General features: G+C 46.9%; 4 protein-coding genes across 4 annotated transcripts; 3 read left to right on the forward strand and 1 right to left on the reverse strand.

Moving 5' to 3' along the window:
• The first annotated feature begins 5,615 nt into the window (after positions 1–5,615).
• LOC123050417 (transcription factor ILI1-like) lies at positions 5,616–6,923 on the forward strand. The gene is made up of 2 exons (XM_044473218.1): positions 5,616–6,144; positions 6,259–6,923. The coding sequence occupies exons 1-2, from the start codon at positions 6,007–6,009 to the stop codon at positions 6,409–6,411; spliced, it is 291 nt and encodes a 96-aa protein (XP_044329153.1). The 5' UTR covers positions 5,616–6,006; the 3' UTR covers positions 6,412–6,923.
• Positions 6,924–19,834: 12,911 nt separating this feature from the next.
• On the forward strand, positions 19,835–23,556 carry LOC123054976 (binding partner of ACD11 1). The gene is made up of 5 exons (XM_044478862.1): positions 19,835–20,241; positions 21,413–21,532; positions 21,769–21,844; positions 22,475–22,588; positions 22,896–23,556. The coding sequence occupies exons 2-5, from the start codon at positions 21,417–21,419 to the stop codon at positions 23,322–23,324; spliced, it is 735 nt and encodes a 244-aa protein (XP_044334797.1). The 5' UTR covers positions 19,835–20,241; positions 21,413–21,416; the 3' UTR covers positions 23,325–23,556.
• A 168-nt stretch (positions 23,557–23,724) lies between these two features.
• LOC123050418 (uncharacterized protein At3g28850-like) lies at positions 23,725–25,517 on the reverse strand. The gene has a single exon (XM_044473219.1). It carries the CDS (start codon positions 25,347–25,349, stop codon positions 23,973–23,975), a length of 1,377 nt encoding a protein of 458 aa, XP_044329154.1. The 5' UTR covers positions 25,350–25,517; the 3' UTR covers positions 23,725–23,972.
• Positions 25,518–44,596: 19,079 nt separating this feature from the next.
• On the forward strand, positions 44,597–47,678 carry LOC123050419 (cation/H(+) antiporter 15-like). The gene is made up of 2 exons (XM_044473220.1): positions 44,597–46,458; positions 46,548–47,678. Exons 1-2 carry the CDS (start codon positions 44,772–44,774, stop codon positions 47,495–47,497), a joined length of 2,637 nt encoding a protein of 878 aa, XP_044329155.1. The 5' UTR covers positions 44,597–44,771; the 3' UTR covers positions 47,498–47,678.
• The last annotated feature ends 24,264 nt before the right edge of the window (positions 47,679–71,942 follow it).

Consider the following 71,942-nt stretch of genomic DNA (forward strand, 5'->3'; position numbering starts at 1 on the left):
CTCACTGACAGAACTATTCTCCTCCATCTTACAGCTGTAGAACTTATTGGAGACTTCATATCTCTCAATCCGGGCATTTGCTTGAAATATTAACTTCAACTCCTGGAACATCTCATATGCTCCATGACGTTCAAAACGTCGTTGAAGTCCCGGTTCTAAGCCGTAAAGCATGGCACACTGAACTATCGAATAGTCATCAGCTTTGCTCTGCCAGACGTTCATAACATCTGGTGTTGCTCCTGCAGCAGGTTTGGCACCTAGAGGTGCTTCCAGGACATAATTCTTCTGTGCAGCAATGAGGATAATCCTCAAGTTACGGACCCAGTCCGTGTAATTGCTACCATCATCTTTCAACTTTGCTTTCTCAAGGAACGCATTAAAATTCAACGGAACAACAGCACGGGCCATCTATCTACAATCAACATAGACAAGCAAGATACTATCAGGTACTAAGTTCATGATAAATTAAAGTTCAATTAATCATATTACTTAAGAACTCCCACTTAGATAGACATTCCTCTAATCCTCTGAGTGATCACGTGATCCAAATCAACTAAACCATAACCAATCATCACGTGAAATGGAGTAGCTTTCAATGGTGAACATCACTATGTTGATCATATCTACTATATGATTCACGCTCGACCTTTCGGTCTCAGTGTTCCGAGGCCATATCTGCATATGCTAGGCTCGTCAAGTTTAACCTGAGTATTCTGCGTGTGCAAAACTGGCTTGCACCCGTTGTAGATGGACGTAGAGCTTATCACACCCGATCATCACGTGGTGTCTGGGCACGACGAACTTTGGCAACGGTGCATACTCAGGGAGAACACTTTTATCTTGAAATTTAGTGAGAGATCATCTTATAATGCTACCGTCAATCAAAGCAAGATAAGATGCATAAAAGATAAACATCACATGCAATCAATATAAGTGATATGATATGGCCATCATCATCTTGTGCTTGTGATCTCCATCTCCGAAGCACCGTCCTGATCACCATCGTCACCGGCGCGACACCTTGATCTCCATCGTAGCATCGTTGTCGTCTCGCCAATCTTATGCTTCTACGACTATCGCTACCGCTTAGTGATAAAGTAAAGCATTACAGGGCGATTGCATTGCATACAATAAAGCGACAACCATATGGCTCCTGCCAGTTGCCGATAACTCGGTTACAAAACATGATCATCTCATACAATAAAATTTAGCATCATGCTTTGACCATATCACATCACAACATGCCCTGCAAAAACAAGTTAGATGTCCTCTACTTTATTGTTGCAAGTTTTTACGTGGCTGCTACGGGCTGAGCAAGAACCGTTCTTACCTACGCATCAAAACCACAACGATAGTTTGTCAAGTTGGTGTTGTTTTAACCTTCGCAAGGACCGGGCGTAGCCACACTCGGTTCAACTAAAGTTGGAGAAACTGACACCCGCCAGCCACCTATGTGCAAAGCACGTCGGTAGAACCAGTCTCGCGTAAGCGTACGCGTAATGTTGGTCCAGGCCGCTTCATCCAACAATACCGCCGAACCAAAGTATGACATGCTGGTAAGCAGTATGACTTATATCGCCCACAACTCACTTGTGTTCTACTCGTGCATATGACATCTACGCATAAAACCAGGCTCTGATGCCACTGTTGGGGAACGTAGTAATTTCAAAAATTTCCTACGCACACGCAAGATCATGGTGATGCATAGCAACAAGAGGGGAGAGTGTTGTCTACGTACCCTCGTAGACCGTAAGAGGAAGCGTTATATCAACGCGGTTGATGTAGTCGTACGTCTTCACGATCCGACCGATCCAAGTACCGAAAGCACGGAACCTCCGAGTTCTGCACACATTCGGCTCGGTGACGTCCTCACCTTCTCGATCCAGCAAGAGGGGTGAAGTAGTAGATGAGTTCCGGCAGCACGACGGCGTGGTGACGGTGTTGGTGAAGAACAATCTTCGCAGGGCTTCGCCTAAGCACTACGAAAACTATGACGGAGGATAAACTAGAGGAGACGGGGTTGCCGGCACACGGCTTGGTGTTTCTTGATGTCTCTTGGGTGCTAGCCCTACCCCTCTATTTATATGTTGAGCCTTGGGGTCGAAACTTGGAGTAAAAGCTTCCACAAAGTCGGTTTCACCCGAAAGGCAAGAGTCCTTCTCGGACTCCAGGGCCAGACGCCAGGGTTCCCGGCGTCTGGACCCAGACGCCAGGGTTCCCGGCGTCTGGACCCAGACGCCAGGGTTCCCGGCGTCTGGCCCCTGGACTCCGCAAAACTTCCTTTTGCGCTTTCCAAAAACCTCGTGGGCTTTCCCCTTTGGCCCAGATAAAGTGTTCTCGTGCTCAAACATTTCAGGAAACATCCGGAACCCCTTCCGATGGATTCCGGAACCTTTCCGGAGATCAAACACTACTATCCACATATCAATCTTTACTTCCGGACCATTCCAGAGTTCCTCGTCATATCCGTGATCTCATCCAAAACTCCGAACAACATTCGGTCACCAACATACATAACTCATAGTACTATATCGTCAACGAACGTTAAGCGTGCGGACCCTACGGGTTCGAGAACTATGTAGACATGACCGAGACACCTCTCTTGTCAATAACCAATAGCAGGACCTGGATGCCCATATTGGCTCCTACATATTCTACGAAGATCTTTATCGGTCAAACCGCATAACAACATACGTTGTTCCCTTTGTCATCGGTATGTTACTTGCCCGAGATTCGATCGTAGATATCTTAATACCTAGTTCAATCTCGTTACCGGCAAGTCTCTTTACTCGTTCCGTAATACATCATCATGATATAACCGAACCATAGAAGTAATAATAAACATTTATCATGATATAAGGAAATAAATAATAACTTTATTATTGCCTCTAGGGCATATTTCCTTCAACAAACCTTTTAATAACCGAACCATAGAAGTAAAGGAAATAAAAAAATATAGCTACACATTAAAAATGCAATGTTTGTTCATTTTTGGAATGTGAAATGGTATATATTAACAGTCCACGATGGAAAACCAAAGAAAACCATTGATTTCGCTGAAAAAGACCAAAATGAAATCACAATTATTTTTTAACTAGATAAAGACTAAAAGGATTTAATTACTAGAAGTGAATTTTAATCATCCCACCACCCTAGCCGCGAGTGCTTCCATGAATGAGAGATGTTTGTTGCTTTATTGATAGAACACACGGTTCATTTTGCAAGTGTTACGTTTAACAGTTCATTTGAATTTTGTCGAATAAAAAGGGTCGATTTCCAGTAATGGAAACCAGGAGAGATTATCATACAAACAACTCAAAAGAAAACAACATAAAATCATATTGCTGAAAGCTAGACTACAGTCCCTGGTAATCGTGGGACGCATCCCAGAAACCCCACACAACTAAACGAAGGTCCTGACGTTGCAAAAGCTGAACACCCACGATAATTAAGCCTTACAAGGTCAACATAAAGCGGAAACATGGAGCATAGGGTGAGTTTGGTTCCCATCCCACTTTTCACGTGTTTTGGAACCTGGCACGGTAGAGCCTGCATGAGGGCATGCTTGCACTGAGCCAAGTTCTGCAACTTGTTTGGTTATCCGGAAAACCCAACGCGCAACGTCCCCCGCAGTGTAAATTACACGGGCATGAGTCTGCATGTGAGGAAACGACTGATTTGAGTATTCCTCTCAGGTAAGGCTGAGGGCTCCTTTGAGTTTCATGCGGGCTTGTTTCTCTCCGTGGCACATGCAACCAAACAATTCGGATTTGGCCCCAAGAGCCCGCATGGTTATTTTGCTAGCAACCAAACACGTCCATAACAGAGGTAGAAACAGGACAGAGATGACAAAGATCCTCAATGAAGAAGCAATTTAGCTGAAGATGCTCAGGCAGCAAAGGTAGCAACCAGTAGATGCCATTTGAAATGGCAAAACATATAGAGGTCCAGCATATCTACACTGCTTCTACTACAACCGGTCAGTGCATGATTGGGCGCATCATGAGGACGGATCCAATGATGGTAGTTGGTGGATTTCTATAATGGGAACTGTTGCCCCGTACAGTCCAAATGATTATACTACTAACCAGTTTTCTCGATCGTCCTCGCGAGGCAGATGGTTAGCCAGCCAATGGCCATGGCGTGAGCCTGTTGGAAAAGCTTGTTAATTGGGCAGGACCAGCATGGCCTACGTGGAGTTCAGTTCATGGCGCCGTGCAGTGACCAATCGGCATCGACCTCCGGCTCCAGCGCTTGGCATTTCTGCGCTCCACACAGTGTTTTTATATTCTGGCCCTCCTTCAAGCTTCAGTCCTTCTCCCCCACACCACACACAGCTTGGGACAACCCTATACGAATCTTCCAGCGTCCCTAGATGTTCCTGCACGAACGAGTTGAGTAGGCAAATGATATGCAAACAGTCTTTGAACTCCTGCACCCATGGCACTAATACAGAAGCACACGCACATATTTTCAAGTAAGGCCATGTTTGCTGGTTAGTACACTGTTGAAGAACACATTTGTAAGGAAGGCATTGTTTAACAGTTCCCATCTGTTTTATTTTTTCGGTTTTTGCCAATCCTAAATGGACTTCGATTTTCTCAAGTTCCGGTCGGTTTAGAACAAGGGCGCTGCTACGTGTCGGCCGGCAGCGCCTCGCGAGCCGTCAGATTTGATGTATTGAGTGGTCGAGCGTCACCTTCTGCCATTGTAACACAAGTCGTGTTGCAAGAAATTTCTGCAACGCGGGTCATGTTGCAGAAAATTTTGCAACATAAGTCAAGTTGTAGAATTATTTTTTGCAACAGAAGACTTATTACAATTTTTTTGTAAGAGAGATCTTGCTGCAAATTTTTTTATGATAGAGATCTCGTTACATTTTATTTATTTTGCAACAAAGGTACTGCTAAAACTATTTTTGCAACAGAGACATTGCTGCAAAAACCGATAGCGGACAGTGAGCAGCAAGCAGCTACACGAGTTGAACGGACAAGGCGGATGATGCTCTCGCGTGCAATCCGCCGGTTGAAGCCAAGTGTTTTCCTTAGAACAATACATCTTTTTTCTAGTACAATGTCACTTGAGAAAAAAAACGCAGTCAACATAGACATAGAGAGACGGTAAAATCCTACTCTCTTTAATACAAAGTTAGTACAAAGTCGAGTCAATTTTGTGACGGAGGGAGTATTTGGATTCTGAAATAAAGCCTTCTTCATTGATACATGTTAATTTAATCTATGCATGATTATGCACTAGGAGACATTGATGATCTCTTAATCTATCAAGGACGATGCTCGTGCATGTGTGCTCAGCATGCATCATGCAGATCTAGAGAAACCTCCACACTCCCCCCATGTGTAAGCCCGCCGCGCACAGTGCAGACAAAATCCAGAGGCCACACAACTAAACTAATACTACCAACAGAAGAAATAAACAAGCATTTACTGGATCGATCTCGTACGTCCTAACCAGCCCTACGGCCCAAGCCCGGGCCCAATTGAGCCGTCTACTCCTGCTATAGTACTCACCTCGGCTGCAACTGTCACTGAATACTACCACTCAGTACCACTGGTAGTAGAGTGGTGCTGCCGCTCTCCATGGCTCACCACGTCGTCTCTCCCTGTCACCCATTTACAGCCCTCGCTTTCTTTCTAACTAGCTCCCTCCTCTTCCTCCTACCACCTGCTAAGCTAGCTTGCTTCCTCCCCTCTCTGATCCATCTTGCGCTGCGGCTACTCACCTCATCTTCTTCGCTCTGCTAGCTGCTTCTCGGGCCGCTATATATAGCTCTCGCCTCGGCTGCAGCTGCCACTCACCTGCACCAAAAACAAGCAACAAGCTAGCAGCTACACTCACCCAACTGTTAGTCTGCTGCTAGCTTAGCTAAGCTATATCTCCTACTGCTAGCTGCGTGTGGGTGTGGGCACTCTAAGCTACAGCTCGATACGTACGTTCATAAGCTGTCTAGCGCGCGCGGGCTGTGAGCGAGCGATCGAGCGAGCGAGCATGTCGTCGAGCAGCCGAAGGTCACGCACGCGGAGCGCCGGGAGCTCGCCGTCGATCTCGGAGGACCAGATCTCCGAGCTGCTGTCCAAGCTGCAGGCGCTGCTCCCGGAGTCCCAAGCTCGCAATGGCGCTCACAGGGTGAGTAGAGTACCGAACCAAAGTACCAGCTGCTTTTTCCGTGAATAGGCAGCTGATGGCGACGCGCGCGTCCAGTCCAGTGTCACTGAGAGTTAGCCTTCGTGTTGTCTGCAGGGTTCGGCGGCGAGGGTGCTGCAGGAGACTTGCAGCTACATCCGGAGCCTGCACCGGGAGGTGGACGACCTCAGCGAGACCCTCGCCGCGCTGCTCGCCTCCGACGCCGTCACCGCCGAGCAGGCCGCCGTCATCAGGAGCCTCCTCATGTGACCCACCCTCCCACCGTCCTCCCATCGGCGGCGCACACGTGCGTCCGTGACACCGTCCGTCGCCGTTAGATCATACTACGAGCTAGCATGCCCCTGGGTGGCTATGGCTAGCGTGCAAGCTAGTGTACGTACGTGCAAGCCTTTTTTCCTTGAGGTTTTTGCATTTTCTTAGTTAATTAATCTGCTTGATTAGTTTGGATTGGATTGCGAGAGGTTTGTAGCCAGCATTGCCTGGCGCTGGCGGTGGCGGTGCCGGGCATGGCTGGACAGCAACGATGATCGGTGGTTTTAATTACACGAGATACTGGCACTGTGCGGTACACTGCCAGTATCTATCTAGCCAGTAGTAGGGCTTGGCATCACGCTGCTGTACGCTGAAAGGCTAATGCGTGTTGTCTAGTGCTTTGTTGATTAGTTTGGTACTTAATTGACTCTTGATTAAGATCGGTCGCTTGTTTTTCCTGATTATGGGCCACGCCTGATAATTGCAGCTAGCGCTCTTGGATGTATGCATACGTGTGTTGTGTCTTGTGTCTTGTGTGTGTGTGTGACTGTGTGTAGTGTGTTGTGTACGCTTTATCATCTGAGCTCATTAATTTTGGAGCACAATTAGCTAGTTAGGGGCGATTATTTGTACGAAGAACCTGCATGCCTCAAAAAGTGAATATTAGGGCATGTTTGGTTCATGACTAACTTTGCCACAACTAACTTTAGGCAAACGACGACCACCCATAAGAAGTGTGACGAACAAAATGGCCACCACAACTGCGACAAGATTTAACAAAAAAACTCACCCTATGACGACACGCCAATCATGTAGTTAAAAAAGTGTGGCAACCTCAGGCTGCAAATCAAACATATGACCTTAATGTTGTTACGGCCCTGCTTTACATGACGTTGACGTACGTACTTTAGCTGAATTGAATGGATAATTAATCTGCAGCAAGCGTACGTGAACAATCTAAATGGCTGAGTTATCTTCTGCCGGGTACCACCAGTGCGTGCTATGCACGTACTGACTCAACTTACCACAAGCAAATTAATGGCGACTTATATTACTGTAGTGGTACGCACAGACAGACAGCAGTACAGGAAAATAAAGTTGGCGGGCGAACATTTCAATCAGGGCCAAGTACCGTACTCCGTTTACGTTTATGATGTAGCCGGCCGGAGAAAGCATTTCTGCCGGAGCAATGGAGAAATATCTGCACGCCCTGCGGTGCGCGCGAAGGAGGTGGCCGTCTGCGTAGTTGCGGTGCGAGATGTATGTATGTCGATGGACGTTGATGCACACGGGGGGTGTGAGTGCATGGACCATGTAATGCAATGATAGCGCGACGTAACGTAACGGGAGGGGGAGGCAGGAAATCAAAGGCACACGTGCCGTACGCCCATGACCACAACCGTGCAACTAATCAAAAGGATACGAACGTACCGATCGACCTGCCCGTCCCTGCTGCTGGCTGGATTAGGTTCAGGACCATGAAGACGCAGGCAGGAAGGATATAGCTAGCCAATGTCGCAGAAATTCCAAATTCAGCATGTTGTGTGTAGATTTTTTGAAAAAGAAATATATTCATATCATGAAGATATCAATTACATCCGTTCTCAGCACCAACAAGATATCTCAAAGACATTTAGGATCCTCAAAGCCCGAAAAGTACACGAAAAAAAAAGAGAAAAAAAAAACAAAGACCTCGCCACGGTGATCAACTTCTCTCAGCAGCACCACACAAACCACCACAGAAAACAACACCCGAAAAACATAAAAGGTCTTCAAAAGCGACACCTTTAAAAAGGAAACAGTGCACAAGCGCCGTCATCGCCCGATCCAAAATTTTAGGTTTTCACCCTGGAAAAAGTCTGAGCTCTCAAAACAATACCTTCAGTACGGCAATTGCCAAGCGCAACCAATGAAGGTTAGACCTTAGGTTTTCACCCCGAAAGTCACGACTCGACAAACACAAAGCACCACCCAAAATGAAGTCCTCTTGTGTTGCCGCCCCCACTTATCACTGCTGCTTCTGAAAGTTATCAAACATCTGACTGACTCCATCACCTCCAAGGCCCCCTTCGCCTTACTGATCCTTCGATCTCAGACAACATGGTTTTCTCCACTGCTGTCTACGCCATGGAAATCGAGATACCAACATGTCCCATGGTGTCAATAAACAACAGAGTTTCACGCCATGCCCTCATGGAGCTGCGTAGCCAGATATGGGCGCACACGACCAGATTCTTTCCGATCCAAATATCCTTGGGCAATATCTCCAGGAGCAGTTCCGGAACACGTCGACGGCCAGATCGAGGAGGACCGATCATGTAGATCGTTCATGTGATGCGATAAGAGTACTAGGACCGCCACCACACCACACCGACGACATCGCCGCCACGGTGGAGGACACCGGCCCACCCAGCCGCCTGAAGACGGACATCAGAGCGGGGCGGATCCCGATCCGCCGCGGCCCCTCGCCTGCACGATCCGCCACCTCGAAGCTATCCGTGCGTTGCAGGTCCTGAGCGCCACCTTCGTAGGGAACCGCCGCCGCACCACCGCGACCCTCGCCATCGCGTTGTCCCCGCCCAACCTCGCCGCCCCGTGATAGAGGCCGTGTGCGAGAAGACGAGACGCCCTCCCGCTGCCGACGCTGGCCAGACTTTGCCTGGCCGCATCCTCTGGCAGCGGCGAGATAGGAGGGAGGGAGAGGAGGGTGCTGGCGGCGGCGGCAGAGCCCTCCCCGTCGCCCACGTGAGCGACGTGGGAGGGTCCGATCCTAAAATTTAGGAACAGTCACAGTTTCTTTGGTGAAACTTCATGTAAAAAAAAAGATAATACATGAGAGCTGGATATGTATTCATTAAAAGGAAGATGATACATCGTCAAAAAAAGATGTACATTGTGCTGGATTAGGTTCACGATCATGCATGGAAGCCGGATATATGGAGGCATGGAGCTAGCTAGTGTCGCAGGAAATCTAAATTCAGTATATGTTGTATGTGGATGAACTTCGGGTTTTCTTTAAGAATCATACATGAGAGCTGCATCAGTGCAAGCCAAAACGACATGACCTAAAAATCATCGACATGAGAGTAGGCGAACCCACACCCCTGAGACAACAGTGTTGGGCTGGACCCGATCGAAGCTGCTCGGGGTCCTGCTCAGCAGAACTTGTTATCTGCTGACTGCTCATGTTGTTGTACTGCACGGTACTGACGGCCAGGGCCTGTTTCGGCCCGATAACGTTGTCTCACGGAGTTGTGGGCCTGTCTCGGTCCACAGCCCACGGTAACACTATCTGTGTGTCCACCCGAGCGAAGAATGTGAAGATAATAAGTGCCAAGGCCATTTCCAACGCCAACCCACAAACCGCGCACGTACATACAAACCACATGGTCCGAATGTGTTTTGTCATTCAACTGGGTTCTGTATCGGTCCGGCCACACGCGGGGGAGGGGGGGGGGGGGCTTTGCGGGATTTCGGACAACAGCCATCTAGGACTCCAAACCCCCGTCCCAGTAAAATCCTCCTTCTCGGTCCCATTTCCTACCAACCCTCCCCCCCCCCCTTCTATCCCTTGCTTCCTCCGACTCCGACTCTGCCGCTGTACCTCTCCGGCCGTCACACACGCATTGCCGGACGTTCACAACCAGCACCGACATGTGCGTTTGTCTTTTAGGATGGTGCCGTTCACCCAGGACCCGTCCGTAGCCAGGTACACTCTGCCCCCCGTCGACGACATCCATGGCCGACAGCACGCCCCGACAGGTGTTCGGTCAAATGCCGTTGAGCTTATTTTTGAACGAAATGTCATCTTTTAGACTAAGAAGAATGGTACTCAACTATGAAGGATGAGTTTTTTGTGTGATGCGTGATTGACCGTATCCGTGGAGTTCGTAGGCCGGAGCAGGAGGTGGATCTTCTGGTAGCGCGCGTGCATGATTTGTTTCACACGCGAAAGCACATTGCGCCTTACGACTGGCACATCATCCAACAACGCAATGTGAAATCATTATCGTATCGATGGTACGCCATCCAGACCACTGTTATCATGTTTTGTGACGCAGTTGCTCGGCTAGAGCCTGGAGGCAAACTAGGTGGCCATTGGGCGCGGCAACGGAGGAGATTGTAAGTTTTGCTACTCAACTTGTTGATTGAATCATTCATTCACTCTATGTTGCTTTACACATTGTGTAGCCTGTACGCGTTGTCGTGATGTATCACATGATAGAATGATAGAGGGACGGTCATTTTCATACATACACTGTTGGATGAAGCTGAAGGGGCAGTATGTGTTGGACGACATGATCCATTCATGAAAAACTTATTGAACATTCGCTTAATTTTGTTGATTTGAACTATTGTTGTACTAGACTTATTTGCATGCTATGTATGGATAATTTGAGCTATTTTCTATCCGGACTTTGATGAATTCGGTCGGGTTTGATGAATTTCGTTCGATTTGTTGAAACCTAGTTTAAAATGTATGCAAACAGTATTGGATGGCCGATTTCTGCATCTATATCCATGGACTGGTCCTCCTATATGCGAACGAACCGGCAGAACTTTGGTGTGAATCTGCGGGGCGCCCTCGTCGATTCGTCTGGCGAGGGCATGCATGAGCAGACTGTTTTGGTCACTACTTGCCGGCCGGCCGATCGATGTCGATCTGTTTGGGCTCACCAGCGACCTAATACCCTGTAGCTATGAGCCTACAACTCTTCCTTGGCCATGATCATACTCTACAACTTACTTGGCTGTACCTGTATATGCATCTCCCGAATGCTGTAGAAACGTAACTAAAACGTCGATCCCCTGACTGTGCCTATTTTCCCTTGTACTGCGTACGGGAGACGAATCTATGGTACCTGATCGAGTCGATCAGGGTTAAATTAGAACCTGAAAAGGTGAGCCGATGGATGGAAGCTAGGTTGAGCAAAGAACACGCAAAGGCGAACGTGTACCGCAACATCTCGACACTGTACTTCCCCCCCAATATACTGTACTTAATTAATTAGAATCACGTAGGTGCAGCGTCGTAGCAAGGACCAGGACCAGCTGATGCCGAACGATCCTCTCGATCCGTCCGTCGGTCCCTGCTGGCCGTCGCAAGCAAGCAAGCAATGCATGAAGGTGCAGTGCAAGCTTAGCTATATATCTACGGCACTCTCTCTGTTCACTTTTATATGACGCTGTAGATATTTCAGACAATGTGCAAAACAGCTCTATTTCAGCTGTCTGAAATGACTTATAAAAAAGAACGGAGGGAGTAGGGAAAGTGCAGTGCAAGCTTAGCTAATGATGATCAACGACACCGGATGTATGCATGCATGTGTAATGAAAGCTTGCCGTGCGGATCCCTCGCGGCCTCCGTAGCGTTCGTTGTTGGTGACGGACAACGCCCGGCGCCCTCTGGCTCGCTCCATGTGTAATGGTGCTGCGTTCCGAGCGACCGTCGCGTTAGCGTCGGATTAATTGGCCAGAACATGGGAATTGGGATGAAGAGATAGCTAGCTGGGGCCTAGAACAGACCAGAGCTACGGCCACGTGAAGCTACGTTAGTTAATCAACCTACGTCCATGTTTATTACGGCAATCATTTCCGCTATATATAGCATCCGGCCCAGTGACCAGAACAGCTATATATGTCGACGAAGACCAGGTACCCGAACAAGGGTATTATGTTTTTTATTCTTTTATTAGAGCATATACAACCGGACCTAACTAAATCCAGCCTCCAAATGTCCGCGGTTAATTAATGTTTGTGCCACAACCGGGTACCACCTTGCGAATCATCAAATCCATACAATTACGTGAGACGTGAAACCTAGTTTACATCTTCGCCGGCGCTCGTTCTTGTTTTTTCCTTTCGTGTTCTTGTCCGGCAGTCATGAGACCCGTGAAATGAAAGGTCCGGTCGTCGGTGAGGTAGAGTAGGACATGGGAGACGAACTGTCCCACATGAAACACGAGGCGCCGTCATTTACCGTGCCCTACTCTTCCTCATCGAAACCTGCGGCCTCGATGTTGACGGTGGAGGTGAGATCCACGATAGACGTGGACGCATGCGCCTCGTGGTCGGAGCTCGACGTCACCACCTTGGGCTCCACCTCCGCGGCCTCGGCCTCGAGGGCTGTCGCAGCCTCCCGCGCCCTATGTCTCGCACGACGGGCACGCACGCCTCGATAGGACATAGATGGTTCGTGAGGCAGGCTTGCATTGACCTGGGACTCGAAGCCCGACAGCATGGGGACGATGCGCCATTGAAGGGTTTGCGCCGCTAGGTGGTGGTCACCATTTTCGGTGAGGCCGGGTTAACACGCCTCCAGCCACCAGGCCCGACATTAGAACGGGCGCAGTGAACTGCCGCCGGATTAAGTCTGACCACGGTCGGACGCACTCCTCCCGGGAGCTGCAGAGAGCCATGTGAACGGCAATCTCTTCCTCGTCCCCGCATGGGACAAGGTCCTGGTCGCGAATCGGGAGATCCCAGAGTCTAATCCACTGCCCGTCATACTGGAGTTCGCCATACAAGAGTTTGGGGACGGAAGGGAGTGGAGTGGAGTGAGGGTGCATGGACCATGTAATGTAATGATAACGCGACCTAACATAAAGGGAGGGGGAGGCAGGAAATCAAAGGCACATGTGCCGTACGCTCATGACCACAACCGTGCAACGAATCCGAGGATATGTACGCCGGTACGTACCGATCGACCTGCCCGTCCCTGGTGTTGGATTAAGATTAGGATCAGGATAATGCAGGCAGGATATACGGAGCAAAGAGTGTTTGGTCTTCTAGTTGGAGATTCATTATATTGTGTGTGGATGAACTCCGGTATTTTTAGTTTTTTTGGTCTTTGAGCAAGAGTGTTTAGCCAGTTCTTAGAGATGAGAACAGTGTTGGGCTGCACCCAATCGAAGCCGCTCTTGTGGTTGGATCCATGGCCACGGGGAAGTCATTGCTCAGAGCCCAGTTGTTGAACTGCGCGGCACTGACTGACTGATGGCCAGGGCCGTGTTTGGGTTCGATCACGTTGTCTCCCGGATTCTTGTCTGTCGGTCCGGCCTGCGGCCCACATTAGCGCCTCTCTTGCTAGTGTTTCTCTCTCTATAAAGAAAAAACTTTCTTGCTTGTGTGTCCAACTGGCGTGAAACATGCTTACGATTAAGCAGAGCGACAAACGACCAGTGGATGGAGAAAGTCATGCACGGGCGGTGTTTCGGTGACTATCTATACTACCCCGCTGATCGATCGGTCTGCTTGGGTTCATCGGTCCACCACCTACGCTATTGTATCTCTGCATGCATGTTGTGGAAAACGCAACCAAGGATGTCGGTCTCCTGAACTGAAAGTGGCTTAAAATAATTACCTGTGCTACCTGATCGAACTGATCTGGGTTAAATAAGCTATAAAACTTGAAAAGGTGAGACGGTTGATTGAAGCTAGCTTCTTTTTTTTTTTGAGAAATTTTCAATCTATTCATTAATCATGGCAGTACAGAGAACACTACAAATAATAAAATTACAACTAGATTCATGGACCACCTAGCGACAATTACAAGCATTAGAGCGAGTCGAAGGCGTGCCGTCGTCATCGCTCCTCCCTCACTGAAGCCGGGCAAACCTTGTTGTAGTAGGCAGTCGAAAAGTTGCGTGCTAAGGCCCGAAGGGACCGGCGCACCAGAGGAGCAACCATCGTCGATGAAGAGGGTTGTAGATCGGAAAGATCAAACCTATAACCACACGAACGAACGATGAATTGGATCCACCGAAGACCAGCACCGACTGAATCCCGCGAGATCCGAATGAGACACACCTCCGCACCGATGACGCTATTCACACCATCGGTACGGGAGTAGGACGTGGGAGACATTATTCCTAGTGAGGGACATCGCCACCACCATACAGCCCCAATTGAACCAAGACGTTGGATCTAACAAAAACGAGAACATGTTCCCTCCCGCCAGTGGGGGCTAAGATCCTCCGCACCTCCACGGTCCAAAGGCCATAGGAGGTGGCACAGATCGGCGGCGACACCAACGGGCGAAGGAAGGAGACTTTTGTTGAGGAAGAGGAAAGACACCCGCGCGCGGTGGGAAAAAGGCTAGAGCAAACAACACGCGAGGGGTACATGTGCTACAAAACCTTGACACTGTACTTAGCTACCGTCGACGCTGCCGTGTGGGCTTTATTAGCGCAGGACCATCTCGACCTTCATCCATCCGTGCCTGTCGCAAGCAACGGTTTTCTTCCTACGGAAAGCGCAAGCTCTGCTAATGATGATCGACGGCACCGGATAACCTCACGGCGTCCGTAAGGCCTTGTACAATGGGAGATGCTTAGAGAGATACTTAGAAAAATAAATCGGGTTTTTTCTGAAGCACCGGTGCATATTTTTACAGAAGAGACGCTTACACCATATTTTTACAGAAGAGACGCTTACACTGGTAGAAAAAAGGCCTTTAGTCCCGGCTGTGCAACCGGGACTAAATATGCGCGACTAAAGACCCCCTTTAGTCGCGCCTCTTACGAACCGCGACTAAAGGCTTTAGTCCCGGTTCTCGTGGCTAACCGGGACTAAAGGCCTCCTCCGCAGGTTTAAACCTGGTTTTTTTGCGAATTTTTTTAATTTTTAAACCTGGTTTTTTAATTTTTTTGCGTCTATCCTGTACAAATAAGCACCGGTGCTTAAGAAACATCCAGTTTATTTCTCTAAGCACCTCCCCTAAGCATCTCCCATTGTACAAGGCCTAAGGATGCTGGCGACGGGCAACGCCCTCTCTAGCTCGCTCCATGTGTTGCGTTGCGAGCGAGCGTCGCGTTAGCGTCGGATTAATTAGCGATAACATCACCTTAAAAAAATTAGCGGTAACATGGGATTTTTTTTCTTTTTGAGATTGATAACATGGGTTTTTTTTAACACGGTACAGAAGCAAGTGATCATATACACGCGCATACATTCACCCCTATTAATGCATACACGCACACCATACCCCTATAAGCACATCCGAAAGACTGAGCCGGCATATGATCTTGAAATTTACAAAGTCACCGTAGGCACCTTGTCATCGACGGAACGTCTCCTCCAACTGAATGCGCATCGCCGAAAATTCTGAAATAAATCCAAAAATAAATGCGAGCAACAGAACTTGAACCCTGATAGGTTGGGAATACCACAGTCCCTCTAACCATACAACCACATGTTGATAACATTGGATATTGAGGAATGGGGCGATAGCTAGAGCTAGCAGACCAAAGCTACTGCCATGTAGTACGTCCACGTAGTATATAGCAGCAACCATTTCCGGATTTTTCGCTTCATTTTTTTAGAACTCTCGGACGCTCGCTCCCGTGTCGCTCTGAGGGGCGACACCGGGGCGCCCCCAAAACCTAGCCGCCGGCCCACTTTCCTCCACCCACACCTCGCCGCCGCCGCCGGCGACCGTCACCGGCGGCGGCGAAGGCCTGCTGCTCGAAACGGGCGCACGCAGCTCTCCCTCCAGATCCAATGGCAGCCGCTTCAGCTCCATACCGACCGTGTCATGCGTCGTCGTCCTGCTCTACGGACGCGCGCAGCCACGTGGTCTCCGCCTCCTCCTGCTGCACCCGGGCATCGCCGAATTTGCGTGTGCCTGCACGCGCTTCGTCCTCTGCCGCTCCTTTCTCCAGATCCGCGGGAGGGCGGGCGCCGCTGCTATGCGCGGGTTGCCATGGTCGTGACCTTCACGAGATGGCTCGGTCCTGCGGGCGAGATGCAGGTGGATGTTTCCTCCGCCTGGCTGTTGGAGGCGCAACCGGTGCCGGATCTGGCCGGACCGTTTTGGTGCTGGCCTGGGGCGCTTCGATCTGTCTCCGGGCAGGTGCTGCGGCGTTCCTATGGCCCGGTGGCTGCCGTGTGCAGCTGCGCGCACAGTCCAACGTGCTGCCAGCTCGCTGCGAGGTGGATTGGGTAGGCCAGATTCATCTGGATCTGGCCTGCCATGGACCGGATTTGGTCACGTGCGGCGGCGGGCTGTAGTGACCCTTGCTCTGTGGTGGTGCAGGGAGCAACGATTCGCAGTCTACCGGTTCTCCTCGGAGGTGGTCTGCTCACTTGGGCGAAAGCCACTGCTCCTGCCGGAGCCGGCGATGGTGACGCCCGCGGGTGCCGCTTACCTCCTTGGAGGCATCGCTGTCATGGTGACTTCCCCTTCGAGGCTCCTGGGGAAACCCATGTTCCTGGTTCATCCGGAACGGCCGATGGCGGCGCTTTTCGCGTCGCATTCCTTCCTGAAGGCATCAGCTTGGTGGATTGTGTGGTGATTGCTCATTGCGGGTTGGACGGTGGTGGTGGCGCTGCCGGCTTGCGCCGGTGTGCTCGGAGAAGCGATCCGGGTGTAGACTCGGCTCCTTGATGCCAATCGGCTTCGCCGGCGGTGCCGCTGTTGTGATGTAGACTCGGCTGCGTGTGGCTCTTCGTTCGGGTGTGGACTCGGTCGCTCGTTGCCTTTGGGCTGCGCCAATAGCCTTGAGGCATCATGGATGGTCTCGGTTGATTGGAGCTCTTCGTCTACAGTGGTGGTGTTCTCGTGCGGCTCAGGTTGGTAATGGTTGCTCAAGACCCTCTCATGGTTACCGTTGTGTTGCGGCGAGCTTGGTGCTCTTGGTGTTGTCTCAACTCATCTTTGCTCAAGGATGGCGCAAGATGCCTCTCAAACTGCTATTCGTTCCGTTTTTCTGTGGCGGAGCCCCAGTCAAGGTTCGTGTCTGGGATGACACTCGTTGATTGTGGATACTCCTAAGTTGTGCCATGGGGCCGGTATGCCCGCCGTTGCGTTCGGCTGTTGCAAAGTCCTGGTATTGTGATCTCTCGACGACACCCCACATCTACTTGTGTCTCTCATGGTGATGGTCCTATGTCTGCCAGCTAGGCCGTGCCTTGTACGGTTTTCGGCCCGGTTTCCCTTATAAACGGGGTCATTTTGTTAAGGTTTTTGATCCGGTTTTCCTTATAAACTGGATCACCACTCTGGCATTTTGGCCACTTTGAGTAATATACTCAGGTGGGGAAACTCCCCCCGGTGATTCTAAAAAAATGCAGCAATCATTTCCGCTGGCTAGCTTCTGGTCCGGCGACAGGGAAGAGCTGCATAGTTTCAAATAATTAATTGAAAATTACTACCACTACTATTCATTCCCTCTCTTTTTTTGCGACAAGAATTCATTTCATCGTTAGCAACATGAATTTTGCAAAAAAAAAATCCGAGATGGTTGTGCCATGGAAGGATGCTTTTACACCTACCAAGATTGCTTTAATATCCATACTCAAAATCCGTTCTTAATCGGAAGTTTAGAGAACACTAGGGATACGTTTCATCAGTTCTATTCTCGACAATTTTTTTGATGAAATTTCTTAAATTTTAGCAATTTCGGTGAGTGCCGGGATATTTGTATCATCAAAATTTGTGGGCAGATTCGAATTAACTTTGTTGTAGTAATGAATTTCAACCCGCTCAAGGTCCCACTCTCTATCCTAAATGGAGTGTCACACAAGTCAATGCAGTATAGAGAGCATTCTTAATCCATTCTTAAAGATAATAAGGGATTTTTGTTTCATTAGTTCGACATGCTACACTCTACATGGAGTGACTACCAAGATTATTTTTTAATATCCATGCTCAGAATGCATTCTTAATCGGAAGTTTAGAGAGCATTAGGGATTTTTTTTTCATCAATTCTATTCTCAACTAAATTATGGTGAAATTTGTTAAATTATAGAAATTCAATGGATGCCGAGATATTTGCAACCTCAAAATTTGTGGGCAGGTTCAATTTATTTTTGTTGTAGTAATGAATTTTAACCCGCCGGAGGTCCCACTCCAGATCCTACATGGAGTTTCACACAAACGGTTAACAAAAGTCAAAGAAGTCAACAATTGTCCAAGCCAACCCCCATGGGTCTTAGCAGACTACCCCGGTCAATGAAAGTACATGAAAGGCTTCCTGGTCAACAAATTAAAAGAGGAAGACAACATAAAAAATAAGTCAAAGAAGAAGACAAGCGAGCGAAGAAGCCCAAGCCCAATCAAGGAAGTCTCCTCGCAGTGTAGGGATTCTTCCTAGTGGGCTACAACCCAAGTTTTCAGGAAAAAATATATCAAATATCTACAATACCCAATCTTTAGCATTAGATACATCACTAAAAGTATTTTCATATTTTATTTTTTTGTATTGTTGATGTTCAAATTTTCTTCTATAATCTTGGTCAAACATAAGTAAGTTTGACTTGCACGGAAAACTGATGCACCATATATTCTGGAATGGAGGTGTAATATCCATTTTCTAGTACTACCAAAATGATTTTTGGATACCATTTTGTCATGAGATGTAGAGCTGTGGAAGGATGATTTTACACCTACCACAAGTTTAATAACGATGCTCAGTCAAAATTTGATCTTAATCAGAAGTTTAGCGAGATTTATGGATTTGTTTCATAAGCTCGATTTTTTACTATATTTTGATGAAATTTATTAAATTTTAGGAGTTTCGGTGGGTACCAAGATATTTTGTAACCTCAAATTTTGTTGACAGATTCTAACTAACTTTAAATCAAAATTAAAATATATCATATCTTGCTAGAACCTAGTGAATTTGATATATTGAAATCCACAAGAATTCTCATGTATTCTGACCTTTTGCATATTTTGGCGGGGTTCAAAAATTTATGTCGTGGAATTTTAAACCTTTGCCCTAAAAATCTTTATATATTACATAAAACATTAAAAAACAAAAAATTACAAAATGGACAAAGAAAGTAACATATAAATAAATAAAAACCCAAAAAATAAAAAATAAAATAAGAAGAATCATAATACAAAACAAAATAAAGTTGTTCCATGAACACCCCCCCCCCCCCCCCTGTCATGAAACGAATAAAAACCTGCGTTTGTATAAATAAAAGCTAATACCCATTTTCTAGTACTACTAACAACATGATATTTTGGAACCATTTGTCGTGAGATGTATAGTCATGGAAGGATGATTTTACACCTACCAGGAGTTTTCCGTGCATGGATGGATGATTTTGCACCTACCTGGAGTTTAATATCAATGCCCAGTCAAAATTCATTCTCAATCAAAAGTTTAGTGAAAATTATGGATTTTTTTCATCAGCTTGACCCGCGAATATATTTTTATGAGATTTCAGCAATTTTGGTGCATACCAAAATATGCACAACCTTGAAATTGTGGGCCAGATTCAAACAATTTTCAAAGGAAATTTAATTTAGGTTAAACTTCTTTTAAAACCGGCAAATTTTGATAGATCACAATCCAAAAGGATTTTGCGTCGCCGAAGACTGCGGATAGGCCTGCCGACATCTTGTCCGGCCACGGCCACGGGGTAGTTTCTCTCCATGTGAAGGAGCGAACAGACGATTGGACGGAACCAGCAGTCCACTCCCACCCCCACTCCCACCCCCAATCCGAGGCGAGAAGACCACCACCCCATCCCGGCGGCGGCGGATCACGCTGTGCGCTTGCGCGCGTGCCTGCGGCTGCGTGAGGAGAGAAAAAGGAAGGATAAAAAGAGGCGCGTCGGTTGCAGTTAGGTAGGAGATCGAGGTCTCGCCCCGCCCCCACGCACTAAAGGCCACCGCTGCCGCTGGGTTTCCCAGTTTGGACCGGCGCGGCATAGCTTCCCTTGGTGCGGTGGGTGGTGCCGTGCCGTGCCGTGCTGGCGGCGGCCTCCCGACCTACTACTATCCAGCCAGACCCAGACCCACCGCGTGATCCATTGCAGCGATATTGGGGGCGCGCGGAGGAGGAAGAGGAGTCCGCACCCGGCAGAGAAGGGGTAAGCGTTCCTGTCTTTCCTGATATATCTTGTTTTCTGCCCTGCGCTTTTGATTTAGGTTCGATTGGTTCTAATGTCGCCGATGATCTGTCTATTAGGAATCAGGATTTGCTTGATTTGGCCGTCCCTGCTTGCATTAGCTGATTAGCTTTTCTGTTTATTTGCCTTCGTCTTGTGTGATCCACTAGTTCAATTAGCCTGTGCTCTGATCTCATTCAGTCTTGTCCGATTCTAGTTCAGATTGTACTACTCGCATGTTTCGATCATCGCGTCGGTGTATGTGCGGTATGCATCTCTGTGTGACAGTTTGTGCTGGTTTTCTGATTGAATCATGGACGGCAAATCATGATCATAGTTTATTCACCTAGCTGTTTGTGTGGGGAATCTGCTGGTTGAACAGTGAATGACTTTGGGCGCAAAATAATGTGAGTGGTTGGGTACCTTTTTGTTTGGCAGTGAATCAGAGAAGCAACTAGGATCAACGAAAGCCTAGTAGGTTAATAAGCAACTAGCTGAAAACCTTTTGCCCATAAAAAGGTTAGGTGGAAAGCTATTGCACACGGCAGCAGCAGTTTCCACAAAGCACAAGGCAATTCTATAAAAAAACTCCATTTAGCAACTCACGGTTCAGACACTAAAAATAAAGAGAAAAGACTGTACGCTGGAATTACTTTCTAGTACATTGTTTGCATTTGCTACAGGTCACCTTCTGTTAACGGGCATGTTATTTTGCATGGTTCTGTAGTGGAGTTGTCATTCTAGTGGTGATGCAATCACCATACATGTTTCACAAGTATTCTGTTAGGGAGAAGATGTTTTTTTGTTGAGCCAGCTGATAAATGTTTTTTTGTTTCGTTCCTATAAATACCATTTTTCTTGCTCGGATGGCACCTATACCATGCTTGTAGGGAAAACAGAAATAATTGAATAAGCAAATTAACAGAATGTCCAAAGTTTCCTAAGAGCGTCTCTCAAAGAATAGCATTAGCAACTGTAAGTGTTTGCAACTCAAGTAATTTAGATGCAGAGATATAATCTATTGATAAGTTGTAAGGTAGCGTATGCAGCCCTCAGATAGCACTATACTACTATGATCCGCGCATTGAATTACTAGAGGTACATGTAACCCATCTGCAGGGAATGCTCATCCTGTGTGTTTGCTGACCTACAGAATCATGAGCGGAACAGGGTACACGGTGGAAGTCACTAACCTGTCAAGCAGCGCTTCTGAAAATGATCTTCATGAGTTCTTCTCATTCTCTGGACCTATTGAGCATATAGACCTTATCAGGTGATGTTTACTTGTCATTCATAAGCTACAGTTAGTTAACTATTTGTGATGTGAAGACCTGCTGAGCAAGTTTCAAGATTCATCATTCTTATTGAACATTTGGTCTTGGACAATATTATGTTTTCTGTTCATTTTCAATATCCAACTGTCACCTGATTAGACAGTTCAAAGTTTTGTGCTATTTCCATGTCTTGTTCTTCCTATCATTCATTTTCTGACAAATTTAACACTAACAGATCAGGAGGGTATGGTTCAACTGCTTATGTGACTTTCAAGGAACCCTATGCCTTGGAAACTGCAGTATTGCTGAGTGTAAGTTTTATTGGCAGCAATATTTTTCAAAGCAGTGCTCTGGGCTCTTTTTTTTATCATGACTTGTCCAATTCCTATGATTAATTCCTAACGTTGTATGGTCTACTGATTAACTGTGAATTAAGTTCCCTAAAGAAAAAAACTGTGAATTAATAAGTTCCCTAAAGAACAAAAAAACTGTGAATTAAGTTCCCTTGGCCAGGAGAATAGTTTGGTTCTTTCGCGTGTGTTAATATTGACTTTCCCCTACATTCCATCATCTCAAGTACATAGTTTAGCTCAGATTCTATACTAGTGAAGTCCTTAAAGATGTAACTGTTATCACTTGACAAATAGTGCCCATATGACTTGTTCAGTCTACCTCTTGTAAATTGCAGACAATTTCTGTTTTCCCCATAGTGACATCTTACATCTTTATCTGCACAAATATTCTTTCCCTAGTCCCCTACATTCAATCATGTCAGGTACATAGTTTAGCTCGGATTCCATACTGGTGTAGTCCTTCAAGATGCAACTGTTATCAGTTGACAGATAGTGGCTAGATGACTGTTTTTTGAGCATATTTCTCGTAAATTGCAGACACATACTTTCTGTTTTTTTTTACCTTGATGACACTTTATATCTTGACAGGGGGCTACCATTGTGGATCAGCCAGTGTGCATATCTCGTTGGGGACAGCCTGATGAGCCTTGTAATTTCTGGGACAGACCAACTTGGCAGGTCGAGGAGGAAATTGAATATAGGGTATGATCATCATTCATGCTACCAATTCACGTGGTTGATCATTTTTATGTTCTGTGATGATAATTTGGAATGTGTTGGTCACATAGTAAGTCAGTGATAAAATAAAATAAGAAGACACTGTCAGTTATTAAATTGATGTCTTTATGTTAAATGTAAGAAATTATCCCCTCACATGAAAAGTAACAACAGAAATAAAACCAGAAAATCACGTCCCTTTTTTAGTACTATCAGTTTTAAATCAGCTAATCTGAATATCATCGTGACTTCATTTGCTGACAATTATTTTTCATGACCACAACTTGAACAGGACTACCAATCATGCCAGTTCAACGCCACTCCACAGGAAGCATTGACAGTGGCTCAGGATGTCGTGAAGACAATGCTGTCAAGGGGGTACATACTGAGCAAGGACGCATTGTCCAGGGCTAGAGCTTTCGACGAGTCCCACCAGCTATCTGGGTCTGCGGCAGCAAAGGCTGCGGAGCTGAGCAGGAGGCTTGGCCTGACGGACAGAGTCAGCGCTGGTGTTGGCGCAATCAGATCAGTGGACGAGACATACCATGTTACTGAGACGACCAAGACCGTCGCCACCGCCACCGGAAGAACAGCAGTCAAGGTTATGAACACCATCGTGACCAGCAGCTACTTCTCCGCAGGAGCTATGATGGTGTCCGATGCTCTCACCCGCGCCGCCAAGGCCGCTGAAAATCTGGCTGCTCACGGCAGGCAGAATTAAGTGGAAACAAACTCCCCGTTCGAACAGTTCGTTGTGTCGGTTATACAAAAGTCAGTTATTCAGACACCAGGGTTGAACTTAAGAGTCTTAAGGTATGATATTTATGTGCTATGTATGATACAGTATATAATAACAGTATTGTGGTAGCTAGAGAAAACTGTCAGTTATTCAGACAACAAATGTGGTTTGAACAAGCTATGTGCAGAATTCAGTCAAGGTGGTCGTGCAATCATGTCTCTGACGTTTCTGATACTCTGGTTTATTCGAGTTCATTATCCATTTTAGTGTTGACGCGTTGGCCTTTTTTCTGAACGTTCTGCCCACGTTGAATGTTGAGGCCGACATTCCATCCCTAACGCAGATTCAGATAAAATTCTGAACCTAAATATCACAGATCAACAGAGGCTGGGTACTAAATTTATATGGCTGTATGTATTCACTCTTGACCAACAAAATTTGACCTCATAGATCTACAACAGGACTTATTAGGGAGGGAGAAAATTATTACTGTAGGAGCCTAAGCAAAACCTCTTGCCGGATATAGTAGGATTCTTCTGTAAATGCTCTTCACACTGTACAAAGTAGAAGCAACTAGAACAGCAGGAGAACTTTAGCCTACGGTAGACTGTAACGGAAAAAAACAGAGCATCAGCAGCAGCAGACGGGGCATCCGATGAGGCCGTTCTCGTTGCAGTCCGGGCACCGCTGGAACTCGCCGTCGTCGTCGTCATCCTCGTAATGGACGAAGATCTTGCAGCTGCCGTAGCACGTCTCGCAGGGCACGAACCGGACGTCGCCGCAGGCCGCGCACGCCTGCATGCACCCGAGCTTGCGCACTGGCGCGGCGTCGCACCCCTCCAGTGCGCGCGAGAGCTCGCCGGCCTCGTGCAGCGCCTGCACGTCCTCGGCGCCGCCCAGGTACCGCCCGTCGACGAACACGCGCGGGAGCGTGGTGGCGGGGCCGGTGAGGAGCTGGGCCAGCTCGGACTTGAAGGCGGCGTGCATGGACACGTCGCGCTCGTCCAGGCGCACGCCGTAGCTGCGCAGGATGTTGCGCACGCTGCAGCCGTCCACGAACGTCTTGCGCACGCCGCGGAGGCTGGTGAAGTACACCACCGCCCTCCGCCTGCCGCCCGGCGGCCCCAACACCTTGGTGTCGCGGGCGCCGTTGCTCGTCCTCCGCTCTTGGATCTTTTCTTGGAACGCGTTGATGCGGGCGCGCACGATGTCGGCGAGCTCCGGCATGTCCCTGGTGGGCGCCGAGGCCGGCGTGCATGCGCTTGCGTCGGCGCCGTCCTTCTTCTCCTTCTGCGACGCAGGTTCCTCCTTCTCCTTGTCCGCGGGTGAGCTCGCGGTGTCCCTGGTGGGCGGCGACACCGGCGTGCATGCACTGGCGTCGTCGGCGACCTTCGCCTGTTGCTGCGACGCCGATTCCTCCTTGTCCGTGGGCGAGCTGGCCGTGATCGGCTGCTGTGACGGCGACGTGTCCTGCGCGAGGGCCTCCCGGAAGCTGGACAGTATCTCCGGGTCAAACTCGAAGGCAACGGGCACGTCCTGGTCGGCCAGCATCCACGGCGGCGTCGTCGGCGGGGGCTCATGATGCGTTGCCCGCGGCGTGGGCCCCTCGTCCTCGAGCCCGGCCATGAGCTCCCACGCATTGATCACCTCCGGCTCGTTGGGCGGCGTCAGCGTCGGCGTGCTTGTCCTAGGCCCGACGGCGGCATTCCGCTTCGCCGCCGCCGCCGCCGTCTCCTTGAGACGGGCGAGCACCTCCCGCAAGGCGCGGTCATTCTCGAACTTCACCATGATCTCCTCGACCGACAGGGTCGCGTACTTGCTCGACGACGCGCCGGATCGCCGGCCCGGGACGGGGCCGAGGCTGCGCAGCACGGACGCGGCCTTGGCCCGCAGCCGCTGCCGGTCGGCGGACGACAGCGAGAAGCTCCGCCTCGCGCGCGGGCCGACGGCCGCCGCCTCCACCCAGCGCATGTCGCGCCGCGCCTCCACCGAGCTGGTGCACCCCATCGCCGGCCGGCCGGACACAGCCCGGTGCTAGCTGGTTCCTCCTGGTTACGCGCGCGCGCGCATGCAGGCGCGGCTACGGCGTCACGGCGGGAATGGCTCGGGGGAATGGCATGGAGGGAACGGCGGGTAGCTGGAGGCGATGCGGCTTTGTAGGGGAAACGGATCCAACAGTTTCCTCCACGGCTTGGCTTAATTAGTCCCCATGAAACGGCCGGAAAACAAGGCAAAAATAGGAGTGATAACCGATGATGGCGCGCACGAATGGCCGCGTTTGACTTTCAATAAAAAAATGTTCGATGGAACTGGCCAGATGTTGATTGACGAATTTAAGAGTCTGCTGTTCGTTTAATTAACATCACTTTAATTTATGAGAAGGGTTCTAGAAGTACTTTTTCTGTCTTGGTCCTTTTGAATTTTAAAACTAAATTTGACTAAGAACATTGTATGAGTTAGGGGTGCAAACGGAGCGGGCTAGCGGGCAATAACATAGCACAAAAGTGGTGTTAATTTTAGGCAAGTGATGAGCAAATTTGAAATGATTGATAAGTTTGGCGGGACAAACCGAGCTGCCGCTTGCATCCCTATGAGTTATATTCCTTCAAAATTATATCATTGATTTCATATTTGAAAGAAGTTGTCAATGATATATTTTTGTCAGATATAACTCATAATTTATTAGTCATTTTTATGTCAAAGTTAGGAAAAAAAATGACTACAAGGAGACAATTATACACAAGCGCCTATAATCATACATTAGTATGATGTGCCAAAATAGACTACGATTTTTTTTTACACATTTCATTAAATTTTTATCGAACATATTGACATGTCTGTGAATACGACAATCATGATTGTAACCCTAGTAGATAGAGTTATACCCCACAACTCTAAGATTTTGAGTTTATTTAAAATATCTTAATTCATGTGTAATAAATATCTACTATTACTTAGAAATTTCACAACAGAGATATTTGTTGTTGTAGTGTTTGATGGTTGATACTTGGCACCAATCTATCAATGTTGCAATAAATATAAATCGGGGTGGCTCCCCTCTTAGGAATGGTTATGAGAGTGCCATAATTGCCATTAGGTCTTTTTGTCCTCAAATGGTAGGCCAGTCATATATCCAATGAAGAACAATAACCGTATTTCCCACCGCATGAGATAATTTGAAAAATTACAAACACATGTTGCATCAACATAAACTTAATACTATCATTTTCCTTGTTTCATCTTCCTATACTTAGTCAACCTACCTCCGCCCCTTCTTCGCGCCTTTATCACGTCTTACATTTCCTAGATATAGAATGTATGCTCAAAGACTTCATAAAAATTGGATACAATAACTCTAATCTTATATCTATTTAGCCATTGCCTGGGGTATCACATGCAAGATCTTAGCTAAATGACAATCTCAATGTTAAAGATATGGTTATTATAAATATTGGAATATATATATATATATGATTATTGCCAATAATTTGAAGGTAGATACATGTAAATAGATATATGATTATTGTGGAGACGATAATTCATGAATTATTAACCTATACGATTGTTGCCGACCGGAACGAGTTATGTCCGGTTGGTATCATGACGTGGTGATCTCTGGGCTCGTACGTGTCGTCACACTCTTGCACCAATGTGTCTGGATAGATCATGGTGTCATAGAGGCAACCAAGGAGAATCTAAACAATGCCATGGAGTGCAATGGTCTCTGGGCTCTGAGGCACAACGAGATCGAGTTGGTGTGCCTTTATAAGAGAAACAGATCAAACATTTTACAGAACTTGTGTTAATTACCTTAATTAGTCTTCCATGAAACGACGAAGAGAAGCATGCAAATGACAAAAAATAAGACGAATAACGTTTAATGGAAGGCAAAAATGGTCACTATTTTACCAATTAAAATTGTTTGAATAAATAAAATGGACTGTCGAGTAAGAGGCCAGTGTGCATTAATTAACATTAGCATCTTTTAAATTCATGGAAAACGTCTAGAGAGTTGGTAGTGCTCAAATTCTAAGAGTTAAGATCTCCACTCATCTCTTGGGAGTACTCAAATTGTAAGCATTACTATCCTATAGAGGAAAATCGCATTCATATTACTTTCATTAAAATAAGAAATATCATGGAAGGTATATTAATTTCACAGGAAGTGTTGCATGTAGTTCACGTGAATAAAATGGTAGGGGTACACTTTCAAAGTAGCATAGGAAAAAGCTTATAATAATGATAAGTTGGCTTTTCTCTACAATTGTACGCTTAGAAAGGATATTAAAATACATATAATTAATCAAATTTTAGCATTAATAATTAGTGGTAAAATAAATATTAATACGATCTATATCCACATACCGTATTTTAGCACACATATGGGGTTAGGGGAGGACCCATATCCTCTACATTTTAGTTTGGCCCTTGATGGGTCTGAGTGCTATGATAAAAAAATATGTTGATTTAATTACAAGTTTGGTAATTAACTCATCTAGAGGAGAATGACATTGGCATTCTCAAGTATGTAGATCACACCAGTTGCCTTTATGCACAAATGTCTTGCTTGAAAATTAAATTATACCTAGTTATATGTGTTGTCGATGCTTTCTGTGACTGCATTTTTTAGTCTTGTTATTTGGTTTGGTGTGTGGTTGGGGGATGGACCATGTTTTTCTTAATGTAGTTCTTCAAAGGGCTCTTTCTGATAATCTTATTTGGGGGCAACTTCTAATGAACTGCTTCGTTGCGCGATGAAACATAACAAAATTGATGCAGTATTGGCTATTGATGCAAATTGTAAACATCAAATTGCCATTGGATTTTTACCCATATTTTTATAAGTGAATGCCTAAGTACATCAATACCTAGTCACACAACCTTTTTACAATTTACAGAACATCCAAATTTACCAGGTAAAAAACATAAGCCAAAACGCATACTTCACATAGTACACTCTTACGACACAAATCGATATAAATGCAATATGTTGTAGCAGCCGAACCAGTGATTTGAACGAACACTAAGCACAATATGTTGCTTGTTATGCATTACCTACAGAATGCCCAATAGCAAAATCAATGAGATAAACAATGAATTTAATATGTTTTCAATAGATTACGAAAGCCATAAATATAAGCATGACTAACTAAGTTTGTGAGGCTTTGGTCCAATTTGGGAACAACCTAGTGTTCTTGTTTCCATATTTAAGGGGTTAGGGTTAACATGATGAACCAAGTGCACTACGGAGCTCGCTTAGAACATGTTGTCCTTCTTAGTTCGCCTGATAGTGCCCTCCTGACATCTCCCACTCTGACGCTACAACTAGAGCATCGACTTCTCATCATCACTGTAAGAGTCTAGGCTTCTCTTAGCATCATCATACAAGCCTCCCAGGTGGTAGCCCGTCTGCAGCAATAAAGAGATACAATTTTGGTAGTCACAATGTATGCACCAATTCAGTCATGGATAATGGATTGGAAAGTGAATGATTTTACCTAGATTGTGATTCACGAGGGGATGATGATTGAGGGTTGGTTCATGTGAGGTGTGCACACAGTTCGATGATGTCTCCATCCAATCTCTGCACACTTCTAATGAGGAATGAGGAATAAAAGTTGCTACATATATGGATTAGAATTCAGAAATAGAAAAGACGTTGTTCTTGACACAACTATGCCCAGTTAGATTGTTGTAGAAAATCTTCAAATTTACATCTACTAATAAAAATACAAGGGAAAATGGCATTTAGCAACACATTGTTGAACTTTACTCACCGTCTGATGTCCAAAAGCTACTAATTTTTGACAAGCAGGTAGAATGTCCAAAAAACCAAGAAAGGTTTTGTTCCTTTCCAACTGAAGAAGTCCACTTTGGCAAAACCATCTTGAGTAGATGCAAATCCAATCTTTCTTGCTCCACGTCGCTTGAATTTGCATAATCTACCTCCAAACATGACAACTTAAGAAAACTCAAAAACAGCAGCAGATAATAACCCCAAGAATAACCCAAAAGAAGCAGAGAAAAGGCAATCTTATCCGAATTTGGAGAATACAATCCATACGTTAGCCAAATCCTACGTAATGCAGCTATAATACTACACCAAATCCATAGGAAGAAAGATGATAGTTAATCATAAGAACAACACCCACAAGAAATCTATTCAGATAAACAAAAAGTCATTTGTTGAACTCCCATTTGCTAGTGAATCAACACAAAGTTCACTAGCCACAAAGAAGTAAGGTCAACCCAACTCCTTGGTGGGAATTCAGTTAAACAATTGCGACTACCTCATGCTCTTGATGGTTGGCTAGTTGAGATGGTTCAGGTGCCGGTGCATTGTTGTTGGTGGTGACACAACCTCCATAACGATTGCCTAGCACCCATGAATGCAGACTACTGTTGTAGTTAGCATATGCAAAATAGTGAAAACGTCCCACTCACAGGCCACATCGACAACCAATTCATCTTCTCCCCTCATCTCAGACCCCCCTCCTTTTCCTCTCACTCCTCCTGAATCCAAATCGCAGGAATGAACCTTCTCTTGGATAGGAAGACCCCTCGTCGCCAGATGCCGTAGCCTAAATCAGTCACACACGCGCGCGCGCACACACACACACAGAGCACACACACAAAGAGAGAGAGAGAGCACACACACACACAAAGAGAGAGATAGATAGAGAGAGAATCCTACCATCCCCGCCAACACCTCACTCCAATCCCAATCCAAATGGTAAACAATTGGCATGACATGGATAAGAAGGGAGGAGGAGCAAAATAAATATAAGGGGAAGAATGATGTACGATGTTGCCCCAAAAGAGAGATGACAGACGAAGGGGGATGGGTGACCGACATTGCAACAAAGAACTTCCAACGTCGTATGGTGGTACACAAGCGGTCAAGGAACTTTCAACAACACAAGGCTCGCACCTCTCAACCTCCTCCAGCAGCAAGGGCGATGGCAGGACGCGCCACACAAAGCCCCCCCCCCCCCCCCGAGCAATTGTTGGGGATCATAACAGAAATTTAAAATTTTCTACGCATCACCAAGATCAATCTATGGAGTCATCTAGCAACGACAGAGAGAGGAGTGCATCTACATACCCTTGTAGATCGCGAGCGGAAGCGTTCAAGAGAACGGGGTTGATGGAGTCGTACTCGTCGTGATCCAAATCACCGATGATCCTAGCGCCGAACGGACGGCACCTCCGCGTTCAACACACGTACGGAGCGGAGACGTCTCCTCCTTCTTGATCCAGCAAGGGGGAAGGAGAAGTTGATGGAGATCCAGCAGCACGACGGCGTGGTGGTGGAAGCAGCGGGATTCCAGCAGGGCTTCGCCAAGCGCTACTGGAGGAGGAAGAGGTGTCACGGGAGGGAGAGGGAGGCGCCAGGGCTTAGGGTGCGGCTGCCCTCCCTCCCCTCCACTATATATAGGGGCTAGGGGGGCGCATGCCCCCCTTGGAGATCCCATCTAGAGGGGGGGCCCGGGCGGCCCCTCGGGGGGCAACGGCCCCCTTAGGGTTTCCAACCAGGGGGCGCATGCCCCCTCGGGGGGCAACGGCCCCCTAGGGTTTCCAACCCTAGGCGCCTTGGGCCCTTGGGTGGGGCGCACCAGCCCACCAGGGGCTGGTTCCCACGCCACTTCAGCCCATGGGGCCCTCCGGGATAGGTGGCCCCACCCGGTGGACCCCCGGGACCCTTCCGGTGGTCCCGGTACAATACCGGTGACCCCCGAAACTCTCCCGGTGGCCGAAACTGGACTTCCTATATATAAATCTTTACCTCCGGACCATTCCGGAACTCCTCGTGACGTCCGGGATCTCATCCGGGACTCCGAACAACTTTCGGTTAACCGCATACTAATATCTCTACAACTCTAGCGTCACCGAACCTTAAGTGTGTAGACCCTACGGGTTCGGGAGACACGTAGACATGACCGAGACAACTCTCCGGTCAATAACCAACAGCGGGATCTGGATACCCATGTTGGCTCCCACATGCTCCACGATAATCTCATCGGATGAACCACGATGTCGAGGATTCAATCAATCCCGTATACAATTCCCTTTGTCAATCGGTACGTTACTTGCCCGAGATTCGATCGTCGGTATCCCAATACCTCGTTCAATCTCGTTACCGGCAAGTCACTTTACTCGTTCCGTAATGCATGATCCCGTGACTAACTACTTAGTCACATTGAGCTCATTATGATGATGCATTACCGAGTGGGCCCAGAGATACCTCTCCGTCATACGGAGTGACAAATCCCAGTCTCGATCCGTGCCAACCCAACAGACACTTTCGGAGATACCTGTAGTGCACCTTTATAGCCACCCAGTTACGTTGTGACGTTTGGTACACCCAAAGCATTCCTACGGTATCCGGGAGTTGCACGATCTCATGGTCTAAGGAAATGATACTTGACATTAGAAAAGCTTTAGCAAACGAACTACACGATCTAGTGCTATGCTTAGGATTGGGTCTTGTCCATCACATCATTCTCCTAATGATGTGATCCCGTTATCAATGACATCCAATGTCCATGGTCAGGAAACCGTAACCATCTATTGATCAACGAGCTAGTCAACTAGAGGCTCACTAGGGACATGTTATGGTCTATGTGTTCACACATGTATTACGATTTCCGGATAACACAATTATAGCATGAACAATAGACAATTATCATGAACAAGGAAATATAATAATAACCATTTTATTATTGCCTCTAGGGCATATTTCCAACAGTCTCCCACTTGCACTAGAGTCAATAATCTAGTTACATTGTGATGAATCGTACACCCATAGAGTTCTGGTGTTGATCATGTTTCGCCCGTGGAAGAGGTTTAGTCAACGGATCTGCGACATTCAAATCCGTATGCACTTTACAAATATCTATGTCTCCATTTTGAACATTTTCACGAATGGAGTTGAAGCGACGCTTGATGTGCCTGGTCTTCTTGTGAAACCTGGGCTCCTTGGCAAGGGCAATAGCTCCAGTGTTGTCACAGAAGAGAGTCATCGGCCCCGATGCATTGGGAATAACTCCTAGGTCGGCAATGAACTCCTTCATCCAGATTGCTTCATGTGCTGCCTCCGAGGCTGCCATGTACTCCGCTTCACATGTAGATCCCGCCACGACGCTTTGCTTGCAACTGCACCAGCTGACTGCCCCACCATTCAAAATATACACGTATCCGGTTTGTGACTTAGAGTCATCCAGATCTGTGTCGAAGCTAGCATCGACGTAACCCTTTACGACGAGCTCTTCGTCACCTCCATAAACGAGAAACATATCCTTAGTCCTTTTCAGGTACTTCAGGATGTTCTTGACCGCTGTCCAGTGTTCCATGCCGGGATTACTTTGGTACCTTCCTACCAAACTTACGGCAAGGTTTACATCAGGTCTGGTACACAGCATGGCATACATAATAGACCCTATGGCCGAGGCATAGGGGATGACACTCATCTTTTCTCTATCTTCTGCCGTGGTCGGGCATTGAGCCGTGCTCAATCTCACACCTTGCAATACAGGCAAGAACCCCTTCTTGGACTGATCCATATTGAACTTCTTCAATATCTTATCAAGGTATGTGCTTTGTGAAAGACCTATGAGGCGTCTCGATCTATCTCTATAGATCTTGATGCCTAATATGTAAGCAGCTTCTCCAAGGTCCTTCATTGAAAAACACTTATTCAAGTAGGCCTTTATGCTTTCCAAGAATTCTATATCATTTCCCATCAATAGTATGTCATCCACATATAATATGAGAAATGCTACAGAGCTCCCACTCACTTTCTTGTAAACACAGGCTTCTCCATAAGTCTGTGTAAACCCAAACGCTTTGATCATCTCATCAAAGCGAATGTTCCAACTCCGAGATGCCTGCACCAGCCCATAGATTGAGCGCTGGAGCTTGCATACCTTGTCAGCATTCTTAGGATCGACAAAACCTTCCGGCTGCATCATATACAATTCTTCCTTAAGGAAGCCGTTAAGGAATGCCGTTTTGACGTCCATTTGCCATATTTCATAATCGTAGAATGCGGCAATTGCTAACATGATTCGGACGGACTTCAGCTTCGCTACGGGTGAGAAGGTCTCATCGTAGTCAACTCCTTGAACTTGTCGATAACCCTTAGCGACAAGTCGAGCTTTATAGATGGTAACATTTCCATCCGCGTCCGTCTTCTTCTTAAAGATCCATTTATTTTCTATCGCTCGCCGATCATCGGGCAAGTCTGTCAAAGTCCATACTTTGTTTTCATACATGGATCCTATCTCGGATTGCATGGCTTCAAGCCATTTGTTGGAATCTGGGCCCGCCATTGCTTCTTCATAGTTCGAAGGTTCACCGTTGTCCAACAACATGATTTCCAGGACAGGGTTGCCGTACCACTCTGGTGCGGAACGTGTCCTTGTGGACCTACGAAGTTCAGTGGTAACTTGATCATGATCGTCATCATTAACTTCCTCTCTAGTCGGTGCAGGCACCACAGAAACATTTTCTTGTGCTGCGCTACTTTCTGGTTCGAGAGGGGTCATCTCATCAAGTTCCACTTTCCTCCCACTTACTTCTTTCGAGAGAAACTCTTTCTCCAGAAAGGACCCGTTCTTGGCAACGAAGATCTTGCCTTCGGATCTGAGGTAGAAGGTATACCCAATGGTTTCCTTAGGGTATCCTATGAAGACGCATTTTTCCGACTTGGGTTCGAGCTTTTCAGGTTGAAGTTTCTTGACATAAGCATCGCATCCCCAAACTTTAAGAAACGACAGCTTAGGTTTCTTTCCAAACCATAATTCATACGGTGTCGTCTCAACGGATTTCGACGGAGCCCTATTTAAAGTGAATGCGGCAGTCTCTAAAGCATAACCCCAAAATGATAGCGGTAGATCGGTAAGAGACATCATAGATCGCACCATATCCAATAGAGTGCGATTACGACGTTCGGACACACCATTACGCTGAGGTGTTCCAGGCGGCGTGAGTTGTGAAACAATTCCACATTTCCTTAAGTGTGTGCCAAATTCGTGACTCAAATATTCCCCTCCACGATCTGATCGTAAGAACTTTATTTTCCTGTCACGTTGATTCTCAACCTCACTCTGAAATTCCTTGAACTTTTCAAAGGTCTCAGACTTGTGTTTCATTAAGTAGACATACCCATATCTACTCAAGTCATCAGTGAGGGTGAGAACATAACGATAGCCACCGCGAGCCTCAACGCTCATTGGACCGCACACATCAGTATGTATGATTTCCAATAAGTTGGTTGCTCGCTCCATTGTTCCGGAGAACGGAGTCTTGGTCATTTTGCCCATGAGGCATGGTTCGCACGTGTCAAATGATTCATAATCAAGAGACTCCAAAAGTCCATCTGCATGGAGTTTCTTCATGCGTTTGACACCAATGTGACCAAGGCGGCAGTGCCACAAGTATGTGGGACTATCATTATCAACCTTACATTTCTTGGCATTCACACTATGAATATGTGTAACATCACGTTCGAGATTCATTAAGAATAAACCATTGACCAGCGGGGCATGACCATAAAACATATCTCTCATATAAATAGAACAACCATTATTCTCTGATTTAAATGAGTAGCCATCTCGCATCAAACGAGATCCAGATACAATGTTCATGCTCAAAGCTGGCACTAAATAACAATTATTGAGGTTTAAAACTAATCCCGTAGGTAAATGTAGAGGTAGCGTGCCGACGGCGATCACATCGACCTTGGAACCATTCCCGACGCGCATCGTCACCTCGTCCTTCGCCAGTCTCCGCTTATTCCGCAGCTCCTGCTTTGAGTTACAAATATGAGCAACCGCACCGGTATCAAATACCCAGGAGCTACTACGAGCGCTGGTTAGGTACACATCAATAACATGTATATCACATATACCTTTGGTATTGCCGGCCTTCTTATCCGCTAAGTACTTGGGGCAGTTCCGCTTCCAGTGACCGTTTCCCTTGCAATAAAAGCACTCAGTCTCAGGCTTGGGTCCATTCTTTGTCTTCTTCCCGGCAGCTTGCTTACCGGGCGCGGCAACTCCCTTGCCGTCTTTCTTGAAGTTCTTCTTACCCTTGCCTTTCTTGAACTTAGTGGTTTTATTCACCATCAACACTTGATGTTCCTTTTTGATCTCCACCTCCGCTGATTTCAGCATTGAATATACCTCAGGAATGGTCTTTTCCATCCCCTGCATATTGAAGTTCATCACAAAGCTCTTGTAGCTAGGTGGGAGCGACTGAAGGATTCTGTCAACGACCGCGTCATCCGGGAGATTAACTCCCAGCTGAGACAAGCGGTTGTGCAACCCAGACATTTTGAGTATGTGTTCGCTGACGGAACTATTCTCCTCCATCTTACAACTGTAGAACTTGTCGGAGACTTCATATCTCTCGACCCGGGCATGAGCTTGGAAAACCATTTTCAGCTCTTGGAACATCTCATATGCTCCGTGCTGCTCGAAACGCTTTTGGAGCCCCGGTTCTAAGCTGTAAAGCATGCCGCACTGAACCAGGGAGTAATCATCAACACGTGTTTGCCAGGCGTTCATAACGTCTTGGTTTGCTGGGACGGGTGCTTCACCTAGCGGTGCTTCAAGGACATATGCTTTCTTGGCAGCTATGAGGATGATCCTCAAGTTCCGGACCCAGTCCGTATAGTTGCTACCATCGTCTTTCAGCTTGGTTTTCTCTAGGAACGCGTTGAAGTTGAGGTTGACATTAGCGTGGGCCATTTGATCTACAAGACATATTGTAAAGATTTTAGACTAAGTTCATGATAATTAAGTTCATCTAATCAAATTATTAATGAACTCCCACTCAGACAGACATCCCTCTAGTCATCTAAGTGATACATGATCCGAGTCAACTAGGCCGTGTCCGATCATCACGTGAGACGGACTAGTCATCATCGGTGAACATCTTCATGTTGATCGTATCTGCTATACGACTCATGTTCGACCTTTCGGTCTCTTGTGTTCCGAGGCCATGTCTGTACATGCTAGGCTCGTCAAGTCAACCTAAGTGTATTGCGTGTGTAAATCTGGCTTACACCCGTTGTATGCGAACGTTAGAACCTATCACACCCGATCATCACGTGGTGCTTCGGAACAACGAACCTTCGCAACGGTGCACAGTTAGGGGGAACACTTTCTTGAAATTTTAGCGAGGGATCATCTTATTTATGCTACCGTCGTTCTAAGCAAATAAGATGTAAAACATGATAAACATCACATGCAATCAAATAGTGACATGATATGGCCAATATCATTTTGCTCCTTTTGATCTCCATCTTCGGGGCGCCATGATCATCATCGTCACCGGCATGACACCATGATCTCCATCATCATGATCTCCATCATCGTGTCTTCATGAAGTTGTCTCGCCAACTATTACTTCTACTACTATGGCTAACGGTTAGCAATAAAGTAAAGTAATTACATGACGTTCAGTTGACACGCAGGTCATAAATAAATTAAGACAACTCCTATGGCTCCTGCCGGTTGTCATACTCATCGACATGCAAGTCGTGATTCCTATTACAAGAACATGATCAATCTCATACATCACATATATCATTCATCACATTCTTCTGGCCATATCACATCACATGACACATGCTGCAAAAACAAGTTAGACGTCCTCTAATTGTTGTTGCAAATTTTTACGTGGCTGCTATAGGTTTCTAGCAAGAACGTTTCTTACCTACGCCAAAACCACAACGTGATATGCCAATTTCTATTTACCCTTCATAAGGACCCTTTTCATCGAATCCGATCCGACTAAAGTGGGAGAGACAGACACCCGCTAGCCACCTTATGCAACTAGTGCATGTCAGTCGGTGGAACCTGTCTCACGTAAGCGTACGTGTAAGGTCGGTCCGGGCCGCTTCATCCCACGATGCCGCCGAATCAAGATAAGACTAGTAACGGCAAGTAAATTGACAAAATCGACGCCCACAACAACTTGTGTTCTACTCGTGCATAGAAACTACGCATAGACCTAGCTCATGATGCCACTGTTGGGGATTGTAACAGAAATTTAAAATTTTCTACGCATCACCAAGATCAATCTATGGAGTCATCTAGCAACGAGAGAGAGAGAGGAGTGCATCTACATACCCTTGTAGATCGCGAGCGGAAGCGTTCAAGAGAACGGGGTTGATGGAGTCGTACTCGTCATGATCCAAATCACCGATGATCCTAGCGCCGAACGGACGGCACCTCCGCGTTCAACACACGTACGGAGCGGAGACGTCTCCTCCTTCTTGATCCAGCAAAGGGGAAGGAGAAGTTGATGGAGATCCAGCAGCACGACGGCGTGGTGGTGGAAGCAGCAGGATTCCAGTAGGGCTTCGCCAAGCGCTACTGGAGGAGGAAGAGGTGTCACGGGAGGGAGAGGGGGGCGCCAGGGCTTAGGGTGCGGCTGCCCTCCTCTCCCCTCCACTATATATAGGGTCTAGGGGGCGCATGCCCCCTTGGAGATCCCATCTAGAGAGGGGGGCGGCGGCCCCTCGGGGGGGGGGGCAACGGCCCCCTTAGGGTTTCCAACCAGGGGGCGCATGCCACCTCGGGGGGCAACGGCCCCCTAGGGTTTCCAACCCTAGGCGCCTTGGGCCCTTGGGTGGGGCGCACCAGCCCACCAGGGGCTGGTTCCCACGCCACTTCAGCCCATGGGGCCCTCCGGGATAGGTGGCCCCACCCGGTGGACCCCCGGGACCCTTCCGGTGGTCCCGGTACAATACCGGTGACCCCCGAAACTCTCCCGGTGGCCGAAACTGGACTTCCTATATATAAATCTTTACCTCCGGACCATTCCGGAACTCCTCGTGACGTCCGGGATCTCATCCGGGACTCCGAACAACTTTCGGTTAACCGCATACTAATATCTCTACAACTCTAGCGTCACCGAACCTTAAGTGTGTAGACCCTACGGGTTCGGGAGACACGTAGACATGACCGAGACAACTCTCCGGTCAATAACCAACAGCGGGATCTGGATACCCATGTTGGCTCCCACATGCTCCACGATAATCTCATCGGATGAACCACGATGTCGAGGATTCAATCAATCCCGTATACAATTCCCTTTGTCAATCGGTACGTTACTTGCCCGAGATTCGATCGTCGGTATCCCAATACCTCGTTCAATCTCGTTACCGGCAAGTCACTTTACTCGTTCCGTAATGCATGATCCCGTGACTAACTACTTAGTCACATTGAGCTCATTATGATGATGCATTACCGAGTGGGCCCAGAGATACCTCTCCGTCATACGGAGTGACAAATCCCAGTCTCGATCCGTGCCAACCCAACAGACACTTTCGGAGATACCTGTAGTGCACCTTTATAGCCACCCAGTTACGTTGTGACGTTTGGTACACCCAAAGCATTCCTACGGTATCCGGGAGTTGCACGATCTCATGGTCTAAGGAAATGATACTTGACATTAGAAAAGCTTTAGCAAACGAACTACACGATCTAGTGCTATGCTTAGGATTGGGTCTTGTCCATCACATCATTCTCCTAATGATGTGATCCCGTTATCAATGACATCCAATGTCCATGGTCAGGAAACCGTAACCATCTATTGGTCAACGAGCTAGTCAACTAGAGGCTCCCTAGGGACATGTTATGGTCTATGTGTTCACACATGTATTACGATTTCCGGATAACACAATTATAGCATGAACAATAGACAATTATCATGAACAAGGAAATATAATAATAACCATTTTATTATTGCCTCTAGGGCATATTTCCAACAGCAATGACGACCACAAATCATTCCCCAACCCTCCTCTCCACTTTATACAATTGGCCGAAAGCACCCCATTTGCTACAATTTCACAGAGACACTCTCAACCACTACCACCGCCAGGCTTGACATGAGAAGACCGGGCCAACCCTCACCGGAAGGCCCGACCCACACCAGCCAACCCATCCAGTGCATGACCCGCTCCTAGTTAGGAGCACCCACAAAAATCAATCGATGTAATCAAACCTGGGAGCTCCAATCTCAAGGAGCTTAGTGAATCTAAGGATTTAGGCCTGACACCATCTTTTGCATTGCATGGACCTGGAAAGTACAAGGTATGCTAAATATTTAGACAACAATTGCTAAGTTTTCACAGAACGCATGTACCTGTAGAACCATTTCACAGTGTAGAAGAGATGATCATGAAAGCAGTTTTTCTAACGTTCGAATATCATTGATGCTACACTAAAGCTAGATATCGGCCCTTCTCCCCCCCCCAAAAAGAATGAATGAAGGCGAACACGGTAAATTCCTTTCAATCTAAGAGTAAGGAAGGTTATATAGATGCCTAATGTCAGAAATAATTATAAATATGCACCACAAAAATTGTTCTTCCACTACTAAAAGGCAGCATAGAGGACATCGATTCGGATTTGGAAGATATAAATCGTCTCAAGGCCTGAAAAAATCTAAATAGTTTTGCGTGTGCAAAGAGCAATTCAGAGTAACCACCCCCTTACTATAATATGGAATAAACACTACACAGGAAAACATCTAAAAAGAGGTACAAAGGAAAACATCTACAAAATGACCGCACAAAAAAAACCATGAAGTAGGCAAAGAAATGAACAATTAACCTAGACCTCAGTTAGAATGCAAGCACTAGTGCATGCTTAGCCCAACTGATAGGGTGCAAGCAAAATAGAAATTCTATGGCAGCTCTCCGATTGCCCCTGCATTTCCTAATTGCTAAAATTCTTATGTAGGATAGAGAAAGCTTTTTTGGTTGTTAAAATATTTACATAGGTTAGAGATTCCCATGGTTGCGATTCTGAAAATCTTACTATCGTACTTCCTGTTGTGTGCATATCAGTCCGTTACTCAAAGAAGCTGATAAGTAATATTAAATGGTGATGTACTTGCTTGTTATGTTATCCCAAAGAATATGATATATTTGAAGCATGATCCATTCCATTTTACTTTGATGTTGGGAATGTCCAAACTTGTACCCTCTTTTGGATTATTAGTATTTGATAAGTAATCCAAATTATTTGAAGCAATTTTATGTAAATATACATTATTAGAAACCTCTTTTTATGACTGTATTCCATAGTTGTGCTATGAAACAATCACTATTGGAATCGCTTGAATGATAAAAATAGTTTAACATAGAGCAAGTGAACCTGCTACCTAAAAGTGTGGAATGTAAACTTTCTAATGCTCCAGCACATACTTCAGTAATGTTAACAATCTTATGGGAAAAGGTATTCAGGACGCAAGAAATGACCCAACTATTTAGTGGTTGGTTTTTCGATCGAGTAAACAAAACTAACTTTATTACCTACCTTAACCGAGCTTGTATTTCTCGGGTGAGTAATCTGAAGGAGATATGCTGACAGTAAAACACACCCAATAGTATTGCAAGTAACATGTATCGACGCATCATATACTTGTAAATTTTAAGAAAGGGGTCATATTGTATGTGCAACCTTTTGATTCCAACAAAAAATAAATAAAAAGATAAAAAGGGACCCTGATAAGTACCACACGTGTGGCAAGAACACATGGCAACCCCGAACGTTTTTTATGGTAAGTCTTGTGACGCGAGGATGGTAACCTTAGTTGTCAAGCATGGCAACTTCTGTTTGGATGTCAAGTTTCAATTTTTTTGGGGGGTTTGCCTTTTATTTTTGGATGGCAACTTTAGTTGTAAAAAACATCAGGGCCAGAGTGTGGCACTTTTCATTTGCGAAAGTCAAAGCAAGTAAAGTTTGAGAAAGACAATAAGGGCATCTCCAACGCCGACCCTCAAATCGTCCGCGTACATCCAGACCACGGAAGCTATCCAACATGACCCTGTCCGTTGAGCAGTCCGGACCACGTTTTCCCCGCAAACCAGAACCAAACGCGGGGGCTTTGCCGGAGTCCGGACATCTTCATGAGAAACCAAAAGCCACCACGTACCCGCCTCTTCATCTCGGATGGCGGAAAGCCACCGACTGTTGTTATTAATTGGCAAAAGGCTAGCATGTTAAAAGCTCGATGGTGATTAGTATTTGGGCATTTGACGGAAGCTTTGCAAATATTTTTGGGCATTCTTGGGAAGGTTACTTCTTGCCATATCATTAGCATTTGGAAAGGGGATTAGTTTTTTATTAAGGTTCTTTATCACACGTTGGCGGAATGGCAGAAGCTTTGTAAATAGATTTGGCCATTTGGCGGAAGGTTTCAAAATGACCAAGCCCATTTACCGGAGGAACACTTTGTGTGCTACCAAACGTCACAAGGTAACTGGGTGATTATAAAGGTGCTCTACAGGTGTCTCCGAAGGTACTTGTTGAGTTGGCGTATTTCGAGATTAGGATTTGTCACTCCGATTGTCGGAGAGGTATCTCTGGGCCCTCTCGGTAATGCACATCACAATAAGCCTTGCAAGCAATGTGACTAATGAGTTAGTTGCGGGATGATGCATTACGTAACAAGTAAAGAGACTTGCCGGTAACGAGATTGAGCTAGGTATTGAGATACCGACGATCGAATCTCGGGCAAGTAACATACCGATGACAAAGGGAACAACGTATGTTGTTATGCGGTTTGACCGATAAAGATCTTCGTAGAATATGTGGGAGCCAATATGAGAATCCAGGTTCCGCTATTGGTTATTGACCGGAGACGTGTCTCGGTCATGTCTACATAGTTCTCGAACCCATAGGGTCCGCACGCTTAAAGTTCGGTGACGATCGCTATTATGAGTTTTTGTGTTTTGATGTACCGAAGGTAGTTCGGTGTCCCGAATATGATCACGGACATGACGAGGAGTCTCGAAATGGTCGAGACGTAAAGATTGATATATTGGACGACTATATTCGGACACCGGAAGTGTTCCGGGTGATTTCGGAGAAAACCGTAGTGCCGGAGGGTTACCGGAACCCCCCGGGAGAAATAGTTGGCCTTATGGGCCTTAGTGGAGAGAGAGAGGGCTGGCCTAGGGCAGGTCGCGCACCCCTCCCCCTCTGGTCTGAATTGGACTAGGAGAGGGGGGCGGCGCCCCCTTTCCTTCTCCCTCTCCCCCTTCCTTTCCCCTCCTAGTAGGAGTAGGAAAGAGGGGAGTCCTACTCCTACTAGGAGGAGGACTCCTCCTGGCGCGCCATAGAGGGCTGGCTGGCCTCCCCCTTGCTCCTTTATATACGGGGGAAGGGGGGCACCTCTAGACACGCAAGTTGATCTGTTGATCTCTCCCAGCCGTGTGCGGTGCCCCCCTCCACCATAATCCACCTCGATCATATCGTAGCGGTGTTTAGGCGAAGCCCTGCGTCGGTAGCATCATCATCACCGTCATCATGCCGTCGTGCTGACGAAACTCTCCGACGAAGCTTTGCTGGATCGGAGCTCGTGGGACGTCATTGAGCTGAACGTGTGCTGAACTCGGAGGTGCCGTGCGTTCGGTACTTGGATCGGTCGGATCGTGAAGACGTACGAGTACATCAACCGCGTTGTGCTAACGCTTCCGTTTTCGGTCTATGAGGGTACGTGGACACACTCTCCCCTCTCGTTGCTATGCATCACCATGATCCTGTGTGTGCGTAGGAATTTTTTTGAAATTACCACGTTCCCCAACACCCACCTCCCTTGTCAATGCCGCCAAAGCCTCGCGCCCTGGCTACCACCTTTAGTCTATCACCATTGTTATCCGTCACCATGCCAATATCCGTCACCATTGTTATCCGTCACCTTTAGTCTACCTCCTTCTCGGCCATGGCTAATCAAAAGTGAAGCCTCTGTTTTAAGGGTGAGCTTTCCCGCAACCTTCTCCCAATTGTTATCCTCTTCCTCTTCCACTTCCTCCTACTTTGAGATTCCCTCTGGCTCCTGTTGCTATCTATCTGGTGCCGATTCGGTGGCACACAGGTAGCGTGGCAAATCCAGAGGAGGCGCAGACTTGGCGAGTGGATCTGGCTGCGTACATGCGTCGGTGGCGAGGGAATGAAAGGGAGCTGCATCGTACAAGATGGGGAGACAAGGGGTCAAGACGTCGATTGGAGAGTGGCGGTTCGAGGAGAAAGTGTGTTATTTCCACCGGCTATTTTCCCCCATTGGTTTTCTTCGTGCACTTGCATGGACAGAGCCACACCACCCAGCCTCTTACAAATGGGGCACAACGGCGCGACTCAGTCAAAAATGTGCACTGAATGTCAAATTGGGGACCTCACTTGAGTGAGAGGGTTCCCAACCTCATGGAGCTTAAGCCTCTTTTGGTTTATAAAAATTCTGAAGGATAGAAATTTTGTAGGAAAAAAATTCCTTTGGAGCCCTTTGTTTTGTAGGAACATATTTCTATTCCTATGTATGATAGGTTCACATTTGAAAGGAATTTTTTTAGCCTAGATCCAATGGAAAATTTAGTATCCTATGAATCAAATGATATCTCTTTCCCTATAGAAATTGAGATGCATGTCATCGTATTTTCTATGGTTTTCCTATTTCCCATGATATTCTTATCCTATTAACCAAAAGAGGCCTAGTGATTTTAGAGATTGGCACATGCACGAGGGGGGACTATATCAAATAATACCAGATTTAAATGATACCAGATACAATATTAATACCACTGCACAAGAAATGATATCGTGGTACCACTACACAATTTCCCGGTTTAAATGATACCGTGATACCACTACACAAAATTCAAATTTAAAAAATAAAAAAAATCGAGTACATTTGTGAATGTTCACAAGATATGTGTCTAAAATCTCTAAATACTTCAAATCCGATTTCGAGATATAGATAGAGAAACAAAAATGACAAATGTAGAGGTGAAGTAAGCCATTTTGCCTTTTTGTGACACTATTCATGCTATATATGCCCTTTTTATTTCATTATGTGTATTTTAAATTTGGGTTTGAAATTTCTAGGAATTATAGACGCATATCTTGTGAAGATTCATGATCCCCCCCCCCCCCCCCCCCCCTAAAGTTTGGAAACTTCAATTGAATTCCGTGCTGTGGCATCATCTAAAATATGTAAATTTGGATTTGAAATTTTTAGGAATTATAGACACCTTGCTTCAGTTACAAGCACGATGCACGTGCTGATGCTGGTGCCAGAAATAGGATGAAGTTAGCAGCAGCTGCTGCATGTAAGCCTCTGCATGCGTCCGACCCTTACTGAGAACCTCACAATTCGTGGTAGCTTGAGAAACTAAGGTGACCGGTCAAAAATCAGAGACCCTCTGACCTCTGCAACTCCGAAGTCCCCGGGAGGAAAGCTCGACGGAAGTGAACACTTTCCCCCGTCTGTCGTCCTCCGTTCAGCTAGCTGCGCCTCAAGTTGCCATCTTCCTTCCTCAGAAGCAGAAGCAGAGCTCGCGCGGGAGGACGGCCTAGCGGCAGGGGATCCAGCATCAGCTAGCGCCCCCGGCCCGTGCTATGCGCCAGGATGGCCTCCACCGTCGCGCCCCTGAACGTCGACGTCGTTGCGGTGAACACCACGACGCAGAACAGCAATGCGTCGACGGCCACCAAGGCGTTCAACCCGGTGGTGTGCTACTCGCCCATGATGATGACCACCAACGGCATGTGGCAGGACGAGGGCGTGAACCCGCTCGAGTTCTCCCTCCCGCTCTTCATCGTCCAGGTGGCCGTCATCGTCATCACCACCCGCCTCCTCGTCCTCCTCCTCCGGCCCTTCCGCCAGCCGCGCGTCATCGCTGAGATCCTCGCCGGCGTCGTGCTGGGCCCGTCCATGATCGGGCAGAGCGAGCTGTGGGCCAGCCTGGTGTTCCCCGTGCGCAGCCTGCTCACGCTCGAGACGGTGGCGCACCTGGGGCTGCTCTTCTTCCTCTTCCTCGTCGGCCTGGAGATGGACGTCGACGTCATCCGCCGGTCCGGGGACAAGGCGGTGTTTGTCGCCATGGCCGGCATGGCGCTGCCCTTCTGCATGGGCATCGCCACCTCCTTCATATTCCGGCACCAGGTGTCCCGGAACGTGCACCAGACCTCCTTCCTGCTCTTCCTCGGCGTCGCCCTCTCCGTCACGGCCTTCCCCGTGCTCGCCCGCATCCTCGCCGAGATCAAGCTGCTCAACTCGGAGCTCGGCCGCACCGCCATGTCCGCCGCCATCGTCAACGACATGTGCGCCTGGATCCTGCTCGCGCTTGCCATCTCCATTTCGGAGGTGGACAGCACCGCGCTGTCGTCACTTTGGGTGCTCCTCGCCGGGGTCACCTTCGTGCTCTTCTGCTTCTACGCCGTGCGCCCCTTGATGTGGCGGATCATCCGCAGCATCCCCGAGGGCGACGACGTCAGCAACGCGCAGATCACCCTCATTCTCACGGGCGTCATGATCGCCGGCGCGTGCACCGACGCCATCGGCATCCACTCCGTCTTCGGCGCCTTCGTCTACGGGCTGGTCATCCCGAGCGCGCCGCTAGGCGTGACGCTGATCGAGAAGCTCGAGGACTTCGTCACCGGGCTCCTCCTCCCGCTCTTCTTCGCCATGAGCGGCCTCCGCACCAACGTTCGCATGATACGCGACCCCGTCACCGTCGGCCTGCTCGTGCTCGTGTTCGTGATGGCCAGCTTCGCCAAGATCATGGGCACCATCATCATCGCGGCGCTCTACGCCATGCCGTTCCGCGAGGGCATCGCCCTCGGCTTCCTCATGAACACCAGGGGGCTGGTGGAGATGATCGTGCTCAACATCGGGAGGGACAAGCAGGTGCTGGACGACGAGTCGTTCGCGGTGATGGTGCTAGTGTCGGTGGCGATGACGTCGCTGGTGACGCCGGTGGTGACCGGCGTGTACCGGCCGTCGCGGCGGCTCGTCGGCTACAAGCGGCGGAACCTGCAGCGCATCCGGCACGACAGCGAGCTCCGCATGCTGGCCTGCGTGCACACCACCCGCAACGTGCCGTCCGTGCTGTCGCTGCTCGAGCTCTCCAACCCGTCCAAGCGCTCCCCCATCTTCATCTACGCGCTCCACATCATCGAGCTCACCGGCCGAGCCTCCAACATGCTCGCCGCCGCGGCTGCCTCCTCCTCCAGCCGGACAAGCTCGTCCTCCGCCTTGCCCGCCACCACGGAGCACATCTTCAACGCCTTTGAGAACTACGAGAGGCTCACCGGTCAGTGCAAACAGTTGCCAATTGAAAACTTCATTAAAAATTTATACTTATATAGGATGATTAATCAAGGTGACAACATGTATACACAGGAGGCGTGTCCATCCAGACGCTGGCGGCGGTGTCGCCGTACCAGACCATGCACGACGACGTGTCGGTGCTGGCCGAGGACAAGCACGTGTCGCTCATCGTGATCCCTTTCCACAAGCAGCAGACGGTGGACGGCGGCATGGAGCCCATCAACCCCTCCATTAAATTATTCAACGAGAGCCTCCTGGCCACCTCCCCGTGCTCCGTGGCCATCCTCGTCGACCGCGGCCTGAGCGCCGCCGCGGCGCGCATGGCGACGGAGCACCGCGTGGCGCTCTTCTTCTTCGGCGGGCCCGACGACCGCGAGGCGCTCGCGTACGCGTGGAGGATGGTCGAGAACCCCGGGGTCGCCCTAACCATCTTGCGGTTCCTCCCGCCGGACTACCGGGCGGCGGCGCGGTCCTTCTCCGAGGCCTCCTACCGGTCGGCGGCGTCGGGCGGCATGGACCCGCGCGGGGCCGCGATGAGCGCGAGCACGGAGGGCAAGAGCGAGCTGCAGATGGACGAGGAGTACCTGGGCGAGTTCCGCGCGCGCAACCACGGCAACCCCACCATCACGTACGCGGACAGGCCGGTGACCAACAGCGAGGAGACGGTGGCCGCCATCCGGGGCATGGACAACAGCGAGCACGAGCTGTACATCGTGGGCCGGCGCCCCGGCGAGGCCGGGTCGCCGATGACGGCGGCGCTGGAGGACTGGATGGAGTCGCCGGAGCTGGGGCCCATCGGCGACATGCTCGTGTCGTCGGACTTCTCCATGGCGGTGTCGGTGCTGGTGGTGCAGCAGTACGTGGTGGTCGGCGCGCCCATGGCCGCGGCCGTGCCCGGCCCCGGCAGCGACCCGGTGCGCCAGTACGTGGGCAACGCCAACCAACGGTCCGGCGCGTACCGGGCGAGCACGGCGTCGTCGGCGAGGGATAGCAGATGGTCTAATGACACCGTAGGATTCTGAGGCGCGCGTAGGGGTCTTCGGCTGTGGTGTGATTTCGGGGGATTTCGTGTCCCTGTAGTGAGTGTAAGTGTGTAACAGTATTGTTCTTTCAGACTCGCTTCGTGTAGTGTGTGAGGTTGTAGCTGCATTGTACTGCTCTGTTATGTGACGTGAACGCTGAGATTATTGGCTTACTCATCAACAATTTCCAGGTGATCAATCTCCGAACCAGATAAATTAGCACTTTAGCTAGATGTAAGTTGACTGATTTTCTAATTAGGGTCAGTCGGTTTTTTATTTACCATTGATCGCTGCTCCAAGATGCGTGCGCGCTCTTCGTTTTTTTTCTGTTGGTGTACTGTCATGTTTTGGGCTGAAATGTTCCGACTGACCACTGTTTCGGCTCAGTCGTTCCGTACTAGGCTGAAGCCCGTTACACGATTTCTTATAGGCTTGTTTGTATGCATTGTCGCTTCTGCTTTTTTTCTTCTATTTTAGTTGGTAAGTTTATGGGTAGTTTTGGGATGTTGAATCAAAATATTTTGATTCTATTTTAGTTTTTATTTTATTTTCCTTCTTCTTTAAGTGTAATTATGTGTTTGCTGTTTGCAAATTTTGTCATTTTGTTTCTTTTGGAAGTGTAATATCAATGTCACTAATTCATTCTTTCTTAGAAAAGTTTATTAATTTATTTAAGGGTAATACCAATGCCACTGATTCATTTGTTCTTATTAGGAAAAATTTTGCTGTGAAATTGCACTATTATATGCTTATTCTTGCATATTATTAAAAATTACAATTTCTGTATAAATTATGTGCGAATTTTTTCATATTTATTATTTTAATATCAATGGCACTAATTTATTTTCCTTATAAAAACATCATTATTTCATTTTTTATTTTATTATATCTGTACAGAAAACTAGACATATTAATTGAACTGTAACTCCGTATATATAAACATACCTATGTCTTTCCTCATCATCCTCATGCGAAGATTAATTGAGTTGCATTAGATCGATCAATCAAAACTTACACACATAAGACATATCTATGAACTCCTAAAGAACAACAAAATAGAAAGAAGCTACGGTCCAGTTGATGTAGACGGTGGGCATACGGCAATGTCAGACGCTCGGATATTGGTGACGGTCATGGCAAAGGCGTCCATGCCAACAACTTTAGCGAGAGGACTGCACTGCTGACCAAGGGCAACCATTTTAAACAAGTAGTCGACATGACGTTTAAGGAACATATGTTAAATGGTAATCTTATTGGGAGTCGTCCAAATGGACCAGCAGAAAGCACCGAAAGCTGACCAGAACACACGAATAAACTGTCCCGAAAGGTCTCAGAAAAAAAATCTGAACTGACTAGCGAAGCTCTTTGGATTCTAGGTTACGTTCAACAACAACCAAACACAAAGCGAGGTCACAGATAAAAAGAATGTGTTTTGAGCTTTCATCCTCACAAAAAGAGAATAGCCTGGAGCTACATTGCTATGTCTTTTGATGATTTGATCGCTAGGCGGGAGGCAACGTATGATTGCTAGCCAAAGAAAAGTCTTAACTTTAAGGGGAATTCTCGTTCGCCACAAGTCCCTAAACCAATTAGAATGGCGCCCCTAAATAAGCTTCAAGTAGAGATTTAACAGAAAATGTCTAAAGGGAGAGTGAGGCCACAAGATCCGATCCCGGTCTCCGAGAGCATAGGGAAAAGGGTAGTAAGATCCTTCCAATTCGCCAACCCTGCAGCGGACAAAGCCCAGCGTAGGCCAAGGTCCCAGTTATTCGCTGCAAGCTCCGAAATAGAGATCGCCTGGTTGGAGCAGTAAGAAAACAAAATACGAGAAGCATGACAGAGGAGGGCCTCCCTTACCACTCGAGGCTGAAGTCCACCGAGGTGCCCGAACTAACCAAGAATTTGATGAAGCTCCGAAATTCATCACATACTTTAATTATGAATTATCAAAATTGGGATCTGCCCCTCGGGAAGGCGTTGAGAGGTGGACATGAAGGGGAAATATTTAGCTTTTGCGAATTTTAAGCCATAGGGAGTCTGATGAATCAGGATGGATGTGCCACCATCATTTCATAGTTGGACATTTGTTCATAATGGCGCATTAATAATGCCCAAACCCCCTCTTGGGATGGCACATGATATTCCACTTAAACATCCAATATTTCCTCTTGTTATTGACATTGTTCTAACAGAAAGTGCTCCGGTCCATGTCGAAGAAGGCATGATTGCAATCATAGAGATGATAAAAGTGCACGATGAAGGTGGGCAAGCTAGACAAGGAGTTAATAAGGATTGGTGTTGTCCCCTGATGACCCACAAGTATAGGGGATCACAACAGTCTTTGAGGGTAGTATTTCACCCAAATTTATTGATTCGCCACAAGGAGAGCCAAACAATATTTATCAGCCTTAGCAGTTGAGTTGACAATTCAACCACACCTGAGAAGTCACTTCCTTGCGACAATTTATTAGTAGAACAGTAATTTGATAGTAGTTGGAAATTTGAAATAGTAGTAGCAATAGTAACAGTAAAATAGTAGCAGTTTTATAGCAATTGGAACATCAACGATAATAGTGATTCGAGCAAAGATTATGAAAATCGTAGGCATGGAGTAGCGATGGATATTTGGATGACATTCATCATGTAACAGTCACAATCAAGAGCGATACACAATAGCTCCAATTCATCAATCATATATAGGGATGTCTTCCATATATAGTCATACACTCATACGTGCTTGAGGTAAGAACTCGCATGACATCTTTTATCCTACCCTCCCGTGCCAGTGGGGTCCTTATGGAAACTAAGGGTAATTAAGGCACTTCTTTTAATAGAGAACCGGAATGAACCATTAACACATGGCGAATACATGAACTCCTCAAATTACAATCATCCCCAGAGCGTATCCCAATTATTGTTACCCCTGAGTCTATGATACAGAACAATATGAGGTGCATATAATTTGCAGATAGGATCAAGAACTCAAATATATTCATGAAAATATAAAAGATTCAGATCTGAAGTCATGGAACTAGGGCCCTAGTGCTAAGCATTAAGCATAGCAAAGTCATAGCAACATCAATCTCGGAACCTATTGGATACTACGGATCAAGCCCTAATAATGACTCGATTACATGACAAATCTCATCCATCTTCATCTACCTCCAGCATGCCTATGATGAAATTACTCACACCCGGTGGCAAGCATCATGAAATTGTTGATGGAGAAGGGTTGATGATGATGATGATGGAGACGAATCCCCCTCTTCAGAGCCCCAGACGGACTCCTAACCAGGCCTTCCGATGAAGAACAGGAGGTGGCGGCGGCTCGGCATCGTAAAACACGGTGAAACTTTCTCTCTGATTGTTTTCTCGGGAAGGCGGTACTTATGGACTTGGAGATAGGGTAATCGGAGGCTCGAGGGTCCCACAAGCTCAGATGGTGCGTGCCCCCAAAGCTTATGGCTCTCTGGTGGCCCCTGTTGGTGTCAAAAACGGCGGATCTCGGGTAGGGGGTCCCGGACTGTGCGTCTAAGGCGGATGGTAACAGGAGGCGGGGGACAAGATGTTTACCCAGGTTCGGGCCCTCTCGATGGAGGTAATACCCTACTTCCTGCTTGATTGATCTTGATGATATGAGTATTACAAGAGTTGATCTACCATGAGATCGTAGAGGCTAAACCCTAGAAGCTAGCCTATGGTATGATTGTTGTTGTCCTACGGACTAAAACCCTCCGGTTTATATAAACACCGGAGGTGGCTAGGGTTACACAGAGTCGGTTACAAGGGAGGAGATCTACATATCTGTATTGCCAAGCTTGCCTTCCATGCCAAGGAGAGTCCCATCCGGACACGGGTCGAAGTCTTGAGTCTTGTATCTTCATAGTCCAACAGTCCGGCCAAAGGATATAGTCCGGCTGTCCGACGACCCCTAATCCAGGACTCCCTCAGTAGCCCCTGAACAAGGCTTCAATGACAATGAGTCCGGCGCGCAGATTGTCTTCGGCATTGCAAGGCGGGTTCCTCCTCCGAATACTCCACAGAAGTTTTTGAACACAAGGATAGTGTCCGGCTCTGCAAAACAAATTCCACATACCACCGTAGAGAGAATAATATTTCCACAAATCTAATCTGCTGACAGCTTTTCATAACGCGACATACTGCCGTGGTCTGGTCATGACGAACCATTTTTCCGAGCCTGCCACTGCACGTGTTGCGAGGCGGTTTTATTGGCACGTCCTGTCGAAGCAGAGATCGTGTCCCTTTTTTCACGGGATTCTCATCAATACGGGTATGGTAACCCAATCGTGCCTATTGGTATGACTCTCAATTTTAGGCAAGTCCCAAACGGCCACGCGGAGGACGCTTGATATTCATCCTCTTTATAAAGGGTCCTAGGCTTGTCCCCTTCTTCTCGCGCTCAATCGAATCCTTCCCCCACCTCGAGTTCCAACACCCAAGGCTCAGGCTAGGCGCTTCAGACCTACAATCATGTCCGGATCCAACCTTCAAGGTCGGTGGATGCCCTCCTCTGTCATAGAGGAGGACATCAAGAAGCTAAGAGAAGCTAGGTATTTGACCGGCGAAATCTCGCACAGGCTGCCTGCTCGAGGGCAGGTCATTCCCGCTCCCGAACCTGGCGAGAGTGTCGTATTCGTCTCCCACTTCCTACGAGGGCTAGGTTTTAGTCTAGATCCCCTTGTCAGAGGGCTCATGTTCTACTACAGGCTCGATTTCCATGATCTGGCCCCGGATTCCATCCTTCACATCTCGTCATTCATTGTCGTGTGTGAAGCCTTCCTCCGCATTACCCCACACTTCGGCTTATGGCTCAAGACCTTCAATGTGGAGCCGAAGATGATTGATGGGCGACACGCAGAGTGCAGAGGTGCCGTAATAAGCAAAGGCGCCGACGTTCCATGGCCAAAGGGTTCCTTCCCGGAGGTTTCCAGTTTATGGCAACGGGAGTGGTTTTATATCACAGCTCCCCGGGGTACTAAGTGGGTAGCCGCCCCTGCCTTGCACTCGGGCCCCCCGCCACAACTAGCGTCATGGGTCAACAAGGGGCTGGACTGGGGGCCAGTAAATGATGTGCCGACATTGCAGAGTCGCATCCGAGATCTCCTCGAGAGAGATGTCAGCCTTGTTAAGGTAATGAGAGTCATGCTAGTTCGTCGAGCCCTGCCTTGCAAACGTCGACCTCTCCGTATGTGGGAGTTCAACCCGGAAGGACCGCGAAGTATTCGGCACTTCTTCGATGTGACGCTCGAAGAGATGTACAGATCGTTCTTCGGATCACAAATAGAGTGTCTGGACACCTCCGAGGATGCGGGGCTGAACTGCAATCGTCCAGACAATCAAGTAAGTAATTCCGCAGCCGAACACTTGTCTTTTAATTTATCACAACATCATTCTAAAAAGTCGCCTTTTGACCAGGACTGGATAAAAAGGGCGAAGATGATCAGGTGTCCGCCCCCCTTCCCGAGGGCTCACCGGATCATGTACTAGCCAGGATGCTTGAGCTTGCGCCTTATCAAGCGCCATCAGGGGAAGATAAAGGGAGGAACAAAGAAGCCGAGAGCGAGCCTCACTCACTATTCATCCAAACCGGGGGAATCAGTGCCTCCGCGAAGGAGGATAACCGGGGGAAGAATCTAAAATTCCCTCTCCCTAGGGAAGGAAGAGGACCGCCTCTGAAGACTTGGAAGTAATGGTCTCCAAGCGAGGAAGGAAACCTTTGTCAGAGGGTCCTACCTCGGAGGGCATCCTTACCGCACAGTATCCGCAAGGGGACCAGCCCTCTACCGAGCTGTAAGTAAACGAAAGTAATTTATAGTAAATATATCCTGCTTCATTTCCAAGAACGATAACCGAGGTGTGTGTCTTGTAGTTCGGATCATAGCCCTTCTCGACAGAGTTCGTCTTCGGGGGATCTTCTTTCGGAGATGATGGAGAGCGAAACACATCCCCGTGCCTCCTCGCCTCATGAAGCGGGCGACCCTGAGGTGTCGTCACGGAGGATTTCTCCTGATCCGCCAAGGCCAGAAGGTAAACCTTCGGCCACCCGAAGTTCGGGTATTCGGCTCCTAAGGAGAGCAACAGAAAGAGTCCGAAACTTTCCGGTGTGCGACCAGACGCACTGATGAATCTTCTGGAGCAAGCGGCTATCTCAGAAACGCATCGTATGCTAATGGGTACGGTGGTTGAGAGGATTTCATCCGCCGAAAGCGGGTTGCATGAAGCTTTTATGAGTCTGCTGAAAGGCTTTGAGGTACGTAAAGTAATATATTTTTTTTTGACGATACCGCACACGCTAGGTGTGGCCTATGCAGATAGTAGCCCCTGAGACTCTGGTTGCTGTCGAAAAAGACGAAAAATAGAGGATCATAGTCCCAGGTGATAACCGTGCTGCTTTCATGTGCAGGTGGCTGAGGGTCCGGTGGCTAGCCGGACTGGTGAGTTTGCCGAACTGAAGCGGCAACTTGATGCGGCAGATGCCGACATCGTGCTTGTAAACAAGCGGCTTGAGGAGGCACAAGGTATGTATTCTCCTAGGATATATACATATTAAGAGGAGCATGATGCTAGTATCTGTAATATGCTGTGACTGCAGATGGAGCTGTCGCCGTGGAGACCCTTCGGGCAGAACTTGCCCGAGCCAAGGAACAAGCCAGGAAGAGTGATGCGGCCGCCCTAAAGGCGGTCGAAGAGCTAAGAGCCGAACAGGCTGCCCATTGCCAGAGCAAAGAGAAAATAGCCAAGATGGCTGTTGAGCTGAAAGATGCCGCCAGCGTGTATGAGCTTCTTGAAAAAGGAAAGCCAAGCGAAGGCGGCAGACCTGAAGGAGGCCATGGAAGCGGCCAAGGAAACCCGCTCCCAAATCAGAGCGGCGAAGGAGGAACTCCGTCAAGCCGGAGATATTGCGGCTGGGAAGCCCTTTTTGTTCCGGACGAGGTTTGGAGACCCAAAGTATGCCCCTCTGGATAAATTATGGAGTTCTGCAGACGCGTACTTGGATTTAGCAGCGAGTGCCGCTGATGCGACCAAGTTTTTCAAAGATCAGAAAGATCATGTAGTGGAAAGGTTGTTCTGGTCACAGTTCCGCACTCCAACGCGTCCGCTGCTGTTAAATGAACAAATGGCCGAGTTGGCCGAGCTCCATAGGTTGTCCGGACTTGCTATGAGGTCCGTCGTGGATCACCTTTGGCCGGAGGGACCGAGGCCGAATAGTTATTTTGGTCTAGTGCAACAATTCCTTGGTGCTGTGCCGCATATCGACGCTGTGAAGAGGTCGGCGTGCATAGAGGGTGCGCGGATGGCTCTTGCCCGTGTCAAGACATACTGGGCAGAGATGGAGGCCACCGCTATTGCATCCCAGAGTTCGACGGTAGGCCGGGTATTGGCTGAGCACTATTTTGAAGAAGACTTAGAAGGCGCTCGTTTAATAGAGGCTCAGTGCTCGAAGCGTATCATGTTCTAGAGACATGTATCCCAATTGTAAGAACAATGTTATTTGAATTATAAAGACGGTGTTTATACTTTTTCCTGAAAGTATGATTATGCCTCCTGTGCGGTCGTTTATATATATATACTGAAAGTTTGCAGTCGTCGGCTTCAGCCCCCACGCACATAATGGGGGGGGGGGGTGTTCGCAAAAGCGCGTCTTCACACTTGATCCAACGTCTTGGTCCATGAAGGAGGTGGTAGCGCGGCGAACGAGGCAATCGGACTATATTGCTTTAACACTTTCACTTAACCATAGGAGTTTGACAGTGGGACTACTATATAGCCCCTGGTACCTCCACGCTCATCCGAATACGGGGCACGTACATACATGACCGGGAAACGGCCCTTCGTTAATGCGGAGGAATCCCGAAGATTCCGCTAAGTCATCGAGTGGTTGACCAGTCTCGCGTTTTATCATGATAGTCAGTTTTCGGCTTTCACTACTGAGGTGCTCGTCCGGATGAACCAGGGCACAATCGCAGTAGTTCTCCTGGTGCCACCTTAGCCGATAGAGCAGAACGTAATGTAGCAAAACGCGGGAGCCGGGCAAACCCAACATTTGACCAAAGACATGATTCGGAGCTGATGCATATAAGGCCAAACTCGCGACGCCGAACACTCCCTAGGGTATTCGGTCTTTACAACATATACCGGGCTGAACAACGCCCTTGATAATGATCCCTGAGTGTCCAGGTACGTGCATCATTCTGACGTGGCGAAATGCCAATAACGTCAGCATCGCTCTCGGTTATGCTGAGTATCCGGAGGATGTGAAGCAACAAGAGGCAGTAAAAAAGGTTTACGCAGGGTTTTAATCTAAAAAGAAACCTTTGAGCGGGGCCCTGCTGCACGTCTGCGCCTGTGTCTCCGTTGTGCCGTATCCTGGAAGGGTGTAGCACGATTACCATCTGTAAAAGAGAAGAACTTAGGTGAAAGTTGTCGTGCGAAAAATTGGTTATTCTCAATAAACCATTAAAAATCAAGATAAGTAAGGTCGAGCCGAACTGTAGTCCTTTTACATGCGGGAAGCCCCTGGTACCGCCTATGGGGGTATATCCGTCAAACCAATCTCAGGTTTACCTAAGCTGTTACAGCTAGTGATGCATCGGACTCGTCTAGCCGTGTCCACGGTCTTGACGACCGATCGTTTATTCTGATTGGAGGGGCCGTTTAGTGTTCGGCTGCTAATGCTGCCACACGTTCTTCCACGCGCAAGGAATGCTCAATATTTCCGCTAATTGTGATGATGCAACGTGGACCGCGCATCTTAAGCTTAAGGGAAGCGTAATGCGGTACTGCGTTAAAACGAGCGAAAGCTGTTCTTCCGAGTAGTGCTTGATAGCCGCTTCGGAATGGAGCGATGTCGAAGGTTAACTTTTCACTTCGGAAGTTGTCGGGAGAACCGAATACAACCTCTAGTACTAGAGAGCCCGTACAGTGGGCCTCTGTGCCTGGTATTACTCCTTTAAAGGTAGTATTACTGTGGCTGATTCTTGTCGGGTCTATCCCCATTTTGCGGACTGTGTCCTGGTATATCAGATTAAGACTATTGCCGCCGTCCATAAGGACTTGGGTGAGATGGTATACGTCGATAATTGGGTCTAGCACCAAGGCAGCCAATCCTCCCTGCCAGATACTTGTCCGGTGATCCCTGCGATCAAATGTGATGGGGCAGGCCGACCAAGGGTTGAATTTAGGGCTGACGGGCTCTACGGCACGTATGTCGCGGAGTGCATGTTTGCTTCTCCTCTTTGTCAGATGAATCATGTTCACTGTTTTGACCTCTGGTGGGAATTTTTTCTGTCCCCCAGTGCTTTGCTGGCGAGGCTCATCCTCGTCTTCACTTGGTGTATCCCTCCCCTTGTGTTCGGCGTTTAACTTGCTGGCCTGCTTGAAGACCCAGCATTCTCTGTGGGTATGGTTTGCAGGTTTATCAGAGGTTCCATGAATCTGACATAATTTGTCTAGAATCTTGTTTAGGCTGGACGGTCCATCTCTGTTGCCTTTGAAAGGCTTTTTCCGTTGACCGGGTCGAGAGCCCCTAAATCTGGCGTTTACTGCCGTGTTGTCTGGGCTGTCTTCGTTATTCCGACGCTTGCTTTTACTACGTCGTGGTTTTCCATTACCATCCCTGACTTCAGATGTGCCTGGGTCGCTGGTGCTACTACGGGCTAGCCAGCTATCTTCGCCCGCGCAAAAGCGGGTCATAAGGCTTGTTAGGGCTGCCATTGTCCTTGGTTTTTCTTGGCCGAGGTGTCTGGCGAGCCATTCGTCTCGGACGCTGTGTTTGAAAGCTGCTAAGGCTTCGGCGTCCGGGCAGTCGACGATTTGGTTCTTCTTAGTGAGGAATCTGTTCCAAAGCTTTCGGGCTGACTCTCCGGGCTGTTGAATTATGTGACTTAAATCGTCTGCATCCGGAGGTCGGACATAGGTCCCTTGAAAGTTGGCCCTAAAAGCATCCTCAAGCTCCTCCCAACTTCCAATTGAATTTTCGGGGAGGCTCTTCAGCCAGTGCCGAGCTGGTCCTTTCAGCTTGAGGGGCAAGTATTTGATGGCGTGGAGATCGTCTCCGCGAGCCATATGAATATGGAGGATGAAGTCCTCAATCCAGACCCCAGGTCTATTGTTCCGTCGTACGCCTCTATGTTCACGGGTTTGAATCCCTCTGGAAATTCGTGATCCAGCACCTCATCGGTGAAACATAGGGGGTGCGCGGCACCCCTGTATTTGGATGTGTCATGGCGTTCTGACGGTTGTAGTATTCGGTTTGATTATGCGCTGGAGCGCGCTTCCTAGATCCGTAGATGGATCTGGTCACGCCGGCCTTTTGATGCGAGTCCTCGCGTGGATCGTGTGCTGACTTATGTGCGGCCTCGTTAGCCGCCCTATCGCGGCCACGAGGTGGTCGATCCGACCGGTCGGCCATTTTATTTTTCGGTTGTGTGGGCTCTAAGGCCTCATCATCGAATTCGGGCAGCAGCTTGCGCTTTGGATAGCTCTTTGTGTGGCGACTGCCACCATACTTTTCCTCAGTGTCGAGCACTTTGTTCCATCTACTGTTGAGCGTATTCTGCGCGGCCTTAAGCCTTTGCTTCTGCTTCTTTAGACTCCTCACGGTGGTAATAAGCCTTCTGCGGAGGTTCTCTTGTTCCAAGTGCCTTTCCGAGATGATGTGTGCATCCTCATCCAGACTGTTTTCCTCTCCGGAGGGAGGTTGATGAGCTTTATCCTCGGCGTCGCCGTGTTCGGACAGCGGATCCGTACTATGTTCGCCGTTCTCTGGTTCATCCTGCTCTATCGCTGGGTCAATGTGGTCGTCGTTTCCTCTGGAGTCGACTGGGGTGTTATTTTCTCTTGCACTGTTATCGCTGTTTTTGCCGAGGCGGGATTTGGAGCGGCGCCTACGCCGTCGCTTTGGTTGCTTCTCGAGGGAGCTATCCTTTGCTGCATCCTTCCGTTCCTCGTCATTGTTTTCTCTGGGTGTATCCACCATATATATATATATATATATATATATATATATATATATATATCGTGTGATGAATTGGCTATCCAGCGCCCTGTGGGCGGTGGTTCCTGTTCCTCTCCTGCATCATCGTCCATACCGTCGATGTCTTCGGAGTCGAAATCGAGCATGTCGGTTAAATCTTCGACAGTGGCTATTAAGTGGGTGGTGGGTGGGGAGCGAATTTCTTCGTCGTCCGCATCCCATTCTAGCCGGACATAGTTCGGCCAAGGGTCTCCTGACAGGGAGAGAGACCTCAACGAGTTTAGCACGTCGCCAAGGGGCGAGTGCTGAAAGATATCCGCGGAGGTAAACTCCATGATCGGTGCCCAATCGGATTCGATAGGCACGAACGCAGGCGGCTCGGAGTCCATGGCCGGGGACGAATCCAACGGTTCGGCAACACGGGTCTCAGAGGAGGTGAAGTCAGTATTCGGCTCTATCGCCGCTGAGTGTGCGGCCTCCGTGGCGAGGTCCATCCACCCGTCCTCAGATGGCGCAATTTGTTCCGGATTGAGGGCCAGAGTAGTTGCAGGTGTGATCTCCCGAACACTGTCCGACGGCAGAGGTAAATCATGCTCGTCGTGATTGTGCGGCGCACCTGACATGGGCTCGAATCCGTCTGAAAGAACATGCGGTGCCCCCATGTTTGGTTTTGGTAATTGATGACAATCTCTATGGACTAATGGTTGCCTTGAGTTATATTTGAAGGATTTGTCCATAGGCATTTCTTGAAGTTCATGTGTTGGTTTCAAGGAGTTTATGTGGTGACCAAGGTGTTATTAAGGAATTATCCAAAGATTGGTCATGTGAGAGTTGAGCTTATTGCAAGCATGTCTTGGAGAAGAAGATTGTGTGATCATTCATGTATATCTTCAAGACATCATCCAAATGAAGAGAGTTGAAAATATTCATGGTTGATCAAGACTAAGTCAAGAGTGAATCAACTTGATCAACTCACAAAGCGTAGAAGATGTACCGAGAGGGATCAAGCGATCCCATGGTGTGGTGAGCATTGTCAATTACGCTTTGTGTACTAACCCATGATCTTCGTGAGAGTTCTTTGTGGGGTTAGGTTGCGGTGTGCAAGTTCAAGTGAAGCATCATGAAGAGATCAAATGCTTGAAGCTTGCCGTCCATTGTGGTGACAATGGACTTGTGAAGATGTTGCGGTGTGCAAGTTCAAGTGAAGCATCATGAAGAGATCAAATGCTTGAAGCTTGCCGTCCATTGTGGTGACAATGGACTTGTGAAGATGTGCGGAAGAGTGGCTCACCCATAGTGGAGCATGGGGGAGCAATCAACTAGTCTTCATCGAGCCAACGCAACCAAGAAAGGTGGTCCAACTTGAGGGAGTCAAGATCGTCATCATCTAGCTCAAGTGGACCATGTGCAAGGCAAAGGTTTGCTCTTGATAGGTTTTCTATTTTACCGGTCTCATGATGGTAGGTGGGAGACCGGGTTATAGGATCGATTGCCGTACTATCAAGGGGGGCTCTCGATGAGTAGCTTGATCGTATCGTTCATAGAGAGCTCAAACCATTGCATCCTTGCATCATCTTTATTGGTTCTTGTTTGGTTCTTCTCTTTGTGAGTTTTGGAGCTTATGGTCATCTTGATGACAAGCTCGAGTTCATCGAAAATGGAGTTCACTCGCATCTTCTATGATGTTTTTGATGTTGGAGGTTATGCCGGTTCTTCTCGGTTGGAGGTTTCACTCCTCCGGTACTGTCGCTGTTTTGATGCTACTCGTCTTCCTCTATCCAACAAGCTTGAGTTTGCTCAATTCGGAGCTCATATGCAGAAGTTATGGCAGTTTTGGTTTCCTAGCGGTAATACCGTGGCCCGGAGCGGTAGTACCGCTTGGGTGCTACAAGCGGTAGTATCGCTCTAGAGCGGTAGTACCGCTCCTGAGCGGTAGTACCGCTGGTAGCCCCCAGCCGTAGTACCGCTGCGGTCTCGTGCTAGTACCGCCTCGATTCGAGGGGTCTTTTTCGTGTCGGGTTTTACGGTACTGGCCACGGCAGTGGGGGCCGTTGTACCGCTCGTATGCGGTAGTACCGCCCTGCCACCGCGGTAGTACCGCTCTGGGCCCAGCGGCAGTACCGCAAGGGGGAGCGGTAGTACCGCTTATAGGGGCAAGCGGTAGTACCGCTGGCCAAGCGGTAGTACCGCTCTCTGCGGGGCTGAAGTGGGGGTAACGGTTGGATTGTTCCCCCCACTATATAAGGGGGTCTTCTTCCCCATTCTACTTTATCTCTAGATCTCGTGTTCTTCCCCCATTGTTGACCTTCTTCGAGCTTGCTAACTCTCAATCCCTCCATGGATTCTTGCTTGTTTTTGAGGGAAAAGAGAGAGGAGATCTAGATCCACATTTCCACCAATCACTTTCTCCTCTATGTGAGGGGAACCCATTGGATCTAGATCTTGGAGTTCTTGGTGTTCTCCTTCTTGTTCTTCCTCTCATTTTCCTCCCTAGCATTAGTTGCTTCGGTGGGATTTGAGAGAGAAGGACTTGGGCACTCCGTGTGCCCTTGCCATTGCATTTGGTGCATCGGTTTGAGTTCTCCAGGTGATACGTGGAAGTTACAAGTTGAGAAGCTTATTACTCTTGGGTGCTTGGTGCCCTTGAGCTTGTTCCTCTTGGGTGCTTGGGCGCCCTAGACGGTTGGTGGTGTTCGGAGCTCAATCATTGTGGTGTAAAGCTCCGGGCAAGCGTCGGGGTCTCCAATTAGGTTGTGGAGATCGCCCCGAGCAATTTGACGGGTTCCGGTGACCGCCCCCAAGGGTTGCCAAAGTGTACGGGTTCGGTGACCGCCCCCAAGGGTTGCCATTTGTATGGGTTCGGTGACCGCCCTCAAGGGTCCCTTAGTGGAATCACGGCATCTTGCATTGTGCGAGGGCGTGAGGAGATTACGGTGGCCCTAGTGGCTTCTTGGGGAGCATTGTGCCTCCACACCGCTCCAAACGGAGATTAGCATCCGCAAGGGTGTGAACTTCGGGATACATCGTCGTCTCCGCGTGTCTCGGTTATCTCTTACCCGAATCCTTTACTTATGCACTTTACTTTGTGATAGCCATATTGTTTCTTGTCATATATCTTGCTATCACTTAGTTGTTTATCTTGCTTAGCATAAGTTGTTGGTGCACATAGGTGAGCCTAGTTGTTGTAGGTTTTGTGCTTGTCAAATTAACCGCTAGGTTTATTCCGCATTTGTTCAAGCCAACCGTAATTATTTTAAAGCGCTTATTCACCCCCCTCTAGGCGACATCCACGATCTTTCACCGTCGAAGATCAAATCTCCGCGGATGTCGGCAGTATAGTTCAAGTTTCCAAATCTTACCTGATGGCCAGGGCGTAGCTTTCGATCTGCTCTAGATGGCCAAGCGAATTGGCCCGCAGTAAGAAGCCGCCGAATACGAAGATCTGTCTGGGGAGGAAAACCTCACCCTGGATCACATCGTTGCCGATGATCGAAGGAGCCATCAAGCCTTACGGTGACGGTACAGTGGAACTCTCAGTGAAAGCACCAATGTCAGTGTCAAAACCGGTGGATCTTGGGTAGGGGGTCCCGAACTGTGCGTCTAAGGCGGATGGTAACAGGAGGCGGGGGACACGATGTTTACCCAGGTTCGGGCTCTCTCGATGGAGGTAATACCCTACTTCCTGCTTGATTGATCTTGATGATATGAGTATTACAAGAGTTGATCTACCACGAGATCGTAGAGGCTAAACCCTAGAAGCTAGCCTATGGTATGATTATTGTTGTCCTACGGACTAAAACCCTCCGGTTTATATAGACACCGGAGGGGGCTAGGGTTACACAGAGTCGGTTACAAGGGAGGAGATCTACATATCCGTATTGCCAAGCTTGCATTCCACGCCAAGGAGAGTCCCATCCGGACACGGGTCGAAGTCTTGAGTCTTGTATCTTCATAGTCCAACAGTCCGGCCAAAGGATATAGTCCGGCTGTCCGAGGACCCCCTAATCCAGGACTCCCTCAACCCCCTCCGGTAGATCTTTGTGCTAATATTTTTTTATATTCCAGAATAATTCCCTGTAAAATTTCATCCAATTCCGAGAACTTTTCATTTCTGCACAAAAACAACACCAAGGTAGTTGTGCTGAAAACAACGTTAGTTCGAATCAGTTCATTCAAATCATGAGTATTTGGAAAAGTAGATACGTTGGAGACGTATCAACTCCCCTCTATCGTAATTCATTGCTTGTCCTCAAGCAATTCAGTTGACAAACTGAAAGTGACAAATTAAAACTTTTACAAACTCTTTTGTTTATATTGTCGTGATGACCCACAAGTATAGGGATATATCATAGTCCTTTCGATAAGTAGGAGTGTCGAACCCAACGAGGAGCAGAAGGAAGTGACAAGCGGTTTTCAGCAAGGTATTCTCTGCAAGCACTGAAATTATCGGTAATAGATAGTTTTGTGATAAGATAATTCGTAACAAGTAGCAAGTAACAAAAGTAATAAGGTGTAGCAAGGTGGCCTAATCCTTTTTGTAGCAAAGGACAAGCCTTGACGAACTCTTATATAAATCAAAACGCTCCCGAGGACACATGGGAATTACTGTCAAGCTAGTTTTCATCATGCTCATATGATTCGCGTTCGTTACTTTGATAATTTGATATGTGGGTGGACCAGTGCTTGGGTGTTGTCCTTCCTTGGACAAGCCTCCCATTTATGATTAACCCCTCTCGCAAGCATCTCCAACTACGAAAGAAGAATTAAGATAAATCTAACCATAGCATGAAACATATGGATCCAAATTAGTCCCTTACGAAGCAACGCATAAACTAGGGTTTAAGCTTCTGTCACTCTAGCAACCCATCATCTACTTATTACTTCCTAATGCCTTCCCCTAGGCCCAAATCATGGTGAAGTGTCATGTAGTCGATGTTCACATAACACCACTAGAGGAAAGACATCATACATCTCATCAAAATATCGAACGAATACCAAATTCACATGATTACTTATAACAAGACTTCTCCCATGTCCTCAGGAACAAACATAACTACTCACAAAGCATATTCATGTTCATGATCAGAGGAGTATTAATTATCATTAAGGATCTGAACATATGATCTTCCACCGAATAGACCAACTAGCATCAACTACAAGAAGTAATCAACACTACTAGCAACCCACGGGTACTAATAAATCTGAGGTTTTGAGACAAAGATCGGATACAAGAGATGAACTAGGATTTGAGAGGAGATGGTGCTGGTGAAGATGTTGATGGAGATTGACCCCCTCCCGGTGAGAGGATCGTTGGTGATGGCGATGGCTTCGATTTCCCCCTCCCAGAGGGAAGTTTCCCTGGCAGAACAACTCCGCCAGAGCCCTAGATTGGTTCTGCCCAGGTTCCGCCTCGAGACGGCGTTGCTTCGTCCCGAAAGCTTCCTTCTGATTTTTTCCAGGTCAAAACACACCATATAGCAGAAGATGGGCAACGGACACCTGGCAGGGGGCCCACAAGGTAGGGGGCACGCCCAGGGGGTAGGGCGAGCCCCCCCACCCTTGTGGATGGCTGGTGGCGCCCCTCTGGTGCTTTATTCGCCCAATATTTTTATTAATTCCAAAATGACTCTCCGTAAATTTTCAGGACTTTTGGAGTTGTGCAGAATAGGTCTCTAATATTTGCTCCCTTTCTAGTCCAGAATTCCAGCTGCCGGCATTCTCCCTCTTCATGTAAACCTTGTAAAATAAGAGAGAAAAGGCATAAGTATTGTGCTATAATGTGTAACAACAGCACATAATGCAATAAATATCATATAAAAGCATGACACAAAATGGACGTATCAACTCCCCCAAGCTTAGACCTCGCTTGTCCTCAAGCGAAAGACGAAATCAAAAAATATGTCCACATGTTTAGAGATAGAGGTGTCGATAAAATAAAATACGGACATGAGGGCATCATGATCATCTTTAGAACAGCAACATATAATTTCATATAATTTCTTATGCTAAATTAAAAATTCGTTCACAAGGTAAAGTATGAATCGAAAACTTCATTGAAAACTAACAAACTATGATCTCAGTCATTGAAGCAATTGCAATTTACATAACATCGGAAAGATTCAATTTAAGAGCTTTTCAGCAAGTCCACATACTCAACTATCATTTAGTCTTTCACAATTGCTAACACTCACGCGATACTTATGGGTTCAAAGCTTCAGTCGGACACAGAGAAAGATAGGGGCTTATAGTTTCGCCTCCCAATCTTAATGCAAAAGAATGTCACTTTATATTGCCGCTTGTGATAAAGAACTTTATTGTGCAGTCTGTCGCTTTTATTTCTTCCATATCACAAGTTTGTATAAAGCTTATTTTCTTCACACTAATAGATCATACATATTTAGAGAGCAATTTTTATTGCTTGCACTGATGACAACTTACTTGAAGGATCTTACTCAATCCATAGGTAGGTATGGTGGACTCTCATGGAAAAAACTGGGTTTAAGGGATATTTGGATGCACAAGTAGTATCTCTACTTGGTGCAAAGAATTTGGCTAGCATAAGAGGGAAAAGCAAGCTCAACATGTTGGAGGATCCATGACAATATAACTTCTATTCGGATATAAGAAAACATAACCCATTATGTTGTCTTCCTTGTCCAACATCAACTTTTTAGCATGTCATATTTTAATGAGTGCTCACAATTACAAAAGAAGTCCAAGATAGTATATTGATATGTGAAGCTTCTCTTTCTTTATTACTTCCTATTAATTGCAACAATGACCAAAACTATGTTTGTCAACTCTCAAGAAATTTTATTCATCATACTCTTGATATGCGAAGTCATCACTCTTCATAAGATCATTATGTGATCTTTTTTATTTCTTTCTTTTCTTTCTTTCTTTCTTATTTTATTCCCTCAATATCATAGAAAGAAAGCAAAGCCCTCAACTCAAAACTACTCTTTATTATATATAACTCGCGGACTCGATTACATAGATAGATCTCAAAACAAAACTCAAAGCTAGATCATACTAATTTTTTTATTCTACTAGATCAAGATATAACCAAAAGGATCAAACTAAGAAAAACGATAAAAGTAAAGGTGTGGTGTGATACGATACCGGGGCATCTCCCCCAAGCTTGGCAGTTGTCAAGGGGAGTGCCCATACCCATGTATTTAGATCTCTTTCTTCGGCGGTGGTGATGTGATATTCTTGGCGATGATGCCCCTTAAGATGCGATTCTCCTCCTCGAGCTTATTATTTTGCTGCTTAAGATCCATTATTTCCTTGCGAAGTTTACCCGTGACGGCTAGAGCTCCAATCACCCATGGATGTTTCATAGCTGTGAGGGAAAAAGCAACACTCTTTTTCATATTTTCATAAGAGAGAAATCTAGCATTGGGAGGAATGGCCGAATTTGGAATTTCTGAGCTGCGAAGTTCCTCTAGTATGAATCCAGTTTGAAGAGGAGAGGTAACTTCTTGATCCTCCTCCATGGCATCCACTCTTTTCAAGTCAGCCCCCATCTCTTCCTCCGTTGATTGCCCGAAGTGGTCAGCTTCGCTGTTTGCTCTTAGCCCGGGTGTCGGATGAGAGACACGACTCTCTCCGACCGACTCTTGCGAAGACATCTTGCTCCAAATCTGCTACAGAAACAACTCAAAACGAAAACAGAGGATTTTGTTGTGGTACGGTGGTCAAAACCTTTAGGAGATTATATAATGAATTGTTACCGACCAAAAGAAGTATTGTGCAAGTAAACGGAGTCCGAAGGGCACACGAGGTGGCCACAAGGCAGGGGGCGCACCCTCCACCCTTGTGGCTTCCTCGTGTCTCTTTTGGACTACTTTTAATTTTCCTAATTTTTTAAATATTCCAAAACGGAGAGAAATTGCTATTAGAACAGTTTTGGAGTCGCTTTACTTACTATACCACATACCTATTCCTTTTTGGAGTCTGAAACTTTCTAGAAGGTGTCCCTTATGTAATCCTCCGGTGTTATGGTATTAATAATATTTGTTTCAACATTTATGGGAGTACCTGAGATATAATGTTTGATTCTTTGACCGTTTACCACCTTCGGATTTGTGCCTTCGACGTTGTTGATTTTGATGGCATCGGAATGATAGACCTCCTCGATAATGTAAGAACCTTCCCATTTAGAGAGAAGCTTTCCTGCAAAAAATCTTAAACGAGAGTTGTATAGCAAAACATGATCACCTACATTAAACTCACGCTTTTGTATCCTTTTGTCATGCCAATTTTTAACCTTTTCTTTAAACAACTTGGCATTATCATAGGCTTGGGTTCTCCATTCATCAAGCGAGCTTATGTCAAATAATCTCTTCTCATCGGCAAGTTTGAAATCATAGTTGAGCTCTTTGATTGCCCACTAAGCTTTATGTTCTAGTTCAAGAGGTAAGTGACAAGCTTTTCCATAAACCATTTTATATGGAGACATACCCATAGGATTTTTATAAGCAGTTCTATAAGCCCATAATGCATCATCAAGTTTCTTAGACCAATTCTTTCTAGATCTATTAACAGTCTTTTGCAAAATCAATTTAATCTCTCTATTGCTCAATTCTACTTGACCACTAGACTGAGATGATATGGGGATGCAATTGTACGGTTAACATTATATTTAGCAAGCAATTTACGGAAAGCACCATGAATAAAGTGTGAACCACCATCAGTCATTAAATATCTAGGGACTGCAAACCTCGGAAAAATAACTTCTTTAAGCATCTTAATAGAAGTGTTATGATCAGCACTACTAGTTGGAATAGCTTCTACCCACTTAGTAACGTAATCAATAGCAACTAAAATATGTGTATACCCATTAGAGGAAGGAAAAGGTCCCATATAATTAATGCCCCAAACATCAAATGGTTCAGTAACAAGTGAATAATTCATAGGCATTTCTTGGCGTCTACTAATATTGCCAATTATTCGACATTCATCACAAGACAAGACAAACTTACGAGCATCCTTGAAGAGAGTAGGCCAACAAAAACCGGATTGCAATACCTTGTGTGCAGTTCTATCTCCAGCATGGTGTCCTCTATAAGCCTCGGAGTGGCACTTGCGTAGGATCTGTTCCTATTCATGCTCAGGTACACAACGTCTAATAACACCATCTACTCCTTCTTTATAAAGGTGTGGGTCATCCCAAAAGTAATGTCTTAAATCATAAAAATCATTTTCTTTTGCTGGTATGTGAAACTAGGTGGTATAAACTTAGCAACAATGTAATTAGCATAATCAGCATACCATGGAGTATTACGAGAAGCATTTATGATAACTAATTGCTCATCGGGAAAGCTATCATCAATAGGCAGTGGGTCACCAAGAACATTCTCTAACCTAGACAAGTTGTCTACAACGGGGTTCTCAGCTCCCTTTTTATCAATAATATGCAAATCAAATTCTTGTAGCAAGAGAACCCATCTAATAAGTCTAGGTTTAGCATCTTTCTTTTCCATAAGATATTTGATAGCAGCATGATCAGTGTGGACAATTACTTTGGAATCAACAATATAAGATATGAACTTATCACAAGCGAAAACGACTGCTAAAAATTCTTTTTCAGTAGTAGCATAATTTCTTTAGGCACTGTCTAGAGTTTTACTAGCATAATGGATAACATTTAATTTCTTATCAACTCTTTGTCCTAGAACAGCACCAACATCATAATCACTAGCATCACACATAATTTCAAAGGGTAAATTCCAATCAGGTGGTTGAACAATAGGTGCAGAAATCAAGGCTTTCTTAAGTATTTCAAATGCTTCTACGCAATCATCATCAAAAACAAAAGGAACATCTTTTTGCAAGAGATTAGTGAGAGGCCTAGAAATTTTAGAGAAGTCTTTAATAAACCTCCTATAGAAACCAGCATGACCAAGTAAACTTCTTATACCTTTGATATCTTTAGGACACGACATCTTTTCAATCGCGTCTACTTTAGCTTTATCAACTTCAATACCTCTTTCAGAAATTTTATGCCCCAAGACAATACCTTCATTAACTATAACTAGGAAAATGGCCCGTGCGTTGCAACGGGGATACAACCTTGTCATGGTTGATACTCTTTTCCCTACCAGAGATCCATCTTAGCCCCACAATGAAACCCGACTGTCCACACGACCATAGGGCATTGCAATCTCGAGAAGGTCCTCAAGGAATCGGTCAAACCCAATGCGACCCATGGCCTCCTACTACCCACCGATTCGGCCTATGGGAGAACATGAGTGCGCGGTGGTTTGAGGCAAGTGTCCTTGCAGAGGCCTAGCTACGCGAGTCGAGGCAAGCAGGGTCGGCCGATGGCACCGTCATTGCATGTGTGTCGCTATGGAAAAAAATATTTTCAAGTTTATATCCCGAAGAGGACATTCAAATGAGAATGATGTGGATCACATTTCTATTTATTCAGGACAGCGTAGGAACACATTCAATAACGAAATATAATCTAATTAGTAGTAAGGCACTTGGTATAAACAGTTTGTGTTTTTCTCCAAGTAGCACAGAAACACATCCCATAACCATAATATAATAGGTGGTAACTGATACGTCTCCGTCGTATCTACTTTTCCAAACACTTTTGCCCTTGTTTTGGACTCTAACTTGCATGATTTGAATGGAACTAACCCGGACTGACGCTGTTTTCAGCAGAATTGCCATGGTGTTATTTATGTGCAGAAACAAAAGTTCTCGGAATGACCTGAAACTCCACGAAACTTATTTTTGGAAAATAATAAAAATACTGCAAGAAGAATCCACGTCAGGGGGGCCTCCACCTGTCCACGAGGGTGGGGGCGCGCCCCCTGCCTCGTGGGCCCCCTGTTGCTCCACCGACCTCAACTCCAACTCCATATATTCACTTTCGGGGGGGGGGGAATCAGAGAGAAGGATTCATCACGTTTTACGATACGGAGCCGCCGCCAAGCCCTAAAACCTCTTGGGAGGGCTGATCTGGAGTCCGTTCGGGGCTCCGGAGAGGGGAATCCGTCGCCGTCGTCATCATCAACCATCCTCCATCACCAATTTCATGATGCTCACCGCCGTGCGTGAGTAATTCCATCGTAGGCTTGCTGGACGGTGATGGGTTGGATGAGATTTATCATGTAATCGAGTTAGTTTTGTTAGGGTTTGGTCCCTAGTATCCACTATGTTCTGAGATTGATGTTGCTATGACTTTGCTATGCTTAATGCTTGTCACTAGGGCCCGAGTGCCATGATTTCAGATCTGAACCTATTATGTTTTCATGAATATATGTGAGTTCTTGATCCTATCTTGCAAGTCTATAGTCACCTACTATGTGTTATGATCCGGCAAACCCGAAGTGACAATAATCGGGACCACTCCCGGTGATGACCTTAGTTTGAGGAGTTCATGTATTCACTATGTGTTAATGCTTTGGTCCGGTACTCCATTAAAAGGAGGCCTTAATATCCCTTAGTTTCCGTTAGGACCCCGCTGCCATGGGAGCGTAGGACAAAAGATGTCATGCAAGTTCTTTTCCATAAGCACGTATGACTATATTCGGAATGGATGCCTACATTACATTGATGAATTGGAGCTAGTTCTGTGTCACTCTATGTTATGACTGTTACATGATGAACCACATCCGGCATAATTCTCCATCACCGATCCAATGCCTACGAGCTTTTCACATATTGTTCTTCGCTTATTTACTTTTCTGTTGCTACTGTTACAATCACTACAAAACCCAAAAATATTACTTTTGTTACCGTTACCGTTACTATCATATTACTTGGCTACTAAATACTTTGCTGCAGATACTAAGTTATCCAGGTGTGGTTGAATTGACAACTCAACTGCTAATACTTGAGAATATTCTTTGGCTCCCTTTGTGTCGAATCAATAAATTTGGGTTGAATACTCTACCCTCGAAAACTGTTGCGATCCCCTATACTTGTGGGTTATCAAGACTATTTTTTGGCGCCGTTGCCGGGGAGCATAGCTCTATTCTTTGAGTCACTTGGGATTTATATCTGCTGGTCACTATGAAGAACTTGGAAGACGCGAAAACAAAAATTTATCCCTCAACTACGAGGGGAGGTAAGGAACTGCCATCTAGCTCTGCACTTGATTCACCATCTGTTTTGAGTAAGCTTGCGACACCTAACCCTGCTTCTGCTATTAATTCTGATATGTCGCATGTTATTGATGATGCCACTTCTGCTATGCGTGATACTTATGATGAAACTACTTCTATGCTTGATACTACTATGCCACTTGGTGAATTTCTTGATGAACAACTTGCTAGGGCTAGAGAGAATGAAATTATTGAAACTGATAATATTGAAGATAGTGATGATGAAGACTCTCCCCCTAATAAATATGAATTGCCTGTTGTGCCTGAGGGTTATGCTCTAGATGAAGAATCTGCTAGAGCCATTCTTGCTTGCAATAATAGAAGTGATCTTAAGAAGTTATTAGCTAAATGGAAGCAGCAATATCTTAATGCTAGAATGAAACCTGACCCTGCTTTTGCTACTTCACCTATCTTTGTTACTGATAAGGATTATGAATTCTCTGTTGATCCTGATATAATTACTTTGGTTGAATCTGATCATTTTTATGGCTATGAATCTGAAACTGTTGTGGCACATCTTACTAAATTAAATGATATAGCCACCCTATTCACTAATGATGAGAGAGCTCATTACTTTTATATCCTTAAAATATTTCCGTTCTCATTAAAGGGTGATGCTAAGACATGGTTTAATTCTCTTGATCCTGGTTGTGTGCGTAGTCCCCAGGAATGATTTATTACTTCTCTGCTAAATATTTCCCTGCTCATAAGAAACAAGTTGCTTTAAGGCATATATATAATTTTGTGCAAATTGAAGAAGAGAGTCTCCCACAAGCTTGGGGGAGGCTTCTCCAATTACTTAATGCTTTGCCTGATCATCCTCTTAAGAAAAATGAAATACTTTATATCTTTTATAATGGACTAACCGATGCTTCCAGAGATTACCTGGATAGTTGTGTTGGTTCTGTTTTCAGGGAAAGAACACTGGATGAAGCTGAAATTTTATTGAATAATATGTTAACAAATGAAAATAATTGGACACTTCCTGAGCCAATTCCTGAGCCTATTCCTAAACCAACTCTGAAGAAGAGGGGTGTTCTATTTCTCAGTCCTGAAGATATGCAAGAGGCAAAGAAATCTATGAAAGAAAAAGGTATTAAAGCTGAAGATGTTAAGAATTTACCTCCTATTGAAGAAATACATGGTCTTAATTTACCACCTGTTGAAGAAATACATGGTCTTAATCCATTACCTATTGAAGAAGTACACAGTCTTGATAACCCGACACATGTAGTAAAGGTAAATTCTCTCTATAGATTTGATGAAGGTGATATTCCTCGTTATAAGTCTGCTAGACAATGCTTAGATGAGTTTGACAACTTTA

This window comes from Triticum aestivum, chromosome 2D, assembly GCF_018294505.1.
Source record: "Triticum aestivum cultivar Chinese Spring chromosome 2D, IWGSC CS RefSeq v2.1, whole genome shotgun sequence".
Classification (NCBI taxonomy): domain Eukaryota; kingdom Viridiplantae; phylum Streptophyta; class Magnoliopsida; order Poales; family Poaceae; genus Triticum; species Triticum aestivum.

Bases quoted from the DNA above. Each gene is read 5' to 3' on its own strand.
- LOC123050417 (XM_044473218.1), top strand. From the start codon at position 6,007: ATGTCGTCGAGCAGCCGAAGGTCACGCACGCGGAGCGCCGGGAGCTCG. The intron at 6,145-6,258 runs GTGAGTAGAGTA...TGTTGTCTGCAG, and splicing joins CTCGCAATGGCGCTCACAGG to GGTTCGGCGGCGAGGGTGCT.
- LOC123054976 (XM_044478862.1), top strand. From the start codon at position 21,417: ATGAGCGGAACAGGGTACACGGTGGAAGTCACTAACCTGTCAAGCAGC. The intron at 21,533-21,768 runs GTGATGTTTACT...TAACACTAACAG, and splicing joins GAGCATATAGACCTTATCAG to ATCAGGAGGGTATGGTTCAA. The intron at 21,845-22,474 runs GTAAGTTTTATT...ATATCTTGACAG, and splicing joins AAACTGCAGTATTGCTGAGT to GGGGCTACCATTGTGGATCA.
- LOC123050418 (XM_044473219.1), bottom strand. From the start codon at position 25,349: ATGGGGTGCACCAGCTCGGTGGAGGCGCGGCGCGACATGCGCTGGGTG.
- LOC123050419 (XM_044473220.1), top strand. From the start codon at position 44,772: ATGGCCTCCACCGTCGCGCCCCTGAACGTCGACGTCGTTGCGGTGAAC. The intron at 46,459-46,547 runs GTCAGTGCAAAC...ATGTATACACAG, and splicing joins GAACTACGAGAGGCTCACCG to GAGGCGTGTCCATCCAGACG.